This window comes from Dipteris shenzhenensis, chromosome 33 (genome assembly GCF_047967505.1).
Source record: "Dipteris shenzhenensis isolate YYH24624 ecotype China chromosome 33, Dip_SZ_1.0, whole genome shotgun sequence".
Classification (NCBI taxonomy): Eukaryota; Viridiplantae; Streptophyta; class Polypodiopsida; order Gleicheniales; family Dipteridaceae; genus Dipteris; species Dipteris shenzhenensis.
In genome coordinates, this window is record NC_141628.1 from 35609068 (window position 1) to 35681156 (window position 72089).

Consider the following 72089-nt stretch of genomic DNA (forward strand, 5'->3'; position numbering starts at 1 on the left):
GAGTTTGTCTTCTATTTCAATGTGATGGCTCGATGCTGTGAGTGCATTCGATCTTGTCAAGATGTAGTCTCTTCTTGCTTATGAATAAATGTCCATTGTTTTCAGTGTTCTCTCAATCTTCTCACTGTTCATTTTCTCTTAGATTAGTTGCATGCAAGCATCTTCATTTGGTATTAGAGTGAGGTAGGTGTCCACGAGTTTTGTTGTGAGGAAGTGGAGAGTCATAGCATGTTGATCATCCTCAGATCTCATCAACGAAATCATGGAGGCGAAGTCCGAATCGGCAGCGGCAATAAAACTTCTTGTGTTTATAGGAGTAAACTCTGTGACATGGCAGTTGAGCTTGCGGTTATATTTGATGGAGAAAGGTCTGTGGGGGATTGTCGCTGGCTCAGAGAAGAAGTCAAGTGCTGGAAAAACCATGCAAGCTGGTCAGCTAAACTGGGAGAGCAAACATGAGAAGGCTCTTGGAATACTGGGACATGCTCTCGGTCCACAGTATAGTCATCACCTCGATTTTTCGATATTTGTTCATCAGAATTGGGTTGCAATTGAGACTTTGTTTAGAGCACGTCTGAAAAATTCAAAAGTCTTGTTGAAGCAAGAACTGTTTAGCCTGAGAATGAAAGGATTCTCTCTGGGAGAACACCTTAACTGCACGTGCATTATTATTCATCAACTGGCTGATCTGGGAGTTTGGGTTGAAGATGATGATACAAAGGCGGTTTCGCTAACTAGTCTGACTCGTACCTATGGAGAACTAGTCAAGATATTGAGGGTCAACACCAACTTGTCACTGGAAGGAATGATCGTGATGTTACTTGATGAAGAACGGCATCAATAACCTGCAAATGAAGACGATAAGGCATATTCAGCATGCAAGAATGTCAAAGCAAAGAAAAATTTGCAGTGTGGATTCTATGGGAAGCTTGGGCATCGTGAAGAGTATTGTTTCAAGAAGCGGGAAGAGATGGAACATAAAAACAAGGAAGAGAAACATGCAAGTGCACATGCAGTCGTGGAAGACTTCGTGGGACTCTGCATATCCCATGAGGAGGTAGACATACACAACTTTGTCTTTTGAAATATGCTGTGATAATAGCATAGCTTAAATAAACTAGAATAAAATGTGATAAAGCCAACAAACCCCATAGGGTTGAGGCTATTGTCCTGTCATGTTGAGGTCTGTTCTTTAATTTTGGTCACTTATAAGTTGAATACTTTTGGAATTTCCATTTTGTTTTGTGGGAATGTTTTGTATTCACTTTGTGAGAACTGCATAACCTTAGGTACAAGGCTCTTTATTTCGAGCACTTGTAAGTCTCTTGAAGGTGTTGAAGGCATTGTTGTCACAGGTGACTTGTTTTTAATCTCCTACTCTCGGCTTGAGAGGGGGCATGTTGGAAAGAAGCCTCAAGTTAGTGTCCTAGGTTAGTTAGGTTTTTAGCCTAAGAGGGGTTGGTGAGTAAAATGCCAAGTGGCACTATGCATGGTGAATATGCTTGAAGATGGCTCAATTGGAAGCCCATGGTCTTTTGCTGTGATCATGGCAGATTTGGAGACCAACTTCGTGTAGATATACGCCGTGATGATCGGAGCTACTTGCTCCGCCAAGTCCCCTGAGTTTGTCTTCTATTTCGGTGTGATGGCTCAATGCTATGAGTGCATTTGATCTTGTCAAGATGTAGCCTCTTTTTGCTTATGAATAAACCTCTGTTGTTTTCAGTGTTCTCTCAATCTTCTCAATGTTCATTTTCTCTTAGATTAGTTGCATGCAAGCATCTTCAAGAGAGAGAGAGAGAGAGAGAGAGAGGGGGGGGGAAAGAAGGAGATATATATAGGGAGAGAGAGCACGCTACCACGACAGCGCACAAGAGAGAAAGAGAGAAAGAGAGAGAGAGAGAGAGAGAGAGAGAGAGAGAGAGAGAGAGAGAGAGAGAGAGAGAGAGAGAGAGGAAATGAAGGGGAGAGGAGAGAGAGGTAGGGAGAGAGTGCCGCTATCGCGACAGCGTGTGCGAGAGAGAGAGAGAGAGAGAGAGAGAGAGAGAGAGAGAGAGAGAGAGAGGGGAGACGCGAGAGAGAGAGAAAGAGAGAGAGAGAGAGAGAGAGAGACAGAGAGAGAGAGAGAGAGAGAGAGAGAGAGAGGAGAGACGAAAATCTAAGGAGGGAGGGAGTGAGAGAGTGTATGAGAGAGAGGGAGAGAGTGAGAATGAAAGAGATAGAAAATCTTTCCAATGAGGAGGAGAAAGGAGTACACAATGATCAAGGAGGGATTTTGGAGGAGAGAGGTTTTGATGGAGGAATGTGGGAGCTACGCTCAATGCGAGATATTAGAGGAGATATAGTAAAGGAGATTAGAGACGACAATGGATATAGGAGTAGAGGCGATGATCAAGGAAGGAGATTAGAGGCTACTAAAGAGAAGATAGGAATGACTAAATGTAAACGTGTGGAAACTTGAAAACAAAACTATATACCTTGGTGTGTGATTTAGTCGAAACTTGAACAAACAAAACTATGAACCTTGGTGTGTGAAAAGACAAATGTGTGGAAACTTGAAAACAAAACTATGTATTTGGTTTGTGAAAAGACAAACTTGTGGAAACTTGAATTTCAAATTTCTCGCCTTTTCTGAAATTTAAAATGAGTTTCACTTACATTTTCAATTTACTAGTTTAATTTCTCAATTGAAACTTATGGAATATAGTAGAAAAAATATGTACTTTGTGTTGAAATATAGAAAGTACAATTTGAAATTTCTCACCTTTTTGAAAATTTTAAATTAATTTAGCTTACATTTTCAATATATTAGTTTAATTTCTCTCTTTCTAGGGAGAATTAAAATTTTCTTCTACTTAAATTTTGCATTTTGTATTTGAAGTCTTATTTTCTAAATTTTACGTTTACATTTTTATATTTTTCATAAAGTTAAATTTTAATTTATTTAAAATTTAAATTTGGTGATTCAAACTTATAAGAATTTAGAGTTTAGGTTAATAAGAATATATTGTCAAAATTTAAACTTCTTATTAATGTGATTTTTAAATTCTTATTAATTTTAAGTGAAATTAATTTGAATTAAAAAAGGGTTTAGGGTTTAGGGGCTAGGCTTTAGGGTTTAGGGTTTGGGGGTTTGTTTTTAGGGTTTGGAGATTGGGGTTTTAGGGTTTGGACATTAGGGTTTAGGGTTTAGGGTTTGGGGGTTAGGGCGTTTAGGGTTTGGGGGTTTGGATTTATGGCTTACGGTTTAGGGGCTAGGGTTTTGGGTTTTGGGCTTAGAGTTGCAAGTTTAGAAGGCTAAGATTAGGAATTAGGTTTCAGGGATTAGGGTTTGGGTTATGGTTTAGGAATTAGGGTTTGTGAGTTTTGGTTTAAGGTTTAGGGTTTAGGGTTTGGGGGTTAGGGTTTATGGTTTAGGGTTTAGGGTTTTAGATTTAGGATTTAGGGTTTAGGGTTTAGGGGTTTTGGTTTAGGGTTTAGGGTCTAGGGTCTAAAGGTTAGGGTTTAGGGTTTGGGGGTTAGGGTTTGGGGGTTAGGATTGGGTTTAGGGCTTGGGGTGTAGGGTTTAGGGTTTGGGGGTTTGGGTTTAGGGTTTAGGGCTTGGGGATTAGGGTTTAGCATGTGGGGGTTTGGGGGTTAGGGTTTAGGGATAAGGGTTTAGGGTTTAGGGTTTAGGGTTTGGGTTTAGGGTTTGCTTGTTAGGGTTTAGGGTTTGGAGGTTTAGGTTTAGGGGTTTCGATTTAGAAGGCGAGGATTAGGGTTTAGGGGTTAGGGTATAGGGTTAAGTGTTTGGGGTTAGGGTTTAGGGTCTGCAATCAATTTTAATTTTTAGTTTTTATTATTTTTCATAATGTCAAATTTAAAGTTATTGAGATTTTAACTTCTTGTTGATGTGAATGTTAAATTTTGATGAGTTGTAAGTAAATTAGTTTTTTTAAATAAAAATATTGTCACATTTTTTAAGTTGTTTGTCTCAATTATAATTGTCTTTTTTAATCTCGCAACCTATGGATATTAAAAAGAACAATGGAAAACATATTATTTCTTGCTTTGATTCGCTTCGACGGTTAGTGTAGTCTAGATTAGCATAGACTAGTTTATTCTTAGACGAGAGAACTCCAAAAAAGCCAATCAAAGCCATGCTCAAAATTTCCCGACTAGTTTCTAATTGGAGTCAGTCCATTCGTTCACATGTGGTTTCACACTCACAACAACCCTACCATTTAAGCAACGATCAAGGTTTTAAAACTTTCAAGATGATTGGAAGTTGTATCAGTGGACAGGACAGATTATAGTTGTATTAGTTGTGGGAGTGGATAGAGTAGATTATATTTGTACCTGTTGTGGGAGTGGACAGAGCATATTGCACTTGTATCAGACAGACTTTAGATTTGTATCCGATTGTACTTTATTTCATTTTACACTATCCACTAGTTCATTGTAAATCCTTCTTTTTATTTTCACATTTATGCATGTATCTAAGCCTTGTAAAGCCTTTTAGGCTATTCCCAAAGCATGCAATTGACATACCATTGGGGAGAATGAAAACTTGAGGTGTATCAATGGGACTCATTGTACTTTTGATTTATCAAAGTAATTGTAGTTTTCATGCAAAAGTATTATATTATTTGTACCTAAATTTTTTGTTATGCTTTAATATAGGATGGATCTTGAGGCTACAACATTTGTCAATGGTATGACATTGAAGTACAATGGAAGAGTTTATGCCTCAAAGGACCTCACAAACTGGACCATTGTTGACACTACAAAGAAAGCATTGTTCGTGGTGCTAAGCAAAGGCAACCTCATTCTAGTGATGACAAAGAGAGAGTTGGAGAAAGATGAGGAGCCATTAGATGTATCGTTCTCAAATAGCAATTTGATTCAAGGGGACACCTTGCTAGTAATAAAAATTGAAAAAGACAACAATACAATGATGATTTACATAGTCAAGAATGAGCAATAGAACTTTTCTTCTTTTAATGAAGAAATTAAATCTTCGCTTGAATGAGACAGTGACAGATGAGGATCCAGGAGACATATGGCACTAAAAGACTTATGTTGTACATGCTTCAATGGTGGTGAAAGCAAGCATCTTCACCAACAGCAGGACCTTAGATACAAACTATGCTGAAAATATTTTTCATGCTTTCATTAATGGAAAAAAACCAGTTGTTTCAAATTTGGTAATTCATCCAAGGGCATATTGGCCAGTCAAAGAGCTCGGGGAGGTCACTATGTATAAACCCTCTATATCACGTGCGTTCAAGGCCTATATTTAAAGTCCCTTATCTGTAAAAAATTTCATGAATAAAATGTACCCCTTTTCTATACAAATCTATAATTTTTTTCCAAAACTATTTTAAATAGTCCCTTATGTATATTTATTTCTGTAAATTTTAGAAATAGAAAAAATCCTTCTGTTGAACTCACGTGATAGGGTTACATATGATGAGTGACCCCCCCGAGTCAAAGAGATTCTTGTCAATCCATCCCTTTGTTGCAGCCTCGAGATTTTGAGATGGAATTCACTAAGTCCCTTGGAAAACAAGTTCCCTCACTTCAAGAAGGACAAAGTTCAATGGAGGATCCCAAATGACATATAAAGGATGCCAAGAGAAATTTCTTAGCTCATTGCACATTTTAGGCAATAGACAGTCATCACTATGCCTATGCTTGTAATGAGCATTATAGAGGGGTATACAAAAAAGGAGAAAATACTTATGACACCTTCATGAATGTGCTGACAAAATATGAAGAGGGGCAAGGAGATGAGGAGAGAGGGCACAGCTACAGAGCACACCACAAATGATTAACTGTACACTAGATTTAGTTCAAAATGTGGAATATATACAAACCCATTTAGGATTAAGGTTAGGGCTTCTAACCCTTTACTTTATAGCACTATATTGGGTTAGTGCTATGCACATATGATCACATGATGTTGAGCGTGATCTCTCAACACCTTCCCTCAAGATCAACATCGTGAAGTAGGCCTTTCCTGAAGATGATGATTTTAGGGAATCGAAGGACTCAACATTACATTCCATCACACCCCTTTGATGAGAACGTCCTTCTTCTGTGTCAAACCAAGAGCTTGTCGGTGGTTCTCAAAAATCTTTTTACCAAGTGGTTTGGTAAAGATATCTGCAACATTCTCTTTGCTATCACAATGCTGCAGTGTGATGTCACCAAGTAACACTCTTTCTCTAATGAAGTGCTCTCTGACATCAATCTACTTTGTCTTGAGTGATACACTGGATTCTTGATTATCACAATATATTGTTGTTGGCTTTGACCCATCAAAGTAATTTGTTTCTGACAATAGTCTTCTGATCCATATAGCCTCACATGCACCTACAGTAAGTGCTCTATATTCTGCTTCAATCAAAGACAAAGAAACGGTTGGCTGTTTGTTTGACAACCATGATATAGCACCTTGACCAAGGAAAAATGCATAGCCTTGTGTCGATCTCTTGGTCTCATGATCTTTGGCATAGTCACTCTCATAGTATCCGTGCAACCGTGGATGACTTCCTCTGTATTCTATCCCAAACTATCTTGCACCTCTGATGTATCTCAAGACTCTTTTGGTTGCATTCTAGTGAGACTTGCCATAAACTATGCAAGTGAGCTTACTGCATAACAGATATCTGGCCGTGTGATAGTCAGATTTATAAGAGATCTGATGAGCTTCCTATAGTATCTGTCATTGAATATAGGCTGAATCTTTAGTAAGTTTCAAACTCTATTCCATGGGAGTGGCTGCAATCTTGCAATCTACCATATGAAACTTCTTTAGGAGACTATCAACATATTTTAGCTGACTCATAAAGGTGATGTTTGAATCTCTCTAGAACTCAATTCCAAGACAATAGTGTATAAGTCCAACATCTTTCATGTTGAACTCTATAGATAAGTCTTGTTTTAATTTTTTGATGGAGCTATTCTTGCTTCCACTCACAATCAGGTCATCTACGTACAAAAGTGCAATAGTAATATCTTCCCCTTGAACTTTGTAGTAGAGAGTATGATCTGCATTGGATTTCATGTAGCCCAGATCAGCAAAATACTTATCGATTTTGCTGTACCAACTTCTGGGTGCTTGTTTTAATCCATAGAGACTTTTCTTGAGATGGCAAACCTTATTCTCTTTTCTTGGTTCAACATAACCTGCTGGTTGTTGCATGTAGGCTTCCATGTCTAAGTAACCATTGAGAAATGCATTCTTGACATCAAGCTGGTACACATTCCATCTGTTGAGTGTTGCTAATGATATCAAGAACTGGATGGATCCTAACTTACATGTCAGATAAGGTCTATCAATGAGACTGTTGATGGTAGAAAGGTGATCTATGTGAGTCTAGCCTATGGGCTAGGCTGGGTAGGTAAGCTAGTAGCACAACGAGGCACATTGTCTTGATTGTGTGGAAGCCCCTTATTCTTGTTGAGGCTTGGGGGCTAGCTAGCCCCCAACTGGGGGGTTCGAGGGGGGCCAATGGCCCCCCTGGTGGGGGCTCGGGAGCGAGAGCCCTGAGGCAATGATATAGGGAATATTTGTTGAATATTCCATGGATGACTAGTCGATTCCACAGATTAGGTTTATTGGTCGGCTTCACCGACTAGGTTGACTGGTCGGTTCCACTAACTACATTGATCCGACTACTGGCCTCATAGCTATAAAGAGGCGACCTCCCCAATCCATTGTACCAGATTGGATCTTCTAACAGAGGTCTTTCAGCTAGTAGCTCTTCACCTAGTATCAGTCTAGATCACCATCTAAGCTCCACTGTGGGAGCACACGGGTGGATGGAGCCATCATCTATACTACATCAGTGTTGAAGGAAAATTTTGTTCATCTCCAGTTTGCTATGTACTCTCTATACTTTATTCAGTTTCTATTTCACTGCGCCATGTAATTTAACATGGAGCAGAAGTCTCATCATAATTTTGAGCATATTGTTGTGCAAATCCTTTTGTTGCAACTAGTTTGGCTTTGTATCTTTTAATACTTTCATCTAGATTGTACTTCACTTTGTATACCCATTTGTTTGCTATGGCCTATAATGATCTTGTGGTTGATGGGATCATACATCTTGTATGCTTTGCTTTCTTCACTGTAGCCAACCATGATGTATTTGCATGACTTTGCATCCAATTTCCTACAAGGATCATCATGTATGTGGGCATATGCTATGCAACCAAATATGTGGAGATGCCCAATGTGTGGCATATGTCCAGTGAATGCTTCATAAGGTGTCATACCTTGTATCAGTTCAGTAGGAAGCTGATTAAGCAAATAGTTTGCAGTGGCTATTGCTTCTCCCCAATATTGATTCGGAAGATGCTTCTCACTAAGAATTGCTCTACCACTATCTGCTAAAGTACCGTTCTTCCTTTCAGCTCTTGCATTCTACTAAGGAGTATCTGCACATGTGAATTGTCTGCAAATGCCGTGACTTCTGCAAAAGTTAATGAATGCTAAAGACATGTATTCACCTCCTCTATCTGGTCTCATGACTTTGATCTTTCTTCTTGTCTGGTTTTCTACCATGGCTTTAAATTCTTGAAATCTGGAAAAGACTTTAGATTTGTCTTTCCAAAAGTAGACCCAACAATATCTGATGTAGTCGTCGATAAAAGTAAAATAGTAAAGTGAACCATTGATGTTGTAGGTCTGGGCATAACCCCATACATCTGTGTGTATCAACTCTTGCTCGAGAAGTGCTTCTGCCAAAGTTGGTTCAGTTTCGTTTGTTGAAGCAGCATGCTTCACAAACTTTTCCAAGAAACTGTAGCTTAGGAATCCCAATTGCCATATTTTGATTCCTAAGATCTAGCAAGCTCTTGAAATTGACATGACCATATCTCTTGTGCCATTTTTTGGATAGTGGCATTTGTTGCGGTTGAGCTGACATGGCATGTATATTTGGTAATGTAGCTAGCATACTATACAAGTGTCCTTCCTTGACACCTTTTCCTACTAGTTAAAGTCTTTTGGATTTGTCTCTGATAGTGCATTAATCTCCGTTGAAGATGACTTGGTAGTTGTGTTCTGTCATTTGACCTACTGATAAGAGGTTCTTGCTGAGCTTTGGAGCATAGAGTACATCTTTCACAAATCCTTTCGTACCAGTGAATGCCGCTGAATGGCAGTACTCTGGACTAGATTCTCATATCCCTCTCCTAGTCCATTTAGGATGACTTGAACCATTTCTGCTGGATTCATACTCTCTCCTACTACAGTGAGGTTATTGTTGTAGTCTTTGATCCGAAGTACATAAGCATGATTGGTTTCACTGTAGTTGCGAAGACTTTAGTCGATTTGGTTTCTCAATGTGAGAATCCTGGAAGTGTTCTTGGACTCATAGAGAGTTGCAAACATATCCCATGCTTCTTTTGATGCCTTGATGGTGTTGATCTATCCTAGCATGACATCTTGCACATTCTGCTTGATCAAATGATATGCATACTTATCTTTGTTATCCCATTCTACTTGTGCTCGAGCAATGGCAAGATCTACTACAGGTCACAGAAACTATTTGTGTAGCTGGAGATCGCACTGCTGGTGCTGTGATAACAGGTGGAGTAGTGCTACTTCAGGCTGGATCGTCCAATGGTCTAGGTGTATATCCATCTACATACTCCCATTTTTGTTGAAGTATAAGAATGGTCCTCCATTCAATATTTCCATGTGCCATAATTGGAGTTGTCTAGCCTAGCAGATGCCTCCAGATTGAGGTTGCTATTCGTAGACATGGTGCAAGAAATGTACTCAAAGTGTCGTGAAAATAACTGTCTGAATCAACTACAAAACAATGACTGTGGCAAGTGAAATTTAAACTATTGGTGAAGGTAGAACTGCAATATCTGAATTACAAGGCTTGTGGAAAATGATGCCGAGAATAGCCAAGGGGCTTTACAAGGCTTGAAATGATGTGCACAATGCTGTGAAATAGCCGAATAAGCTTTACAATGATGGCATGTGTGTGTGAAATCAAATCATGTCCTATCTGCCCACTGATTAATTGGCAATGCCTTTGAACACTCTGAACTTTGCTCACTGAACTGATGAACATCAGGTTTCAGATAATGTGATGATGTGAGCGTAGGGACTGCGAGTAGAAGCTAGTTTTGGGCATGGCTTAGATTGGCAACTTGGGGAAATTCAAAGCGTCCCCTCTATGGTGATCTAGTCTACTTTGATCTAGATCTATACCAACTATTGATCGATGAAAGAACATCAAATAATTTCTTTTCTTTGGTTCTTCTTATGTGCTAGGTCAGATGCATCAATGTAGAGGCTGATGTGCATGTAGGAAGTGGATTTTTCAACGAGGATCAAAAGTGAGTGATACCGGTGCCAAAATGTGTGCGTGATGTGATGACCACATAGAGCATAAAAAATCGATCATTTCCCTTTTTGTAGCACCCTCAAATTCTTCCTGGATCAAGATATACAGCTTGATCTAGGTGGAGGGGCAAAAAAGAGAGTGAAAATGCACAGTGATGATGTGGCACTATGAGTCACATGTAGTGATGATGTGGCACTATGCTTAGCAAGAGGTGTGCCAATGGAGCATTGTGGTGATGTGGCAATTAGGTGCAAATGAAGTGTCTGTGGAGAGGTAAGTGTGCCTGGCTCGCACTGTGTGTGCCACGTGGTTGTTGACTAGTCACAAGTGACATGGCACTTTGACTTTGACTACTGAGGTGTCAGTGGTGACATGGCAGTGATGATAAGGATGGCACATCTCTGTGGCAACCCAACCGTGGGTTAACCTGACCCGGGATTCACTTAACCCTTATCTGTCACATGTCGACTGGCTGACTAAGCCTTGCTGACCTGTAGTTAAGGTTGACCACCAGTGGGTTATGGTCTTTGGAGAGCCACATGGCCTTATCTGCTACGTGGCATTGTCTCTCTCAATGGAGCTTCTGCTTGCAGAGTGATGGCCGGCCGTCGTTGCTGCAGGTCGCCCATGGCATCGCCCATCTTGCACCGTGGAAAGGTCGTGGGTGCTCGTCTATAGGAGCCATACTTGGAGGTGTCATCGATCTGTTGTAGGAGTCGTCGTTGGTCGTGATGTCGTTTGGAGTTGCGGGCTAGCAGAGAAGTGCCTCATAGAAGGCTGCTGGAGCTTGGCCTTTTGTTGTAGCGGAGGACTCTTGAAAGGCGTTGCTCAGTTCATCGTGTTTATTGGCCATTGGACAGAGGGAATTGCTGCTCGTGGAGGTGTTTGCTGGAGGATTTGTCTAGTGCATGAAATACTTGGCGCTGCTGTTGGTTGGAGCATCTACAGGTGAGCTTTGGCGTAGGAGTTCGTTGTTTGGCTAGTCTGGTGATATGCAGAGTGGTGGCTGAGTGCTGTGAGTGCTGAGTTCACTAGCGTGGTGGAGTCATTGATGGTGGCTCATTAGCTCTGTGGAGTAGCAAGCAGCGTAGGAGAGCTAAGGTGAGGTAGCTCTTGTGAGGCAGCTCTTGTCAGGCAATTGGACGTCGACGCCTCAGTTGGCGCTATAGCTCACTGTGTAGATGGAGCTTAGAGCCGTTAGTTCGCCTTAGCTGGATGTTGGAAGAGGTGAGAAATTGGTGCTGAAGGAGCTCGGTTGGCCGTGGAGCTGTGCCGGCGCCTCTGCATGAAGAAGTTGGCATAAAGGCTGCAGGTCAAAGTTAGAGGTCACTGCTGCTGGCTAGACGACCATGGAGGCTTTCTTGCCTTGTGTGTTGTTAGCTCCATAGGAAGCCGCTGTAGCCAGTAGTAGATGCAATCGGGAGCTGGGCGGTAGGGAGCTTTAGGTTGATGGAGCTACGCTATAGTAGATCTCTTGTGTAGGAGGTCACGGACTGTGTAGTAGATCTGCTGTCTAGGAGAGGTTATTGCTGGATAGGTCACTGGAGTCGTTAGACTTGTTGCAAGGAGCTTGTTGATAGAGAAGCAAATTTGTCACTAAGTCTTTCCCTCTCTCTCTCTCTCTCTCTTTCCCTAAGGAGACTAATGGAAAGAAATCTCTCCCTATCTCTCTTAGAGAATGAAAAAAATGGATGGAAGAACACTCAAACCTGAAAAAGGACTCTCACTCACACAATCAAAGTCTCTCTTTCTCACATAAAAGAAGAAGAATGAGCGGAAATTCTTCTTTTGAATGAACGGAAATCCTATGGATGAAAATTTCTTTCACCAATGGAATGAAAGATGGAAACTCAATCACTCAATCTCTCAATCACTCTATCAATCACACTCTCACAAGAAGGATGGCACCTGAGCGGAAGGCAAAACCATGCTCAGAACCATGCTCTCATACCATGACAAAATATAAAGAGGGGAGAGGAGAAGAGTGGAGATGAGGAGATAGGGCATAGCTAGAGAGCACACCACAAATGACTAACTATATAGTAGATTTAGTTCAAAATGTAGAAGATATTCAAACCCATTTAGGGTTAGGGTTATGGCATCTAACCCTTTCCTTTATAGCACTCTATTGGGTTAGTGCTGTGCACATATGATCAATGTGTTGTACACATATCATCACATGATGTTGAGCGTGATCTCTCAACATGTGCCTCAATTCCACTACTATTTTGCAAGCATTTGTATCTTCAAGAATGAGAAAAAATATTTGTTTGAGTCGGACATACTTAATCATGACATTCATGCACTACGAAAGATCAGTTCCACTTTAGAGATGTTGCTCAAAGCTAGGACCATATGGAGAACTTTTAATTCTCCTGTGACCACTCTCAAAAGAACTGCTACTAAAGTGGAAACAAAAAATCTTGTTGACTCCTACACATTCTTGAGTGCAATTGTACCAAGGGAAAAGCAAGAAAGGACAGAGGTGATGACAAGCTTTAAGACAATAAGGACATGTATTAAGACTAGACAAGCATACTTTTCCGTAGTGATGAAGTTTCAGATCAAATAAAAAAGTATGTCTTGCATGTGAGAAGGGAGATGTCACACATGAGGCTCTGTCATTTATTAAAGACAAGGCAAATAAGAATGAGAAAAAAGAGATGATGGCTCGGATGTGGAGGCTTGTAAGAAACTTGCCAGACAAACATGCAAGTCTTATTGCAAAGAAATTAATGTCCAAAGAATGGTTTTTTGGCAAAAGGGATAAAGATCATTGCATGGAAGATTGCATCATCCAGCAGGTCAAGCGTAATGTAGTAAAGAGTGCAATTGAATATTTGCTGGCAGAAAACAATATTCCAATCAGTCAATTTAAAGTTGATCATAGTATTGTGAAGCAGATGGCATCAACTTTACCGTCGGCTAAACAGAAGGCTTGGGTGCACAAATGGATGAAGGTAGAAGAGGATGGGTATGAAGTTACTCCTTCTATAGCGAATGACATTTCGGAAATTCTGCATGCATATGCACAAAAAATCATCAATGAGCACACTCTTAGAAAATCAAAAACATTGAACAAGTGCTTTTTTTTCATACATGAGATAATTTCAGAGTCTAGAAAGAGTGTAGAGTGCAAGGGAGTTTCATTGAATGACTTCTTGTCTGACAACACCGCTTCGGAGAGGCCTTAGCTTTTCTTTGTCTATGAAATATCATCTAATGATATTCATGAACTCCTTGGCATAATATTACATACCACCATTGGTAGAGTGGGACTATGTAACATTGTTAGATTTGTTAATAAAGAAGACAAGGAAAAAATGTCTGCTACCCTAGAAAAACAATATGGCAATGAGCTTAAGATTTATAATGGTATATACTCAAGAAAGAGGGACAAGAGAGAATGCAGTCTCAAAATATAGAGTCTTGAAACGTTTTTCTTGTGCATGAAGAGCCCTTACAATGATCACTCCTTACAGGAAAAACATATGAGGGAATGCAAAGAGATTGCAACTAATGCTGGAAGAGCATGAAGCTCCAAGTCTCCTCCATCATGACACCAATCACTATGAAAGGCCGACAAAAAGAGCTGATCTTTTAATTAGTATGATGGGAATTTTTGTTGCTGCCCAAATGGGAAATCAGATTGTGTCAAATGGGACATTTGTTTGAAGCTCTTATCAGAAAAGGACACCCTATAAATATTATTGAGAGCCCTGCTTGCTTGGAATACCTTGATACAGTGGCAGCTCTCACGATGAAGCTCTGATCTCACATGAAGAGGATGTTGACATAGAGATGGCCATATATGATGAGAGCAAGAAAGAGGATGAAAATGCTGAAAGCTTTGGATATGATAGTGAGGATACCAACGATAGTGAGGAAGCTAAAGGAGATAAATATGACACTAACCTTTCCTCATAAGGTTAAATAAAAAGACCATGAAGATATCTAAAGGTATGAAAACTTATCCTTAATTTTCTTCATTTATTTAAAAAGCCTTTCTTTAATTATAATTAATTAAAACTTTTGAATCTCATAATTATTTTATCCTTTTATAGGGGGAGGAAAAGGAGGAGGATGAGGAGGACATAGTTGGAGTAGAGAATATAGGAAGCTCATCTCAAGAAAACAGAGCTACTCTGGCTATCCATTGGATGAGTCTAGAAAATAATCATACCTTGCAGCGGATGGGGAAGTCATTTCAAGTTAGGTTTCAAGTTCGACAACAACCTCTTACTTTTCTATTTGATGAAGAGGACATTTTAATCCTCTTAAATTCCAAGAAAGAGGTTAATGACAATGTCGACACAAACTTTTTCTTGATTTATGCTTTTGTATTTCCATTGGATCAAATGAACTAATATTCTTTTCTTTTTATTGCAGTATGGTTTTAGAATAGCTTCCCCTATATATATAGAGATGTGCATATATGGTCGATCCTCTTGTTTCTAATGTACTTAGCAACAAGCAAAAGACCATAGATGATGTTTGGAAGTGGTTGCAACCTGTTGATTTGACTGAGGCATGAGTTATCTTTACTGCATATCACGAGGAGTAAGTATCAATCCTTAATTAGCTTATCTCTTACATTGTGGAGGATAATGTCAAGTAATAATTATTATTAATTGAAAATACAGCTCGCATTGGAGCTTGGTGACTATGGACATCTTAGCCAAGCAATGTTTCTTTGTCAATTCAATAGCATCTATCCATGGCAGTGTGTCAGAGTAAGTATAACCTACCTGTGTCACAATTACTTCCATGAGATGCATCATATGCAATGTGCACATTCATTTATGTTATCTATTTTGATGTATAGATCAACTCGGAAGTTGGTAGGTACTCTAGATGCACTTATGCAATTGGAAGGTGACTTAGAAGATCGAATAGAGTATGTAACATGCCCAGAAGTGAAGCAGAATGATGGCCACAGTTGTGGGTGGAGAGTCGGATATAACTACTTATTGCTCCTTGCTCAAATTTTTAATTTGAGTGGCGGTGAAACCTCATTGTCGACATATACAGACTTGCATCTACACGCATTTATGTCATCTACCATTAAGGCATTTATGATAACATGGTAGAGTGTCCAAACGAAACATTGGTTGCTACACCCATAAGTTGTCCTAATGTAACTGCTGTATTAGATGAAATGGGGAGCTCTTTTGATGTCAGGGTTATCATTAGTCAGCAACCTCAGGTTTTGACATTTGGTAGCGAGGAAGTTACAATCCTCTTCAACCCTTTGAAAGAGGCTAATGACAAAGTCATGATGGCCATCCTCAGGTTTGACATGAACTTCTCTTGGCTTGATACTTCAATCTTTTGATTCAATCTCCTACTAACATTTGGTTATTTATTGCTACAGTAGTACGGTTATATCTCACTTTCCTAGATTAGTACTGAATCGTGTGTGTATGCTCGATTCTCTCCTTTTAGTTGTACTTAGTGATACCAAGAAGACGATAGATTATGTATGTACAATGTTACAACCTTTAGACTTGGATGGCATGCCAGTCATCTTTATGCCATATTATGAGAAGTAAGTATCATCTCAACCTTTCTTTTACTCTTTTATTTGTAATATTGTGTCAATTAATACTTAATATTGTGTCAATAAATCTTTTTTTCTTTATTGGTGATGTAGCTTACATTGGAGCCTAATAGTATGGGATCTTGATGACAACCATTGTTGGTTTGTCAATTCATTTAGAGGCTTTCATGGGGTGTTCAAGTAAGTGTTCTTTTATCATATCATTATGAACATGGATCTTGCTATTTTTTATACAAATTCACTTTGTCATATGTCATGATGGATAGGTTTGCAAACAAGGTAGTATCTACGATTAGAAAAATCAGGAAGTGTTAAGACCAACCAAATTTTCAAACACGTATCGCAGTGGAGTAAAAGGATGGGTTTAGTAGTGGGTGGAGAGTTGTCTACAACTTCATGTTGTTCCTCATTGAAAATTTTGAACATGTCTCAATAGAAGCATATACAAAGCTCGAGGTACAAGATTTTATGGCTAAGACTAACTGCTACCATTGGCAAACAACATGTTGTCAATGAAGAACTCGAAGGAGCCAAAGAAAAACAAGAGACAATTCAGTCTCCTTGTGCATCACACCCTCAAGCAGAGTTGCAACATGCAAAGGAAGAAGAAAATGAGTCTATAGTAAAAGAATTACAGTCTCCACTTGAATTAGAGACTCAAAGCATTCTTCCTACACAAGAAGTAGAGACTCAAATAATTCCTTACTTCTCTTCTATAGTTTTAACTACATTGATCATGATGAGATGGTCTCAGCCCTTGAATGGGTTCAATCTAGGATATCAATGGCAAATATTAATGCCTTCCAGTGCAAGGCTTATTGTAACTTTTGGTGTTTGTTAACACCATTATAAATATTGTGAGAGTTTGCTTAATATTGTAACTTTTCAAGGTTTTTGTTAACACCATTATAAATATTAAGAGAGTTTACAACTGCTGAATCTTATTTTTTGGTGTAACTTATCTGTGTCATGTTAAATTTTAGAATTTTGATTTCATCTCCTTTAAAACTCTCTAAAAAATGCTTGTTTTTATGTTTTCATTTGTGCTTTGAAGATTGGGTTTTTTCTTAAATTTTATCCAGAAACTAGTCCAAAGGTATATTTAAAAATGAATTTGTACATTGACAAGCCCAAAATTAATGAAATAAGTGTTAGCCCTGATTATGCATCATCACTATGTCAAACAAGTTGACATTTCCAGGTAGATTTTTCCATTTTCCACACATACTTTGCACTGTATCATGCACCAAACATAATGCCTATACTTTGCACTGTACTATGGATGAGTGCTTGTCTTATGCCTTTGTACTATCCACATACAATTTGCACTGTATCATCCAACATTACACTGTATCATTGAAACTGGCATATGGTCATCCTTTGTATATATATTTTCACATAGATGTATATAGTGGCTCGGGTTTTTCCCTTGTACTCCCCAAGGTTTTTTCATCTGTAGTTAGAGGGCCTAGTTTGAGTAGGGGTGCTAGAGCTATATATAGCTTGCCCTAACTCAGCCTAGTCCTCAACTATATATATGCCTATGATCTATGAATAGAATCACTTCCTTGGGAGAAACTCTTGTGTCCGTATCTCTCCTCTATCTCTTCCTCTCAACACAACTCTTGTGTCCGTCTCGCCCCTCTTTCTCTTCCTCTCAACACTTCAAAGTGGTTGTCAGTGTGTTGTACTCTTGGGGCATGGTTTTAAGGAGGATTTCAAGTGCATCCTTTTCTCCTACTTTTGCATTCATGCCTTCTAGTTGGGTCATAATTCTTTTGATCTTGTAGAAAAATTATGCCATGGATTCATTGAAGCTTATGTGCAAACCATAGAATTCAATCTTAAGATGAATTTCTTGGTTTTTGGCTTTTGCACCAAACACTGTGTTCAACTCATCCCATGCATCTTTGGCATGATCCTTAGAGTCTATATGATGAATTATGTTTGGACCCAAGTGTAAACCAATAGTGCTGCTTCATCTTTTTCCTTCTAGGCTTCATTTTGTATAGTAGGTACGTCTTCCAAAGCTCATGATGCATCAGGTGATTCCTCATTTGTGTAGACCAGGTGTGGAATCCTTCCCCAGTGAACTTCTCAATAGTTGGGGTGTGTATTGCCATTGCAAAGGTCTTAGCAATTGAAGAAACTTTCAAATGTGGCAGTATCTAATTGCATATAGAAAATCTGACTTAACAAATGTGTAGAGCTCTAAAAATTGATCATTTGTCCTTTTTGGAATGCATGCAAATGCTTTTTGGATTGAAAGTTACGGCTTGTCGAAGTTTTGTGAAGAAGAGGGGCAATTGATGATGTGGCACAGGGGCAATTGATGATGTGGCATTTGTGTTTAGGTGGCACTATGCCATGTGGTAGTCTTCGAACCCAATTGAGTTAACCCAAGGAAGTAAACTTAACCATGGTTAATTGTGGGTTGAGTTTTTCAAAACATGCATGCCTCAGGATCGATGGAGCGCTCTAAGGTGGATGGAACTTATGTGGAGACATGATGAAGAGAGTGCTCATGACATGTACCTCAAGTCAATTAAGTTTCAAGATAGATTAGCTTGGACTCATAAACAGAATCTTGACTGAATATGCATTTCTTCTACTCAACAATACATGATATGCCTCTTATATATAGGGAGTGCCCTTAGAATAGTCAACACTAGTGGGATCCTCTGATCCACATCTCTGATTGTGGATATCCTTGATCCACATATCCACATCATGTAGTCCACATCCTAGGATGGCTACTTTAATACTTCATATATGATACCTTAGCCTCTAATTATGTTCTCATGGCACCATATCTCAACACCTCCCCTTCGTGCCATAGAGGATCCATTGGCTACTGCAAGGTGGTTAGATGTGAGTTTACATTCCATGACCTCCCCTTCGTGTATACATTACTACTTAAGGTGGTCAAGTGTGGGTTTTACATGTCAATACCTCCCCTAGGTGCTTTGATAGCTACTCTCACGTGGTCAAGTTTGTTTTACAAGAATATAGGCTAAAGGTGGCAAGTCTTTTTGCTTCTCAATACATGTTGTTGATGTCGTTGTCTTCTTTGCTTGATGTAGCTTGATGCATAATGCTTTTTTCTTCCATGTGTCTTAATGCTTTTTGTGTGGATGCCATGTTATGTGCTATGGTCATCTCATGCACTTGTGCTTTTGGCATGCTTATGACAGCGATGTGTGCATTCATGCTTTGATTTGTCATTTGTTGCAAACGTCTTACAAATTGAGTTCTTTCAATATTGGCTATGTCTATTTGCATATAATTATTCTGACTAAACAAGCACATAGAGCTCAAAAAGATGATCACTTTTCCCTTTTGGAGCGTGTGCAAATTCTTCCTGGATTGGAAGTTATGGCTTGTTGAAGTTTTGAACAAAAGGGGGGCCTTTGATGATGTGGCTTGGTTGTTCACATGTTGCTTGCAGGGCTGTACTTAACAAGGGGTTACTGTGCTGAGGTGGCACTATGCCACGTGGTAATCTTCTGGCCCAACTATGTTAACCCAAGGTTACATTAACTATACCATGGTCCAAATGAATCTAACCATAAACTTAACCATGTTTAGTATGGGCTACTTGACCATTGACCAAGGTTGTAGTGTTATCTGCCACATGTCCTAAGGTCTAACCTTAGGGAAGAAAGAGAGAAAAAACTTTGAAGCTTCTCTATTACGACGGCGATGCAGTGGAGAAGGCGATGCGGTGGTCAATGGAGGGGCGTGCAGGGCCATGCAAGGCTATTTAGAGGTGTTGGGGAGCATTGGATTCTTTGTTAGGTTGGCCTGAGAGGCCGCTTGAAGCGTGTGTAGTGTTGTTGTGAGTCGTTCCATGGATCGCTCTATGGAGATTGGAGCACTGTAGAGCATCTACTGCTAGAGTCGATGGTGCACCGGCTAGGCTTGTTGGTTGTGAGAAAGAGATGGCATTGCAGTGGAGCGGGTGCTAGCTAGGAGCCATGGTGCTGTGATGTCGGCCATGAAGGCGAGTGTTGCTAGTTGCGTGAGGTAGGTCGTAGGGCCTGGCTGTCTAGGACCTGAGATTCCGTTATTGGAGAGTTGGCGTTGCAGAGTTTGGGAGCTGGTTGGAGCATTGTTGTAAGATTGGCCATTGGTGGAGGTCGTGCAGGAGCTAGGTCGACTAATCGTTTAGTGCGTCAAGGTTGTGTGAGTACTTTGGAGCTGTTGAAGTGTCGTTGTCCTCTGAGAAGGTGGCGCTAGAGCATTGGGCTAGAAAGCCATCAAAGAAGTTGCCAGTCATCACCTCGTTTAGAGAAGTGGAGTCATGGCTTGTGAGGCGTATGGAGGATCTTGTAGAAGATGCCGTTGTTGGCTGTAGGCTGGGTGATGGACAACAGCTTGCTTCTGCATGGTAGACTTGGTTGTTTAGTTGCACAACCATGGCTGTAGGTCACTCTAGATAGGAGAGGCTATAACCGGACGACACTGTTGTCTTCGTAGAGTATAGAGCATCTTTGCTTGTAGCTTGGAGATGCCGCCTTAGTTGCCTTAGGTCATTGTAGAGGTCATTAGAATCTTGTAGTGCTAGTCATCGTAGGAAGTTGTTGCTCAAGCTGTCCTACAAGCCTCTCTCTTAGAACACTACTTTATGTGCTCTCACTAGGATAGAATAGATATTTTAATCTCTCTCTCTCAATGACTATATATCAAATGAATGAACGGAGTTTCCTCTCACCGGAAGAGAAGAAAGCACTCAACAATCTCACAATCTTTCTTTCTCTCAAAGACAGAAATCACTCTTAGAAATCTCTCACAAAATCTCAAAGGAGATGAATGGAAATATCTCACCAAATGGACAGAATTTTTCTCTATCACTCAACGGAAGTGAAAGAACTCTCAATTGATCTCGATCTCTCAATCTCTCAATCACTCTCACAAGGATGGTGCCTCAGCCAAAGGTAGATGCTCTAATACCATGTCAAAACATGTGTGCCTCAAGATCGATGGAGCACTCTAAGGTGGATGGAACCTATGTGGAGACATGATGAAAAGAGTGCTCATGACATGTACCTCAAGTCAATTAGGTTCCAAGATAGATTAGCTTGGACTCATAAAGACAATCTTGAGTGAATGTGCATTTCTTCTACTCAACAATACATGATAGGCATCTTATATATAGAGTGCCCTTAGAATAGTCAACAGTTGTGGGATCCTTTGATCCACATCTCTCCTTGTGGATATCCTTGATCCACATCTCTACATCATGTAATCACATCCTAGGGTGGCTACTTTAATACTTCCTATACCATACCTTAGCCTTTAATTATGTGCTCATGGCAGCATATCTCAACAGAGTTGGTCCTATCTGCCATGTGCCAATTTATTTACCATGAACAGACCCTTACCTAACATCACCTCGGTGGGTTTACTTGACTAACCCTATCTGCCATGTGGTAGAAGAGGAGCAAGAGAGAGAATCCTGAGAAATTATTTGAGCATGGCAAGGTGACGATGATGGGCATGAATATAGGCTATGGAGACAAGGCTGCTGTGGTGAGTGGTGAGCGTTGGAGCATGGAGAATGTCACCAAGAGTACACACGATGAGGGCCTCATCATCGAGGAGCGCAACCTCATCTTTGTGTGTGTTGTTCGGGGTAGCCATCAAGAGGTGCAATTCGAGGAGCCTTGCAGTATGGTGGCTATGGTGAGTGAAGCTAGGAGGTCGATGGTCATGAGCTTGGTTTTGTTTGTGGCTCATTGTGGACTCGTCGTTGATGGAGGAGCTCGTGGAAGCATAGAATGACCCGACTGTTGTGAGCCATTGTCGTTGTGCTGTTGGACGAATTGTGTGTAGAGAAGCTGAGTGCCATTCGAGAGCCGTGGGTGCTTGTCATTGCAAGCAAGGTTGTTGGTCGCGTTCATTAGACACAAGTTGGTGCAAGTTGAGAGCACATTGTGTCCGCTTGCTATTGCTGCAAATAAAGATGCTCAAGCGACGGGGATGGTTGTTCATGGCATAGGTGGAGTAGAAGGTGGTGTTGGTGCTTCGTGCTTGGTTATTTGCAGTTGCTATTGTGCACATATTTCTTCATTGAAGGAGGCCATTATATTGCCTATACCGAATGGTTTTTGCCTGGTGCTATACTGAGTCCTCAAGCTCTCAAGTGCATGAGCTCTCAAACTCTTCGCTAGACCTCTACTCCTCATAGGCTCTTAGAATCGTTGAAGATGCACTACTGTGTGTGAGCAAGCCTCATGTAGATAGGATAGGTAGAGACTAATCTTTCTCCTAACTTAACTTGGTCACAAGAAACCTACATCTAGATGTTAACATTCCATAGCCTATATCTCATGTACTACTAAGCAGATTCTTGAGCATTTTGTCTCAAATTGAAGATTGGAAAAGAAGACCATGAGAAATCCTAATGAAATGACAAAAAGAACTAAGCTAGGAGATCAAGACCTAATCTCTGATACCATGTAAAAGTGAGGGATCAAGGAGGATCGTAACACCATGAGAGAGACATAAGGTACGCAACACTCAATCTATTGCAATGTGTGTAATCAACAATACATCATAGGCTTCTTATATAGAGAGAGCCTTTAGAATAGTCAAGACTTGTGGGATCCTCTGATCCACATCTCTCCTTGTGAATTTCCTCGATCCACATCCTCACATCATGTAGTCCACATCCTAGGGTGGATAGTTTAATACATGCCTATACCATACCTTAGCCTCTAATATGTGCTCATGGTACCATATTCCTCAATAGTTTGCCCATTGTTGTAGCATCGTAAGTTTTCTATTGCAAGTTTAGGCGGCTCAAACACTGATTTGTTAGCACACAAAACCGCATTAGGTGCTGACTTTGATTCTTAGGCCGGCAACATATATGCCCACAATTCCTTTCTCTGCTTCATGTTAATGGAATAGGGAAAACCTCCTTCACAATATCGACTTTCAGCATCTTTCTGCAACAAATTTCTACCCTGAGATATCAGAAAATCCTTAAGGAATTTGGATCTACATTGAACTGGAAGTTTGTAGAGCCATGTACTAGCTACATTTTTGCTTTTGATAGTATTTGCATCCAAGCTAAGGTGTGAAAGATATTTACAGTCCAAAACAGTAAAAAGTTGCAGGAATCTATTTTTTTGTAACTATGGCAAATGCAAGTGGGTCTGATAATATAATCCAGATTGTTGGTGAGAAATTAGATTACCATAACTATCCCATTTGGAAATTTAGAATGGAGAACTTCTACTGCAGAACAAGTTAAGAATCATAAAGCTTGGCTGGAAAGAGCACGGAGGGTGCTTCTTTGGTTTTCAATATCTATTTCATATGCCATGGTTATGCAAATTCTGAATTGCAAGTCTCCCAAGAATGCATGGGATATCTTGACAAGATATTATGGCACAACTACAAGTGCCAGGAAAATTCAGCTGAAGCAAAAGTTTAATAATATGTCAAGGCGGGGTAGAACAATACAGGAGTATGTGACTGAAATCAAAACCATAGCTGATCAATTTCTATTAATGCTTCTATGGATGATGATGACATGGTTGCAGTCACTTTGAATGGACTTGGTCCTGAATATAAGTCTATCACGTGAGTTCAACAGAAGGTTATTTTTTATTTCTAAAATTTACAAAAATAAATATACATAAGGGACTATTTAAAATAGTTTTGGAAAAAATTTACAGATTTGTATAGAAAAGGGGTACATTTTATTAATGAAAAAATTTACAGGTAAGGGATTTTAAATATAGGCCTTGAACGCACGTGATATAGAGGGTTTATACATAGTGACCCCCCCGAGTTCAGGAGCGTCTAGCCATATGACAACACATGGTGAGTGGTTTGAACAAATGACTCTTGGACTGCATGGATCTGTTTGCACCAGTGATGATACTCAGCATGACATTACTCATACAGGTGTTGTACCTTTGGCTATGCATGATGGCCAGACTAAGAAATTAATTGATGTGTTGCATGTGCCTTCTATCATGAAGAATTTTTTGTCTGTTGGGCAAATGGCTAAGCAAAACTTGTAGGTGCGGTTTAATAAGCATGGTTGTTTTATTGAAGAATTTGATAATGGCTATAAACTTATTGCAAAAGGGAAAATATAAGGAAGAATGTTCATTTCAGATGTAGGCATACCGGAATTGAAGGCTACCATGTTCACCCATGGTATGGGTGTTGTTCAGGACTTGGAAATTTGGCACAAACGTATTGGTCATATTAATATTCAAAAGCTGAAAAATATGCAACATAAAGGCATTGTTGTTGGCCTACCAAAGTTTAAGTATAATGCTTTAGAGCATGTATATGTCTTGCATGCCAATTTGGGAAGCAATCTAGGTTGCCATTTACTAGGCATATGCAGGAAAGTAATAGACCCTTGCAGTTGATTCACACTGATGTCTGAGGTCCAACTCAGACTACCTCGATGGGAGGTTCATCATATTATGTCACATTTATTGATGATTTCAGCCGGTATACATGGCTGTATTTTTTGAAACATAAGGATGAGGTCATGCCTGCTTTCAAGCATTTCAAGCAACATGTTGAAAAGGAGTTTGGGTCATATATCACATGCTTGAGATCGGATAATGGAGGTGAATACCTGTCAAATGAATTTGATGACCTCTTGGCCTATCATGGGATTAGATGGGAGCTTACATGCCCATATACACCACAGTAGAATGGACTAGCTGAACGTAAGAATGGGGTGATTGATTCGTGTGGTAGAGCCATGTTGAATGAAAAGAACTTACCTAATTATTATTGGGTAGAAGCACTTGCAACTGCTGTGTGTGTGTTGAATCGCACTCCTACTGCTAGCATTCATATGCTCACACCATATGAGAAATTGTATCGACAGAAGCTTGATGTCAGTCATTTCAAAGTGTTTGGCAGCTTGGCATATGTGCATATACCGGATGAGAAGAGGAGAAAATTAGATCCGAAGGCTGAAAAATGTGTGTTTATAGGCTATGTTCAAGATCGGAAAGGCTATAAGTGTTACAATCCCTCTATTAGGAAGACTTTGATCAGTTGTGATGTTATCTTTGACGAGATGGGATCTTGGTATGATAAACTTGATATAGTGGTTCCACATCAAGCCTCGGATGCTCAGTTGAATGATAAAAATCAGCCACATACTACTTCTATGTCAGGACCTATAGCCAGTGGTGATTCCACTGTGGGTCCTTGATCAGGCAGGTTGGTTTCTTCCACCACTGACACCTCTATGTCAGTGAGGGGGAGAGATGAATGAGATTGTTTCAGTGTCTGAGATTAAGGTTGATATGCCCATTGGACCATCTAATTTAGGTTATGATTCTTCTGGTAACGATAGTTTGGATAGTGAATTGGGCATTCCTTCTATTTCCACACCAAGTGTGAAAAGCAGCAGATATGTGCCTCCTCATGAGAGAGGAGAAGCTGAAAAGTCAATGTCTGAAAAGTCTGTGAGAAGATCTCAAAGGGTAAGATACCTTGTTGATAGGTTAACATACACTGGGTTGTGGCAAAACATTGTGCATACATGGCAAAAGTTGTGGGACATACAGAGCCATCTAGATTCAATGATGTTGTGCATGATGAGCAATGGCAGATAGCCATGGACGAAGAAATGGATGCCCTTGCCTTGAATCAGACTTGGGATTTGGTTGAGCTTCCTACAGGAAAGACACCCATTGGATGTAAATGGGTATACAAAGTGAAATGCAAGTCTGATGGATCGATAGAAAGGTATAAGGCAAGGTTATTGCTTTAGCTACTACAAAAGGATGGAAATTACAGTAAATGGATGTTAAGAATGCCTTTCTCAATGGTGATTTGCAAGAAGAGGTATACATGTCACAGCAAGAAAGATATGCCCATCTTGATTTTCTCCAACATGTTTGTAGATTGAAAAAAGCCTTGTATGGGCTAAAGCAAGCTCCACGAGCCTGGAATGAGAGGATTAGTCAGTACTTGCAAAGTCTTGGTATTATGGTTGGCAGGGCTGATCACTCAATGTTTGTGAGGAAGACAGATACTAGTTATGTTGTGATTGTTATATATGTTGATGATTTGATTCTGACTGGGAGTGATGATGATGTGATTGTTGGAATTAAGAGCATGTTGAAAATGGAGTTTGACATGAAGGATTTGGGAGATTTGAAGTTTTTTCTTAGCATAGATGTGTGAACACCTGATGGCATTTGGCTTATGCAGAGGCAGTATGCCTTAAATATGTTGGAGAGGTTTGGCATGAAGGAATGCAAACCTATGGATACACCTTTGGAGCAAAACTTGAAGATTATGGCTGATTCTGGAGTTGAGATTGAGGACATTACCATGTACATGCAGATGGTTAGTAGCTTGATATATTTGACTATCACTAGACCTGATTTGGCATATGCTATGGGACTCATTAGTCAATTTATGCACAAGCCACGGAAGCCTCACTTGGATGCAATGAGGAGGATTATGCGGTATGTCAAGGCTACATATGAACATGGACTCTTTTATGCATATGGCAAGGAAATAGAACTGGTTGGATACACAGATGCAGATTGGGTAGGATGTGCATATGACAGGAGATCCAGTAGTGGCTATGCATTCGGCCTTGGAAGTGCTATGGTTAGCTGGAGTAGCAAAAAGCAACCCACAGTGGCATTGTCTAGTACAGAAGTTGAGTATAGAGGTGCAACATTGGTTGCATGTGAGATTGCTTGGCTTCAGAAGTTGTTACAGGATTTGGGATTGCATGTGGATAAGCCAGTCAAACTTTATTGTGATAACATGAGTAGTATCCAATTGGCAAGTAATCCTGTATATCATGCTAGAACAAAGCATATTGAGGTGCACTACCATTTCATCAGAGAGATGGTGTTGATGAGGCAAGTTGACCTCATTCATGTTCGGACTGAAGATCAGGTTATAGATATCTTTACTAAGTCCTTGGGTAAAGATAAGTTCATATGCTTTCGAGAGCTTCTTGGTGTCTTACTCCCTGCTTGAGCTTGAGGGGGAGTGTTGGAAGACAAGCTCGGGCATGCTATCCCACAAATATGTTACGGATTGCTGGATATGCCTATTAGCACTATGATTGGTGTGTTAGTAGTTAGTAGTAGTCAGACCATGGTTCATACCCATGGTTAGTTCTTATCAGCCGAGTTAGGTCTTATCTTGTGGTTTTAGTTCTTTTTAGAGTGTTCACTTGGTGGATGTACTGTCTTTTTCATACTAGTATGGAATAGACTATGTGTTGGAGGCTGCTTGCCCTCCTGGTGTTCTTCCTTATACTTGGGTGTTCCTGCTTCCGCTACGCTATCTTCTTTGACAGACAAGGTATACAACGCCTCTCAGACACTTGTGGGTTCCATTTGCGGATAGGGGATGACTCCTAAAATGGGTGATAGGGTGAAGACTTGTGTCATTGGAGGGAAAAAGATGGGTGCCCATGGCTTTGTAGAATATGAAGATGGGGGGTTTATTACCAAGGACACCAGGGAAATTGGTGTTTAAGGCTATTTTCTCGTGCAGACCTGGTAGGTCGATAGAGCTCATAAATGCTTTCATCTAATTCGTTAGTCCTATTGTGACTTGCAAAAGTTGCCTATTTCCATCCGTACTTAGCTAGTCTTGCAACGACGAGAGCCATAATTTAATGCACAAGATGACTTAGCTAGTCTGTGTGGGACGAAGCCCTAAAGGTGATCCCACCGTGGCAAGCCAACAGATTATGCGAATGAAAGAGATGCATTTTTGTTTGTCTTGGGGGGGGGGAAATGGTCTGGAAACATCCTAGTTGACAAGTTCTAATGAAGAAGCGTTCAAGGATACGAAATGGGCGAGGTATGAGGGACACGTTGGGAGGTTGAAGAGTCAAAGAGAGAGAGGGAAGCGGAGGGGGGCAACAAGAGCATGCCACCGAACAGTAGGGTGGGCAAAAACGCGGAACTGCGGTTCTTGAGGTGGTTTTGATGGCGTCATCAGCGGTTTTTTCCAAAGGCCCACGGCGCGCCAAGCGGCAGCCGCGTGCGTCATGAGTGGCCAGCAAGGCGTCGTGGGGTCCACGTGGCGTGAAGCCTACGCTGACACGACAGATCTCCCGTCGGTCTCGCTGATCATACCGCCCTTCCCCCGCCACGTGTGACCGACTACGACCAGCCTGCATACAAGGACTTATATATACGTATCGTCGTGCCAGTCATCTTCGACCCTGCGCAGCTTCTTCTTCTTCAACAGTCTTCTCTTTTGCTTTTGCGTCCTCAGTTTGTTCTCGCGCTTTCGACTCCTGCTGCTGCCTGCTCTCCTGTAAGTTCCCTTCCCTCTCCTCTATCGCCCATTGTTTCACTTCCACTCCGCTTGTCCATCTCAAATTTCATTTTCTTTTGAACGAACATCTCCGGGAACGCTCGCTCGTAATATGGTTGAAGAACGGTTACGGATTGCATACACACACAGTCGAAGAAGGCCAAGGATCGCTAGTAATCTGGTTGAAGAACCGAGTAGAAGGTTACAAGTTGAAGAACGGTTAGAAGGTCCAAGAAAGCTGAGTCTATATATGTTTTGACGACGCACACTGAAGGCCTTCTTTTTTCGAGGCTCACGAATCGCTGGATTTGCATGAGACGCACCCTTGCACTACCTAGCTAGCGCCTTAGTTTTTTCACCCTCAGCAGTCGCCAGATTTGCAGCATTTGTTGTATAGAGGGGAGAAAATGGATGTGATAGTGCCGCCCCTGTGTTCGACCAAGAACAGTTGCTGATCCTTGCAGTTCCCGTCTACCACCGCAAAAGAGAGCGTTCCATTGCATGTTCCGATCTAATCCCATTTCGTTCCGACCTGATACTTCTGGACTGGCACGACAAGTTTTGAACGGGAACAGCGATTAAAGCTTTTCATTAAAGCGCTGGGTTGATGTCTAGTGGCTTACTAGTTTCTTTGTCGTTTCTTTGTCATTGCGCAGGTACAAAAGGGCACGGTCCGTTCAAATAGAGGTTGCTCGCGTCCTGATATAAAATGGCTCTGCGATCTGAATCATTCTGCTTCACAATTTTGGTAGTTGCAATCAGCGCGTTTCTTCTGCTGAGCAGCGTGACCGTTATGGCCCAAGACGGCACTCCTGCTCCTGCACCAATGTCAGGTGCAGACTGGAATACTGCAGCGGGGCCGATCTGTCTTGCTCTGCTGAGTGTCCTGTCTCTCCTCGCCGGCGCAGCATTTTGTTAGAGATCTACTCACCTAGCATATCCATGAGACGAGCGGATCATTCTTTCATTTGTTGTAGCTTAGGGATTTCCATATACGAGTTGATTCTCTCTGCAGATGTAACATTTCTTACGTGTAAATAAAATATATAGAGCTCTTCTGAATAGCTCACACTTTTTATACCAGATGAGTTTCTGTATTCACAACGTATAATCTTACTATGAACCTGCGTTCTCTTTTCATTTAAATGGTCGATATTTGTCCATGAGAGGCGCAGATCATTCTTTCATTTGTTGTAGCTTATGGATTTCCATGTACGAGTTGATTCTCTCTGCAGATGTAACATTTCTTACGTGTAATTAATAAAATATATAGAAATCTTCTCAATAGCTCACGCTTTCTATACCAGATGAATCTCGCTATTCACAACGTATAATCTCACTTTCCATGTAGATGGTCGCAATTTCGATGTGAACTGCTGAACGCCCCGCAATTTCGATGTGAACTGTTGAACCCCCCTAGCTGTCTCCTCACTCTTTTTGTCTTTTAGACGCTTTTGTTCAGGTGGGTGTGCGGTTGGGTGGGGCAGGCGGGGCAGGGGAGATTTACTTCTCTGATATTACAGCTAGAACTTCAAAAAGCTAAAAAGTTCTCTTGAGACTCACTAGTCACTACTCACTACACTACTCACTAGTGACATGCTAAAATGTGGGGAAATGGCGACCGTACCTTGTCATCAGCAGTCCTAAGGCAGCATCACAGAGCCGCATGTTCTCTGAATGAGAATAAGTGGTGGCAAGGGTCCCCTTAGAGAGAGTTACATGTTCTCTTGGAAGTGGTGGACAGCGAATTTGATCGAGGATTGTGAGTTGTAAATTTCAAAAGTACACGAAAAGTATGTGCAATAAGAAAAGTGTGACTCCTAAGTTTGCAAATTCTTAGATCTATATTTAATGTCATCATGATTGTCTAACTTGTAAACAAAGTGCATAGGTCATCTCGTTTTTGCTGTAAAAGCTTGTTGATGCATACTTAATTATGGGCTTTCAAATCGACTCAAAAAAAAGAAAATGTGTAGTATTCACAATCCTTAATTCCCTTGGTGGTAAAAATCCCTAATTAGGTGAACATCAAGGGTATGTGTGAGGGGAGTGAAAAGCACATCCAGGTGATCTCGTAAGTCCTATTACTCTGCTCTAAAAGCTTGTTGATGCATTCTTAATTATGGGCTTTCAAATCGACTCAAATAGGATTTATAATTCTTAATTTCCTTGTTTTGCTATTAGATGGAGGGTATGTGTGGGGGGTGAAAAAAATACACCTTATGTGCACTTTTTCCAAGAACACATGTTAAAACATTGGCATTTTTTCCATTTGTCATCTAAATTAATGGTTGTTTCATGTGGCCAAGTCAAGGATCGATTTGCTACTGTTTTGCGTTTAGTAACATGAATAATTGACATGTTATTTCAATAGTTGTATTGATTCGAAATACAGTTGCACGAGTAGATCTAAAGAAACACTTGTGTGAATATTTTTTAAATTTGGATTATTTATTGTCGACGAGTGGCCAACCCTCAAAAGAAAACCAATGATACCAAAAGTGACCACAATGCCCTTGGCATTCACTCCTAATGTATAGTTAGAACTGGAGATGATGCACAACATCCGTCAAACTCCCCCTCAATCATCGACACATTGTACCTAAGGGTCCCTTGACTTAATGGAAGCATCTTACACATGGATACAATACAAGTAGCCACATCACCTCGGTTCAAACTCGAATAGTATAATGGGGATGATATCTCTTGCTCTCCTAAGTCTACATTAGCGCATCACTTTGCTCACAAAACATATCTAATAAGGGTGTTGAGGAGACAATCATTCTTTCAATTGTTGTATCTTATACGATGTATATGAATCTCTTCTTTGATGTGTTTCTCTTTGTGTCAATATTTATACTTTGTACTCTCATTATGGTTATCTTAATGTGTGAATATCACAAATCAAGCACAAATCCATGTTGAACTTGTTAGTCCCATTGGTATAGATGCTTTGCTAATGTATAAGTTTATCAAGGATGCTGGGATTCAAAAGTTTCACACCAACAATTTAGTGGACATGTGTAAAACTTAAACTACTAACTTCACCCCATGTTAGAAATCACTAATTAGATGAACATTAAAGGTATATCATATGTGTGAATGGGCCAAAAAATGCACATATGAAAGTTTCCATGCAACACACATTCTATGATCTTTTGCAAAAATGGGTTTAATAAAGAAATATGTATTATGTGTATTCTCTAATATTTTATTAATGATAAAGGGTCAAGCACCTCTTTTGCTAATACTTTGTTGATGATAGGGGGTCAACACCTCTTTTGCATACTTTAGGAATCATTATCCATGCCTATGAAATCTTCCTTAATTCATCCCCAAAATCCTAAAATGAATTGCAACCATTCGACCTTCTAGCCGACTTTTCCAACTCCATGCTATTCATGGAGTCTCAAAGATCATTCTCAATAAATGGCCTCGACAAAAGAGCTCTTTAGCTAATGGTTAACTTCCTGGAAACCAGCTCTAATGCAAATCACATAACCTCTCACTTCTCATTTTCCTCAACTATGATTGGTCTTGACTTGGTAGCTTTTGCCAAGTTCTTTAGTGAGGGCTTTTGCAATGTGCAAGTACTTTATGACTAACTCTCCTTGTACCTTTTACCCTTTGACGAACAACTGAATCCCTCACATATTTACTCTTTATAGCTTGGAAAAGAATTGGGAGGGAAAATCTCATATGCCCCAATCATGTTTGCCTATTGGGAGACCCTCTCTCCTCTTTATACCTCATAAGGCCCTAGGCATCCTTCACTTCCACCAAAATTTTGGCTACCAATAGATCATTTGTATTATCCATCCGTGGCTAGATTCAAGCTTGATTTGATATTATTGAGCATGCACTACTACACATGCATCCTATTGCGACGTTTACGTACCGACGATTGGCGCCCGCTTAGCGTTAATCATCGGTATAAAAATTGGGTGTCGTAAATCGTCGCTATATAGCGACGTTAGTAAAAGTCGCTATATAGCGACTTTTAAAAGTCACTATATAGTGACACTGAGACAATATATTATAGCGACGTTTTACAGAGAGGTTTTTTTTTTTTTTTAGGCCTTAAAAATTATTTTTTTCCAATGACAAATTTTTTTAAATTTTCATACATGTTTGAGCTCATAGAGAATTAAAAAATGAGAGCATGTACATCAAGCCTTTGAAGCTCATATATTCATGTCCAAGTTTGAGATGAGAAAAATCAAATAAGAGCATTTACATCAACTGTTTCATCTTGAGCCAAGTCTAAGGCGCCAAGCAAGTCTATCTCCAACTCTATACCGAGTTGATCTCCTATATCATCATCGTACTCTAGTATCGTACGTTCACCTAAAAGTATTTGATCATCTTCTTCAATTAAGCTTAAGTGTGGTGATTGATCTTGATGATTGTTGTCTTCCTCGTCAATATCGTGATCTCCATCCTCCTCCCGTGCGATGTCATTATGCGCATCTTCCTCTTGCCTCATATGGTGATCTACATCTTCTTTGCTAGATTCATCAATTGGATCCGGCATTGGTAGTGGCATCTCCATATCCACATCTCGATCTTCAAAAATCTGCTTACTTCGTGGTGCAACTTGGATCACGTACCAGAACGATCCGGATGAAAAACCACCTATATTGAAGATGAAAAATCACGTGCCAAATGTCGTCAATTATATATATATCAATGGACTTAAAAAACGAAAGCTTCAACTAATTAAATCATTAGTATGCACCTGCTCACAGTGCTCGGGAAGAACAAAAGTATCACTTTCATCGGTCCAATGTTTGGTGGAGTCTATTGCAAAGAGACCGCTACTATCTTTTCTCACTGTTGCATGGGGACCGTTGTAAGTAGTTCTAAACCATTTTACATCAAGAATGAAAATAGTAAATCGTCTGAAATCAATTTCATAGATGTCGCGTATGGTTCCACACAATAATCCAACTGTGAGGAGAGAAGATTGGTATCCGAAGCACTTGCTCGGCTATCTTGTGTGAAGTTAGCCATGACTCCACAATCATACGTGACTCTCTTTGAATCGATGCGTTCCACGTGAAAATGTCGTCCATATGACCACAATGCACTGTACTTTTTGTACTGTAAAAGAGCATCATTAAAACAATAAAGATGCACCTATTTTATAGCATATATTGCCACAAATAATTACTTAATTACGTCAAGAGATAAGAAACTTACATGCACCATACATCCAGATGATAACTCCCGCTCGCGCTCGTTTATTGTCTCTCCATCACGTTCGGCTTTACGTATAGCTAGTTGTAGCCAATCAAGTGACATGTGAGTAGGGAGAAGAGCCAGATCTCGTGGATATGGTTGTGATCGCCTGTACATTACTCTGAATCTCGTCCTTGCATTTATTCTTTCTACTTTGGCCACTTTATATCTCTCAATCCACTTCTGCATCTCAGGGCTATTGAGGATACAAAACTTATTGAATTTCTCCATTTGCTCTTAGCTCATCTTTCTTTCAATCCCTTTTCCTTGGGGGACCTCGCCAATGATGCGATCATCATCCTTGTTGTGCCAAGCTTGCGGCATATCAGGATCCGTGGATGCAAGAAACCCTGTGATATATACTAATGACTCTTGCACAAGCCATCCCTCTGCCATGCTTGATTCTGGTCTTGCTCTTTGTCTTGCAAACCCCTTTAAAGTTTTCATAAACTGCTCGAGAAAAAACATCCATCGATTATGAACGGTACCTGCTATAGCCACCTCATCAACTATGTGCACAAGCAAGTGGACTTGAGTTGTCATAATGCTTGAGGGAAAGTGCTTCTCAAGCAAGCATACGGCTTCGATGGATTCCACCCTAGCCTTCTCGATGCTCGATATAGAGATCTCTTTTTGAGATATCCACCTATTTCACATGTCCATGCATATGTAAGATATTTGAGATATCCACCTATTTCACATGTCCATGAAGAAAATACATAATGCGAATTGATAGTAAGCATACCTCACAATACCACAGATCTTGAATATAGCATTTCTAACATCTTCTTGTAAGCACCCTTTTATTGTAATTGGAAGGATGAACTATCAAAGCAACAATGAAATCATGTCAACAATATAACATAATAATAATTACGCTAATGCATCACTATTATCGGTACACTAATTCTACTTAGAATACCTGTAAGACCTTGTGCCAATCATGGGACTTGAGGCCTCTAAGCTTATTGTCCTTTGAAAATGCTCCTTTCAAGCAACGCATGTACCCTGTCGGTGTTTGAAAAGAGGCAATGTCTGCCTTGATCGTTGCCTCCTCCCTCGTAGAGAGGATCCACGTTGCTTTCGGGAGGACAACTTTTCCTAAAGCATGCACTTGGGGCCACAAACGAGACATCCTATTCATAGCACTCAAGTCTTCTCGCACTCCTCTCGAGTCCTTGGAACCAACCAAGTGTGCCCAAATGGTAGCCCCCACATTCTTAAAGATATGCATGGGATCCAAGAGATGATTGATTTGTAACTGACCCCAATAAGGAAGCTCGTGAAAGATCGATAGCCTCTTCATACCAGGAGGAGGTTCCTCTCCATTCTCCCTCCAAGCTTGAATCGAATCACTTGCTTTCAAATATGATGGTGGTGGATCAAGCTGACCTCCACGTGCGAGATGGTCGAGCGGAAGGTATCGAGCATGACCTTCATAAACATTTTTCCTCATATGTTTGGAGTAGCATGCAAGCGATTTCAGAGCGGGTCCACAAACAGGACAAGCATGGTACCCACTTGTAACAAGTCCTGCACGCGTGCATGAATATGTTAGTACAAGACATGCGTGCAAAAGAGAGTAAAAAAAGCATAATCCCTCATTGTACATGTAAAGACATAACCACATACCTGCGCACTCTCCATATCCTGGGTAGTCATGCATGGTCCACATCAAGATACCCCTGACCAAAATATCATTGGTATGCCTAGGAACTCTGGAAATATCAAAGACCTGCACTCCTCTCCATAATATCTGTAACTCCTCTATCAAAGGTGCCATGTACACGTCCATGTTTTTTGCCTTGTACTTTCCTGGCACAAGTAGTGCAAGCATGAGGTGTCCCTTTTTTATTGTTAGCCATGATGGGATATTGTAATTCACCACGACTATGGGCCATGTCGACCAAGATGTCGAGCGTAACCCGAAAGGATTCACGCCGTCCATGGCTAGCCCAAGATGTAAGTTGCGTGGCTCTCTTGCAAAGTCCGGCCACTGATTATCTATGTGCTTCCAAGCTGCACAATCTGCGGGAATCCTCAATGTGTGATCAATGGACCGATGAGATGCATGCCATGTCATCAACTCCGCTATGGATTTGCATCGAAACATGTGTTGTATTCTTGCAATGATGGGAAAGTGTCTTAAGACCTTTACCGGTATCCTCTCACCCTGCAAGTCATCTCTATATTGTTGTTCCCCACACTTTGGACAACTAGCCAAATCTCCATGCTCACGACGAAAGAGAATACAATCATTACGGAAAGCATGGATGGTATCATAATCCATACCCACCATTGTTAGCTTCTTTTTCGCTTCATCTCTTGATGCGGGCATGGTATTTGGTGTAGGCAACATCTGAGCAACCTATGACAAAGACACTATCCAAATGATAATTCTCAAAACAAACAATATCCAAATAATGAGTCAAATTAATGCAAGGGCTAACCTCATTAAGGCCGAGACACTTGTATCCGACCACCCATACTGTACTTGTAGATTCAAGATTGAGAGACAAGCACGTAGTTTAGACATCCTAGCACCCTCGTACAATTGTGTTGATTGCAACTCTCGCATTTTCACCTCAGACTCTGACATCACGTGTACGTGGGATGTAGTGCCCCTAAAAATGGAATCCATCATGTCCACCATACCCTCGTCATCATCCGGGAGACTATAGTCTTGTTGAAAGTGAGAAGGTATATGTGTACCCTCGTCACCCTCCTCATCCTGTCATAAGCTCATTCATGTAAATAGAAGATCTTCTATTTCCGGGTATATAATAAGATTGCGAACTTAAATAGCTTTGACTTACCGATGATCCATCAACATGTGCAACACCAACGGGGGGTACTGGTTCCGGCTCCTCCCCATACATCCGCAAGTGGCGCATGATAATACGATGTTGATGTTGTACTTCTCGCTTGCAATGAGTGCAATGACAATATAACCTCTCCGTAAGCCACTTCGTGCTCCCGGGCGTTGGCGCATCATCGGATGAGCCACTCGTCCCTTCCATCTACACTTATAAAACCAAAACATAAGCATGAAGAGGAGATATTGACAATTATGAGCATAGCATGTTTAATTTGAGCTTCTCTTGAGGCCATATAAAAAGAATGACGTCACTATATAGTAAGGATTGAAACAAAAAATCCTATATAGTAAGGCTATATAGTAAGAGGAGATATTGACAATTATAAGCATAGCATGTTTGAGCTTCACAAGAGGCCATACAAAAAAATAAACAGTAAGCGTCGCTATATAGCGACGCTCTGTTCCGTTGCTATATAGCGACGTTTTTAATTTAAAACGTCGCTATATAGCGACGTTTTAAATTAAAAACGTCGCTATATAGCAACGGAACAGAGCGTCGCTATATAGCGACGCTGTGGGTTAAAACCCGAAACGTCGAAACCCGCGGCGTTTTGCTCAAGCCATTCCTAATCTCTCAAGTAAGCAACCCAAAATCTCCTCCCACCTATTTTCGACGACCTCCCATCTATTCCAAGCAACCTCCTACTCTATTTCCCACTCCTCACCCTTCTCCTACCTCTTGTACTCCCTCTCTCTCCTTTTTCCCTCTTTGGTTTCTAGAAAGAAAGTTCTTCAAGAGGTGAGTTTGTTTCAACAATGTAGGTTGTTTGTTTATTAGCTTTGGTTTTGTGAGTGTTTCTACTTGTATTGCTAAAGTTGTAAACTAGTTTTCATGCTTGATTTGAAAGGATTGAAACAAAAAACGAAATTTCAAGAAAGAAAGAAAGAAACTCACCTCTTCTTCCTGTATTTCTCTTCCTTCTCTTTCTCCTTGTCTCCTCAATCTCCTCCTTTCCTTGTCTCCTCAATCTTCTCTTTCCTTGTCTCCTTTCACGAAGTTGCTTTTGTGATCTCCTCTTTCCACTAACATCTTATTTGAAAAAATGGGTTGTTTTCTCTCTTTTGTAGGGCCAGTCCACTACACCGAGCGGGACATACTCTCTCTTTTGTGGGGCCAGTCCACTACACCGAGCGGGACATACTTTTACAGGTAAGTGCTTCCTCTTCTTTCCATTTAATATTTTTGTTATTTGCATTGGCCTGCAGCTAGCGCCTTAAGCGCTAGCTGCAATGATGGGCGTAGGAACCCTCTCTTCCCCTCTTTCTCTTTCCGTCTTCCCCCTTCTCTTTTTCTCATTTTTCCCCCTTCTCTTTTTTCCCTCTTCTCTTATTCTCTCTTTCCCCCTTCTCTCTTTCCCCCTCTCTCTTTTCCCTTCTGTCTTTCCTTTCCCTCTTATTCTCTATTTCCTTTCCCTCTTATTCTCTTATGCTTATGCTTCTCTCATTCCCCCTTCTCTATTTCCCCCTTCTCTCATTCGCATAAGCTCTTTTTCCGCATGAGCATAAGCTCCTTCTCTATTTCCGCATGAGCATAAGCATGAGCTTATGCTTATGCTTATGCTTAAGCATAAGCATGAGCATAAACTCATGCTTATGCTCATGCGTAAAGTTTATGCGTAAGTTTCCGCATAAGCTTATGCGGAAATAGAGAATGAGAGAAGCTTATGCTTCTCTCATTCTCTTTTTCTGCATAAGCTCCTTCTCTCTTTCCGCATAAGCTCCTTCTCTTTTTCTGCATGAGCATAAGCTCCTTCTCTATTTCCGCATGAGCATAAGCATGAGCATGAGCTTATGCGTAAGTTTCCGCATAAGCTTATGCGGAAATAGAGAATGAGAGAAGCTTATGCTTCTCTCCTTCTCTTTTTCCGCATAAGCTCCTTCTCTATTTCCGCATGAGCATGAGCATGAGCTTATGCTCATGCATGAGCATGAGCTTATGCGTAAGTTTCCGCATAAGCCTATGCGGAAATAGAGAATGAGAGAAGCTTATGCTTCTCTCATTCTCTTTTTCCGCATAAGCTTCTTCTCTATTTCCGCATAAGCTCCTTCTCTATTTCTGCATGAGCATAAGCTCCTTCTCTTTTTCCGCATGAGCATAAGCATGAGCTTATGCTTATGCTTATGCTTACGCATAAGCATAAGCATAAGCTCATGCTTATGCTCATGCATGAGCATCAGCTTATGCGCAAGTTTCCGCATAAGCTCCTTCTCTTTTTCCGCATAAGCTCCTTCTCTATTTCCGCATGAGCATAAGCTCCTTCTCTTTTTCCGCATGAGCATAAGCATGAGCTTATGCTCATGCTCATGAGCTTATGCTCATGCATGAGCATGAGCTTATGCGCAAGTTTCCGCATAAGCTTATGCGGAAATAGAGAATGAGAGAAGCTTATGCTTCTCTCATTCTCTTTTTCCGCATAAGCTCCTTCTCTTTTTCCGCATAAGCTCCTTCTCTATTTCCGCATGAGCATAAGCTCCTTCTCTTTTTCCGGATGAGCATAAGCATGAGCTTATGCTCATGCATGAGCATGAGCTTATGCATAAGTTTCTGCATAAGCTTATGTGGAAATAGAGAATGAGAGAAGCTTATGCTTCTCTCATTCTCTTTTTCCGCATAAGCTTCTTCTCTTTTTCCGCATAAGCTCCTTCTCTATTTCCGCATGAGCATAAGCTCCTTCTCTTTTTCCGCATGAGCATAAGCATGAGCTTATGCTTATGCTTATGCTTAAGCATAAGCATAAGCATAAGATCATGCTCATGCTCATGCATGAGCATGAGCTTATGCGTAAGTTTCCGCATAAGCTTATGCGGAAATAGAGAATGAGAGAAGCTTATGCTTCTCTCATTCTCTTTTTCCGCATAAGCTCCTTCTCTTTTTCCGCATAAGCTCCTTCTCTATTTCCGCATGAGCATAAGCTCCTTCTCTTTTTCCGCATGAGCATAAGCATGAGCTTATGCTTATGCTTATGCTTAAGCATAAGCATAAGCATAAGCTCATGCTTATGCTCATGCATGAGCATGAGCTTATGCGTAAGTTTCCGCATAAGCTCCTTCTCTCTTTCTGCATAAGCTCCTTCTCTATTTCCGCATGAGCATAAGCATGAGCTTATGCTTATGCTTATGCTTAAGCATAAGCATAAGCATAAGCATAAGCTCATGCTTATGCTCATGCGAGCATAAGCATAAGCTCATGCTTATGCTCATGCAAGAGCATGAGCTTATGCGTAAGTTTCCACATAAGCTTATGCGGAAATAGAGAATGAGAGAAGCTTATGCTTCTCTCATTCTCTTTTTCCGCATAAGCTCCTTCTCTCTTTCCGCATAAGCTCCTTCTCTACTTCCGCATGAGCATAAGCATGAGCTTATGCTCATGCAAGCATAAGCATAAGCTCATGCTTATGCTCATGCATGAGCATGAGCTTATGCATAAGTTTCCGCATAAGCTTATGCGGAAATAGAGAATGAGAGAAGCTTATGCTTCTCTCATTCTCTTTTTTCGCATAAGCTCCTTCTCTTTTTCCACATAAGCTCCTTCTCTATTTCCACATGAGCATAAGCTCCTTCTCTTTTTCTGCATGAGCATGAGCTTATGCGCAAGTTTCCGCATAAGCTTATGCGGAAATAGAGAATGAGAGAAGCTTATGCTTCTCTCATTCTCTTTTTCCGCATAAGCTCCTTCTCTCTTTCCGCATAAGCTCCTTCTCTTTTTCCGCATAAGCTCCTTCTCTTTCTCTTTTGCATGAGCATATGCGGAAACATGAGCATAAGCTCATGCTCACCCATGAGCATAAGCTTAAGCTGATGTGGAAAAAGAGAAGGAGCTTATGCGGAAATAGAGAATGAGTTTCCGCATAAGCTCTTTCTCTTTTTTCGCATAAGCTCTTTCTCTTTCTCTTTTGCGTGAGCATATGCGGAAACATGAGCATAAGCTCATGCTCACCCATGAGCATAAGCATAAGCTCATGCAAAAAAAGAGAAGGAGCTTATGCGGAAATAGAGAATGAGTTTCCGCATAAGCTCCTTCTCTTTTCTCGCATGAGCATAAGCATGCGGAAACTCATTCTCTATTTTATGCATAAGCTCCTTCTCTATTTCCGATGCCTATGCTTAAGCATAAGCTCATGCTTATGCTCATGCATGTGCATGAGCTTATGCTTAAGTTTCCGCATAAGCTCATGCTTATGCGTGAGCTTATGCGGAAATAGAGAATGAGAGAAGCATAAGCTCATTCTCTATTTCTGCATAAGCTCATTCTCTATTTCCCACTCTATTTCCCCCTTCTCTCATTTCCCCCTTCTCTCCTTCTCTATTTTCCCTCATCTCTTTCCCCTTCTCTATTTCCCCCTTCTCTCATTCTCTATTTCCTCATTCTCATTCTTTTCTTTCCTTTACATCTTCTTTCCCTCTTATCTTTCCCTCTTCTTTCCCTCTTCTTTCCTTTCCCTCTTCTTTCTTCTTGCCTATGCCTATGCCTATGAGAATGCTCATGTTTGTTTTTTGTTTTCTGTTTTCGTGTTTGTGTCTATGTTAGACATGGGATCACGTCGCTCATCCGACGAGTACGGACAGCCTTGCAGGAGGAGAGCTCACGATCTATATGCTCCAGAGGACTTTGATTCCTCTCAGGCGACTACCCCGAGGACTACCCCTGGTCTGACTCCTGTCGGTCCTAGCACTGTGACTACCGACCCCTCTTCCACGTAGCACTGTGACTACCCCTCAGGGGACTCCTTTGCTAGCTGCGCATGGCTTTGTCGGGACTCCCGACGAGTTTGTAGCGCAGATGAGCGATGAGGAGGCAGTGAGATTCTTCTCTCTACTCTCTCAGAGGACGTCCGCAATTCCTTCCCCTACACCGACGGGTGGACGTACTGCCCAGCCATCCCCTCGTGCCCCTTCGACCGCGGGATCATCACCTACGCATGCCTCCCGCAAGGGAAGGAAGAGTAGGATGGGCGGCTCATGTTGTGCTGACTCAGGAGATGTAGACGAGTCAGCACACTCACGCTCCTTTAGGTCTCCACTTGGTCCGGAGACACAGTATCAGTCAGGTCCCTTTCTCTCTCCTACACCCACAGCTACTCCTCGATCCGGAAGCGGTCGCGCAGCTTCCACTCCTTCAGACTCTGCTACCGTCAGTCCCCCTTACTCATCAAGGGATCTCTCCTATCAAATCACATCTGCCGGAGAGATAATAGAAGACAAAAAGGGCAAAGCAGTGATGGCCGCCATGAGGCGGTTGATGAGTCATCACTTCAAGAGTGGCATAAATATCGATTGGCGGTATCAAGATGCCCAAAAGAAGCAGGCGGTGATCGATGAGTTAAAACAAAGATATCCTAATCCGCCAAATGTGGAGTTTAATAACAATTATATGCTCGAGCGCATGGGTTTGGTCCTAAAGCATCGCAGATCAACCTTGCGTACTTCCATTACAAAGGGGTTGGCTAAACCCAGCTGGGCAGACAAAGCTGATTGGAAGTACTTCAAGAAGCAACATAGGGACCATCCCGAAATGTTCGAGGGTCAGAGGAGGGCTACGAAGAGACGGCTGGACGTCGTAGGTACTTCGCACTTTGGTGCAGGCGGACGGTATGCGTTCGAGGCAACCGTGGTAAGTCTACTTCTTCCCATTTAATGTATTGTTCTATTTGTTTTACTTACATATTACATGCACTTTAGCTAACTCTAACTCTCGTAAATTGGATCCACAGCAAGCTGCGATGGGTCGTCTTCCTACGGATGCAGAGACGCGGCGCGCATTTCGGATAGGAACAAAGCCGTGGTTCATTGAGCAAGAGGCAATGGGAGCGACAGTCGATTGGGCTGAGGTGGCTGCTCGCACGGTATAAGTTTACTCCTACTTGTAATCTCACTTTTTAATTTAAGTTCCAATCTAATTTTCGATTTATATGGTTCACTCTTAGGGTCAAAGCTCAAGCGTCCCATCATCAGAGACGAGTGATCAACAGGGGCAAGGATCGGACGCAGGTGCCGAGGATGAGGGAGAAGACGCAGGTGTCGGGGACGAGGGAGAAGACGCAAGTGTCGAGGACCAAGGAACAGGCCAACAAGACGATTCGGATTCGGATTCGGATGAGTAGTGGTAGTAGCATTTTGTATATCCGCTCGTTAGAGCAATTTTGTATCGCCCTTTCACAGGGTAATTTTGTTACAAACACAGTTGTATATGTATATGCATTTCTTCCTCATCATTCACAAGAACAATTTTGTATCACCCTGCAAGCAAGGGAAATTTTGTTATAAAAAACTCTCTTTTGTAATTACAAAAAAAAAAAAGGATTAGTGGGGCTAAACAGGGCCAAAAGGAAGCCCTGTTTAGCCCCACTAACCCTTTTTTTTTACTTCTGTTAATTGTCGCTATATAGCGACGTTTACCAGTGTCGCTATATAGCGACGATTAACAGTGTCGGCTATATAGCGACAGTTTATAGCGACGCTCCTTTTCTGACGATTTTAACGACTTTTATAGCGACCTTTGCGCCCGTGAAAAAAAAAAAATTTAATGTAAAAAGCATCGGTATTTCCGTCGGAAAATGGCCTATGCCTTGTAGTGATGGTCGATTCCATTCTTGTCCTTGTACATGTATAATTATTATCCCACTGCTTGGAGAAGTTGATTATTCATCTAATACGAGGTTTCCTTTGATCATGCAAATCATGCACCAATAAGTTGGAATTTCTTATTGTCTTATAAGGTGGTCGGTCCATGTGGTATTCCCTTCAAGTTTGATAATATTCAGTAAAGATCATGTCCCTTCACAAGTTTTGTGATACCATTAAGAATATTTGGAAGGATGCCACAAACTTGGGCGATTCACCTCATAATATTCTAGTGTACCACGTGTATTCAAAAGGAGGGGTATTTTAATTTAACTTTTTGAAAAATTTTAACAAGTTTACAATAACAAGAGGGGTTTTTTAATTCAACTTTAGAAAAAAAATCACTTAGTTCATAAGTAAAGAGGGGTGTTTTTATTGGGGGGAAAATTTTAGTTGATGGGTTTTTAAAATACCCCTTGAACGCACATGATACATAGGGTTTCTAGGTAGTGCACCCCACGAGGCCACAAATGGGTAGGTGGATCCCATAAGAAATGGAATGTGGCTGGTCCCAAAAATGATTTATCGGTCTTAGCATCCACAAACCCCCATTTGAGAAATAGAATTTTCCAATTCTTGCTCCTTGAAAAGAAACTCCCTTTCCCTTATTGTCCTACATGAATTGGCCTAGACCCTCACAGTCTATCTTTACATTCAATTAATATCTCATCTCTCATGCGACCTTTTTTACAATATATGGGAAGAATTTTTATCTCTATTGGCATCATGTCTTAGGGAGGTTGGACCCAAATTTTCTATAGAGATTGAGCTGATTCTCTTTGCCACAACAAGTGTTGCAGAAGAGAAGGTTGTAGTGGAGCCTGTTTTTACAATACATGGCAAGCCTTTTCAAGGTGTAGCTAAAATAAAACGATTCATGGATTCAAAAAATTAACACACATGGTGCATGAGGTGCCCATTATTTCCTCACCAAGATGATTCGTTGATGCCACTTGGCTACCAACAAGATTCTAGGTCACGAATCACTTATTTCAAGTTCTTGATTAATATATCCCTCAAGCTTTAGTGGAACCGCGTTTCATTTCTCAACATTAAATCTCAAAAAATACAACACGTTTGCAACCCAAAGTACTCACAGCATGAAACATCACATAAAATATGAAATAATAAAAACACATGATGATGTCAAGGATACATAAGACCTTCTATTTCATGGCTTGATAACAAAAAGACTTGAAAAATTGTCATGCATCTCGATGGGGCTTATTGTTTCTTACAACGACAAGAAGATGACGACTAACAACTTGTGCATGCGACTCATAATTAGCTATTGCAGCTTATAGAAGTAGAAATGACTTTAGATGATGCTCAAAGGCGACTTCCCTCTCAACCCAGGCCCCGAGCAACTTTCATGAGTTGAGGACCATGAACCGCTTGAAGGAGAAGGGTTGCCCCTTCATGAAGCTCCATTGTGTGTTGTTACATGGCAACCTACCATGTGTTAGCACTCTTGAATCATACAATGCATGATTTCATACTTGATCCTTTGGCTTCTATGGAGCTTCTGTGTCATATAAGCTTTTATAGAGAAAACTTGATGTCTATTTCTCTCTTCTACAGTACTCATAAATTAGCTGATTCCTTTTTTTCTAGTACCTTTCACCTTGCCTTTATCTTTTACAACATATGCTATCTTGCCTAAAAGAAATAGCACCTCAAACCTATGCTCCTTACTTATAAACAACACCATGGAAGTATAAAGATTTACATCATGGAGGTAGACTTGTCATTGCTTTTATATCCTCATCTTCCACTCTTGACCTAAGTGCTAGTGATTTTCTCATCAAATATTGCATTTAAATGAGATGGATTCCTTGTGGGGGTTAAAGGTCAATGTGCCTTAACCCTGGTTATGTACAATACTAAAAACCATATATATATGGATGATATAGAAGATTAGGGTACTCTGCACCCACCAAAACTTGTGTGGCTCTTTTCTGGCTCTCCCTCTCTCTCAGCCTCTTCCATTTCGCTCCCGTTGAGAGCACTGTCAAAACTGGTATTAGAGCCCAGGTAGTCTATCTGATGCTTGTGAGTGGTCTAGTTGAGCCTGTGTATGCTTGGAGAATGGAGTCTGCTATTGCACCCATTGGGAAGAAAGGGAGCTCATTTTGGGGCCCTGAGAGAAATCCACAATTTCTTCTTTTTTCGTGAGTCCAAAATATGGAAAAGTAATAAAATACTCCATAAAATATTCATAAGTACTATAAACATGTCAGAGGATGAAAGAATAAATATATTCTTCTATATTCACTCCCATATCTCATGAATGTTATTATTCAATGCTCCTACAAGCCACGTCTTTCTCTCAATCATTTTCTAGCCATCTCCACGATCATTAAGCCATCAAGAGTCTTTACCTTATGAAAGAGTAATGAAATCGTGAAGCAATGGAAAAACACTGCACTCAAAATGGCAACACTGAGCTACAACTCTATAGAACAAGCCAACAAGAGACAACAACACCATCTTCATATTGATTTAGCTGAAGAATATGCGCCTCTTCCAAAACGACAACACGTCGGTGCCATGCAAAGAGAAAACATGAGGAGAGAAGGTTTACAACATATCGACTTATGGCATGATGGGAAGATTTATCCAAAGTTCTACACCACCACTCTCAAATCTAACAACATTGCTGAAATTTGTGGGCGACGGAACAAAAGGTATGCATGGATACATCACGACTGGTATGCATGGATACATCATGGCTCAGTATCAAGTTGCACACATGTATATGTCTTTATATGAGCAAGAGATGAACACAAAAATACAGCAGATAGCTGAAAGCTCCAGATTGAAAGAGTAGTATTAGTCGGAGAAGAAATCAAGACCAGAGGCTAGAGGCTAAGCATGGCGACGCTCGAGGGCCATAGAGAAAAGGAGATCGTGAGGGCGAACCGTTGTCATGGGAGGGGAAAAAGGAATTAGAAGTGGAGGGAATGAAGAGGGAGACTATGACACAAGGGGAAAAGGAGAGGGGGAAGAGAAGCATGAACATGATAGGAGGAGGAATGTAGAGATGGAGACATCAAGGGAAGAGAACCATACTTTATTTGAAAGAAGGGATGAGAGGGAAATATCAAAATACTAGCTAGGTGGCTTTACAAGAATGAGCGTGTCTCATCAAGGAATAGCCCCTTCCTTTTGTAGCCAAAAGAGGGGGTCTCTCCCCATTAATGTATCCTCCCACATGCATGGTGTGTGTGGAAAAGTCTCCCATGTGGGCTAGGCGGTTACGCACTCTCAATTGTGTGCGACAACCCTTTGCCTCAATTTTCCACATAAATCAAGCCCCATATCTCAAGTCTATGATACTTCCTTGGTCTCTTTAGAATTTTATACTATGTTCAAACCTCTAGGAGGACAAGTGGAGGGTTGGCACAAGGAATCTTGCCACCTCATCCTACTTTCCCCATTATTTAACTTGCTCTCTTGGACCTTCTATACCTCCCCCACATGGGCCTATCCCATATGGAGGGAATAACTCAATATAATATCCATCTCCACCTATTTTATATTACTTCTCCCATGGACTTTGAGCCATATCTCACTAAATGCAGCCTAGGTGGAGGGGTGGCACATGGAGGAGCCATGCCACCTTACATTTTATAATATTAACACACTATTCAAAATTTTTGGACTTGTGTAAAGTCTAATTTGAGAAATGGACTAAAAAACAGTCCAAAAATTTTGAATATACTAGTAATGTTGTTTTTTAACTAGATTTGCCAACTCAAAACAAAAGATTTAATGATTTTGAACTAGATTTGCCAACTCAAAACAAAAGATTTAATGATTAAGTACTAAGAACATCAATGCATAACCAAATCTCTTACAAAGGGGGTCTACATAAACATTTTCATAACTTCACAAAAATCTCTTGCAAAGTGGTCTACATAAACATCTTCATAACTTCTTGTGAATTGAGCAACTATCACCTAAGAACATCAATACATGACCAATAATAGATGACCAATTCTCTTACAAAGTGGTCTACATAAACATCTTCATAATCACCTAAGAACATCAGTAGATGACCAATAGATGACCAATTCTCTTGGAAAGGTGGTGTAAATAACTCAGGGGGGTCACTATGTATAAACCCTCTATATCACGTGCGTTCAAGGCCTATATTTAAAATCCCTTATCTGTAAATTTTTTCATTAATAAAATGTACCCCTTGTGAATACAAATCTGTAAATTTTTTCCAAAACTATTTTAAATAGTCTCTTATGTATATTTATTTCTGTAAATTTTAGGAATAAAAAATATCCTTCTGTCGAACTCACGTGATAGGGTTACATATGATGAGTGACCCCCCCGAGGTAAATAAACACCTTTATGTATAAGTGGTGTGCACACACCTTTATGACCATTTCTTTTAGAAAGGTGGTGTACATAAAGCGCTTAGAAAGGTAGTGTAGATAAATCCTTTTATGTGTAAGTAGTGTACATATACACCACACTTGGTATTAAAAAACACCGTTAAGTATAAAATGGCCCTCATAAACAATCTTTATACATAATAATGAGAGTAAAGAAATAAAAAAAGTAGTAAACTTTTCATTAGATATTAGCTTTACATAGAAGTTCAAAACTTGTGATTACAAAGCCGTTAGCCAACATGTTACTTAGTACCAATGTCCTCAATGCCAAGCCCTTGACTACCAGGGTCCTGACTAATAGGCTACTCTAAGACTAGAGTCTCAGTAGCAAGGTCCTTACTAGTTTGGTCTTCAGTTCCAAGCACCTGACTAGTAGGCTGCCTAGAGTCTCATGACCAAGTTCTTGGTAAGTAGGGACCTGGCTACTAGGTTCCTGACTAGTAGGCTGCTCTGGAGTCTGTAAGGTCATGGTTGAAGAACCATCTATGCCTCCTGGTAACTCCTCCTGGTCATGCTTTGCCTCGTCCATACCTTCTTTGAGTAAGGCTTCCTTGCTTGATCCACTTGCCTGTCCTTCACCCAAGATCGATCCACTTGCCTGTCCTTCATCCAAGATCAAGGGTGCCTTCCTCACTTTTAATTTTAAGGGAAGTGCTTCCACCTCTTTAGCCTTACCTTTACCTGTGACGTGCTGTACTACTGTAACTTCTTGCTGCCGTGAACCTTCCCGTATGATGAGTGGAACCTCCTTCACTCTAGTTGACAATTGATCACCCTTATTCTTTGTGCGGATTTCTTCTTGCCGTAAGTCATCGGATGCAGAGCTTTCATCCTCATCATCACCTGAGCTAGAATCATCACCCTCAGACTCACTACCCTCTTCTTTGACATTTTCCTCCTCAAAGAAAGTAGTGCAACTGTAATATGTGTCAAAGAACTCAATTTGATGGGGGGTATCAATAACATTTACATTTTTACCTTGGCGTAGCAATTTCTCAGCAGCAAAACCCATTCGATACAATGCTACTTCCCACCCATCATTCAATCAATTCTTTGTCATCTCTAGTATCACATCAGGATCCATCGGCTTTCTGTAATCCACCATTGCTGCATCAAGCTTAACCTTATGGTCCTCAAAGTAATGAAGCTCGAGAGTCCTTAAAGGAGTTTGGATTAGATTACCACCACCCCTCGATAAGAAGCACATCAAGAAAGGCTGCAAGACTTGAATGGCAGTTCCTTCCAAGACAGTCATATGATTACGCAGGACTATACCATGGTATACTTTTGAAAGTAAATACCCAAATGAAGATGTCAAACTCGCATATAGGGCATCCCTTTGTGATTCTGTCACGAACAGGACCAACGTTGATATTTTCTTATCTGCCATAGGACCTTCAACAATAAACCGCACAAGTTCAACTATCTGTGACACTGCAAGGTCTTGCAATTCATTTATGAAAATTACGCATGGCTTCTCCCAAGCATGACTGCTCATTGTTATGAAATGCTCCGTATCAATGCCATTGATATGTGCAAATTTTGTATCATTCTCTGATAGCAGGATATCATAAGAGAAGCTGAATGAAGAACCATCATCTAAACCACCAATTGCTCTACCTTGGGTACTGGACTGCAAGGCCTTTTTCTTAATGTCCATATATTCTGTCTCAACAACCTTTGGCATTTTAGATCTTAGATCCTTTGTTGGTGTGGCATCTGCATCCATTGAAGCCAACCACTTTCTAGCCCATGTTTTATCAAGGAGTTGACCTAGGCTAAGTGCTTTCTTCTTATCCACATCAATTGACTTGCCAGCTAACTCATCATCAGATTTCAATAAAAATAATAGTGCCGAGAGAGTAGCCTCACTTTGAATCATTCGGGTGACCACTTCATCTGATTCCTCACGGAAGACAATGCAGGTAACATCCCTGTATCTTGCAACAGCGGTGTTCAAATCCTTTGCCTCAACCTTATTACCTAGTATGCCTTGCGTATTGCTTACAACACCTTTCAAGCATCTATAGAACCGAGTCCTCTTTGTCATGTACTCCGATGTAGGTCTCCTGCCCTTCACTGTTTGTGGCTTTCCACAGCCCATCCATAACTCCCTTGCCTTTATCAAGATCTCAGAAAGAGAAGAGCTTTTTTTCAACCTAAATGGAGCAGAATTCAGCCTCTCTGATTCTAGAATGTACTTCGAGTCATCATTAAATATGCATATATGACAAATGACCCGTTGAAACTTTTCCATCCACTCAATCTGTGGCAAGTTTCCTTTTCTTCCCTCATCAAGGGCGATCCTGCAAGGCTCACAAAAGTGTTGCCCATCAATGGGCTCAAACCTACATCTTTCTAAGAATCTATTCTTTGCCAGCATGTATCTCTTCTCGATGTCACTCCCATATCGGCTTTGATACAAAGCCTCTCCACGAACAAAGTCACTCCTTCTAAAGTTCTCAAAAGCATCAAGAAAGTCCACGCGCTTTTGAAATGTGACATCAGGCAATGTAGGATCATCTTCTTGAAGTCTCTTAAACGCCATAGGACGAAGAGTGATATTAGTGGCAACGGGAGTTCTTGTTTTCCTTGTATCTTCATACAATTTGCGTGCAAATATCTTATCGAGCTTTCTTTGATTTGTGAACAATGAAGCTCGATCAATAAGCATTGTGGCCACGCTGAATTGTGAAAATCCCCAAATGTATCCCTCATCCTCTGGAGGATGTAAGTCCGCCAAACTTATAGAAAAGTCTTCAAGACTTGTATCTTCTTCTTGCTGATCTTTCTCTTCATTGCTATCCAATTTTTTGCCTGGTTTTAAATAGCCTGCACTTGAGCGATCTCCACGTGGAGTAGGAGTTATTTTTGCTCTCTTTCAGGGAATAGCTATAGCACTTGAGTCTACTCCACGATCACTCCTTCTTGTTCCTGTAGTTGCAGCAGTCGATGGCGTAGGTACAGTTGGAGATACTGTAGTTACACTTGTTGGAGTTATCGGAGTTACCGCCACAGATATTGACGGTACTTGAGGGTTGTATGTTATAGATGGCATAATTAGTGCTCCTGAAGGTTCAACACCACCACTTGGAAATGCATCCCACATTTTCTTCAATGCTTCTAAGGCATTAAGTAATTCTTGGGATCCCTCAATTGAATCTGGTAACGGTTTCAAGAAGTGCTTTGGAGTAACTCGTAACTTGTAAACCACCTCGTCATTCTTTCCTTGGCACACAATTTCTATCAAATTGTTTTCTTTAATATTGATGTTTGATACCATGCCACCATTTCTTACTGCCTCTGCAGAATATTTCGGGCTTGATATGTTCTCTGAAGTGATCACCAAAAAATACTTTGATTTCCGCTCCATAAAATACCAAGCATGTTCAAGGTATTTGAAAGACATCTTGGAACCAAAACTGGAAGCCATGAAAGCTATAGTTTTCTGAAAAACAATCAAAAATAAAAAATGAGAAATACAATGATTTTCAAACTCAAAATATTAAATAAATTTTTAATTAAATATTCTTTTAAGTTTTATTTATTTTTAATTTTTAAAATAAAAGATATTATATAAATAAATATATAAATACATTAATTTAAGAAAAAAATTAAAAGGAGATCTTCTAGCATATGTGCTTTATATAATACTTAGTCTTAAAACAATGAAGAATTAGTGAATATATTGCTCTTCTATACATTATTAACTTAAAAACTAATACAAATATAAATTAATTATTATATAAATTTAAATAAATATATAAATAATTAATATTATACATTAATAACATTTAAAATTATGTAGATTATATACTAATAACCTTTCAATTTTAAAAAGTAGTCAATAAAAGAATTAAATTAATTTTAAAATTTAGAAAATATTAAAATTTACACACTTACTTTTAGCATGTATGCTTTTATTCCATGTGTATAATACTTGTTAGTTAGTCAAAAAATGAAAAATTAGATAATGTATTTGTAAGGTAGGTATTTAAAACCATAGAATCTAGAAGACTACACTATCATTGCATCCATATCATTTTTTTACTTTAGTAACCATCAGATATCCATGATTCCATGTGTATAATACTTGTTAGTTAGTCGAAAGAATGCAAAATTAGATAATGTATTTGTAAGGTAGGTATTTAAAACCATAGAATCTAGAAGACTACAGTATCATTGCATCCATATCTTTTTTTTTACTTTAGCAAGCACCAGATATCCATGGTATCCATGATATGGAATACATATTTCTTAGAATGTCCATGATATGGAATATATATTTCTTCAAATATTTCTTATCAAATACTTTTTCATTTCTTCTCATACACCATGCACTTCTTCCTAATCAGTGTGCATACATCACTTCTTCGAATCGGTGTGCTTTTAGCCTATGTACTTGTTCCTAATCAGTAGGATACTTTGAGTAGGTAGGCTTGTAACTACTTAAAGTAAAGCCTTTGCAAAGGATCGTACCTTTTGATACACCATGCAGCATGAATGTAAAAAAATATGAATCGGTGTGCTTTTAGCCTATGTGCTTGTCCCTAATCAGTAGGATACTTTGACTAGGTAGACTTATACTTACTTAAAGTAAAGCCTTTGCAATGTATCATACCTTTAAACAAAACACTTTGGAAAGCATATAACATATAGTCTATATATATCTAAACTAAATACTTTAGAATGCATATTTTATATAGTCTATATATCTTAAATCTTACACCCTAAATCTTAAATCCTAAAGTTGCCTAAATCTTAGGTTATATAATCTAAGCTCTTAAACTTATATAATAGTTATAATTCCTAAACCTTAAATCCTAATCCCTATAACTTAAATTCTAAAACCTAATTTTCAATTCTAAACCCTAGATTCTACACTCTAAGCTCATGATCTTATATACTAAACCTTAAAACCTAAATCCTAAACCCTAAAACAATAATCATAAACCCTAAAAGCTAAACCCTAAACCCTATATTTTTAACCCTAAACCCTAAACCTTAAACCCTAGATCCTAAACCCTAAACCCTAAAAATATAATCATAAACACTAAACCCTAAACACTAAATCTTAAATCCTAAGCCCTAAATCCTTAACCCTAAATACTAAACCCTAAACCCTAACCCTAAAATACAATCAAAATTTTATGATTTTTCTCGATTTGTGCAACATGTTAGATATACCCCCAACCTGTTGCTTGAGCAACAGGTTCGGGGGTATATCCGACCTATTGCACAAATCGAGAATTTTCTCGATTTGTGCAACAGGTCGGATATACCCCCCAACCTGTTGCTCAAGCAACAGGTTGGGGGATATCACAACCTATTGCTCAAGCAACAGGTTGGGGGGTATATCCAACATGTTGCACAAATCAAGAATTTTCTTGATTTGTGCAACATGTTGGATATACCCCCCAACCTGTTGCTTGAGCAACAGGTTGCGGGTATATCCCCCAACCTGTTGCTCAAGCAACAGGTTGAGGAGTATATTATACCCCCAACCTGTTGCTCAAGCAATAGGTTGAGGAGTATATTAAACATGTTGCACAAATCGAGAATTTTCTTGATTTGTGCAATCAAGAACAGGTTGGGGGTATATCCAATCTGTTGCACAAATCAAGAAAATTCTCGATTTGTGCAACATGTTGAATATACTCCTCAACCTGTTGCTCAAGCAACAGGTTGGGGGTATATCCAACCTGTTGCACAAATCAAGAAAATTCTCGATTTGTGCAACATGTTGGAGTATATCCAACTTGATTTGTGCAATAGGTTGGATATACCCCCAACCTGTTGCTTGAGCAACAGGTTGGGGGGTATATCCGACCTGTTGCACAAATCAAGAAAATTCTCGATTTGTGCAACAGGTCGGATATATCCCCCAACCTGTTGCTCAAGCAACAGGTTGGGGGTATATCCAACCTGTTGCACAAATCAAGAAAATTCTCGATTTGTGCAACATGTTGGAGTTGATTTGTGCAACAGGTTGGATATACCGAGATATATCCAACAACCGGCCTCTAGGTTGGGGGGTATATGCAACTTATTGCACAAATTTATGTAACAAATTGGATATACCACCCAACCTGTTGCTCAAGCAACAGGTTGGGGGATATATCCAACAACAGGCCTCCAACCTGTTGCTTGGGGGATATATCTAATTGTTGAACCTGTTGCTTGGGGGTTGGGGGATATATCCAATTGTTGAACCTGTTGCTTGGGGGATATATCCAACTACTGCTCAACCTTGCACAAATCAAGATTTTTCAGTTGTAGGTTGGATATATTTCCTAATTGTATATCAAATTGTTGCACAAACAAGAAAAATTCTTGATTTGTGCAATAAGTTGGACATATCCCCCAACCTCTTGCTTGATATATCCAACTGGTTGCTCAAGCAACAAGTTGGGGGATATATCCAACCTATTGCACAAATTAAAAAAATTCATTAAATTTTGGTTGTATTTTAGGGTTAGGGTTTAAGATTTAAGATTTAGGGTTTAGGATTTAAGATTTAGGGTTTAGGATTTAGAGTTTAGGGTTTAGAATTTATTGTTTACGAGTTTAGGATTTAGGGTTTAAGAATTAAATGTTTAAAGTTTAGGATTTACGGTGGTTAAGATGTTTTGGTATTAATTATTTAAAGTTTAGGATGTAGGGTTTAGGTTAATGCCTTCTCTGCTAGTTTTGATATAAAAGTTATTAAGTAATAATAAGCTCAATTATTATTTATTAAATGTTCATTTTGAGTTGCTAATTTACTTTTATACATAAAACAAGTATTCACCCTAACAGAGGGTATGGATGTGGTGTTATATAAGAAGAATGAAGTGGTGGCTTTTGGACGAATTCATAGTCTTGATCCTATGAATGTGTGTCATTTTCAACGTTGTGGTGAGAGAAGATGTGTAGTGATAATCACCAACGTTGTAAATCCTGAAGTACATTTAAAATATCCACATGGAGACTTTGAAACATTGGGAGATATCTTACAATGTGATATATTTGATATGCAAGCACACAGAACACTCTGGGACCAAGACAAAATTGTTCCAAAGACATACTTTCAAGATATCAAGAAAACTTATATCCAGGGGGAAAAAGTACAGATGTTATCTCGCTCTGGAGAAGTTTTAGCAATTGGCAACTTTATGGGCTATGCTCAGAGTTTTCTCTGTATAGTGGAGATAATTAAGTTGACTAGTGCAGGTGTCATTCAAAATGCAATGGATAGTACTTCACAATTAGACGTCCATAATACTACGTCTCAACTACAAGTTCATAGTACTTGTAAATGGGGGTTAGCTTTCTTGAAATCAAGTTTGCCCAAGACAGTTTCCTTCAATGTCATGGAAGACACAACAGAATATTATCAGAAGAAAAAGACTATAACACAAATGGGATCCAAATTGATAAGAAGCTATAGTAGTAATCAAGAGTATCATAGTGGCATGCTCACAGGTATCGAGGACATTATAGTAACAGATGTTGATGCAGAAAAGGTTTCTTGTGTTGCAAGTGACTCAAATATACTCACTGGTATAGAAGACTTGTCTTGTGTTGCAAGTGACTCGAACAGGCTCACTGGTATAGAAGACTTGTCATGTGTTGCAAGTGACTCGAACAGGCTCACTGGTATAGAAGATTTATCCTGTGTTGCAAGTGACTCAAACAGGCTCACTGGTATAGAAGACTTGTCTTGTGCTGCAAGTGACTCAAACATGCTTATTGATATAAAAGACAGAAGATGTGTTGAAAATAATAAGATGGGACCACAAAGAAAAATACACGCAAAGATCAATGGGATAAGTGATGCAATAACAGGAATTGATGATATTAGTGACAATGATCATGATGTTACCACTCGAATACAAGGCAAAAGGGGCAGAGAATCTGAGAATATTGTTGCTAGCATGCCAGAGAATATAGATGGGAGAATCTTGAGTTACGAAGGAGAAACAGTTCAACCACAAAATTCAAGAGGCATTGGCAACAAATTGACATCAATGAACATGTCGACCAGATTGCCATTTCCAAGATATTATAAGGTATCAAATAATTCTCAAGCCTACATAGCATTTGATTATAAAGATGAAGATTCAAGGGAAATGGATTCGAGGTTTGATGGTCTTACAACTAGAAAACGCAAGACACTATTCACAAAAAGAAAGTATGTGAGTGTGAAGAGGCGAAGAATCATGGCATCAATTCCAGAACCAAAGAGACATGTGATGGTATCCGAGGAGAATATGGAAAGGATGCTTATGCGAGTTTGTTGCAAGAGACTAGTTTGCAGTAGAAAAGTTGGGAAAGATGATTGTGCAGCCATACGCCTTGGTATTTGGAGTAAGACAGCGCCTAATAGACATAACTATCTTCCTCAAGAGTTTTCATGCTTTCTTCATCAAGGCACTAATCAAGATTTGAGCACAGGACACTGTAAACCTAGATTGAAACCCATGGTTAATGGGAGACCCATTTGCAATCGAGGATATCAATGGTTAACTGGACTATCACATGGCACATATTGGACCATCTGGGCAGAGGTGAAAGAAAAAGTTATTCATACAATTCATGGAAATACCTACAAGCTTAAATGCCATGGAAGCACTATAAATGCAACCGCAACATTAAAGCAAGTTCTCGAAGACCATGCATTACCGTAGCCTCATCTTCAACAAACAATGCTAGATGGACGTGTCGAATGCCAACAACATCTTCCTTTGGGAATGACAAAGAAGGTTGTCCTAGAGACTGTCAATAAAACTTTACAAGACAGAGACGAGAGCATGATTTCACGATCAACCTTGTACAAAATTTGGCGTAGAGATTTTTGCCATGTCAAGACACCATCAAAGCAAAGGATGTCAAAATGTAAGACATGTGATGAATTAAAAAATGCCATTGAACATAGTAAATGTGAGCAGCAGCGAGGAAGATATATTCAATGGCAATCAATCCATTTACGTCATGTGCAGGATGCTCGAAAGTTGTATGCTTCTTGGAGAGAGGAAGCTATTTCACATGTCGATAAGTCCATGTGCATCACCATTGATGGCATGGACCAGAATACAACCACTTTGCCACGATATAGACGTATCCCACCGGCATTGGAGGGCAAACATGGACTAAAAACACACTTGTGTGGAGTATTAGTACATGGATACCGAATCTTTTGTGATGTATGGATTGATAGTTTGCATGACCATGATAGTAACCAGGTTGTTACATCAATCATGAAAGCAATAAGAAAGGTCAGAGATGCTCGCGGATGTTTGCCTAACACATTGCGAATACAAGCTTATAATTGTTGGAGAGAGAACAAGAATAAATATATATTTGCTTTATGCTCTATGTTGGTTGGTTTGAAAATATTTGAAGAAGTGGAAGTTGGCTTTCTTCTTGTCGGCCATACACATGAAGACATAGATCAAATCTTCAGTGTTATCTCTGGTGAGTTGAAGGCAATGAATGTTTTGACAATGGAGGATATGCTATTTCGAATTGGGAAAAAAATTGGAGGTTCTCGTAAGGAAGAATCAGAAGTGGCTATCTTAGAGAGGATGGTAGATTGGAGAGCATTTATAGAGCCACATTTACAAACAGGAGATGATGCCCTAATAGGAAACACAAATCCACACTACTTTCGGTTTCACATGCATAACAATATTCCAGTGATGCAATGGAAGCACAACTCAGTAGATGGAGATAATTTATGGAGTCAGTCATATGCTTTATTACAACGAATAATTCCATTGGAGGAAACTAGATTTGTTCTTGCAAAAAACAAATCACTTGACATAGATGAAATGAAAGGCTTGAAAGCCTTCATTAAACATCTTCAAAGTATGATGCAGAAATATCCTGAGCAATCAACTAAGAATTTGGAGACAATTAAATCAACTAAAGCACTTATCCAATCTTTAGAAAGACAAGAAAACTTAATGAGCATTGAATACTCTGAATCCTTTTGGCCGGAACAAGCTAGGTCACCAAGTTTTCCTTTGGATATAAATATGTTAGTAGATATGGAGGAAGCAGAGGAATGCCTTTTACCTCGAAAATATTGTGGCAGGAAGGGAGACAAACCCTTACCAGAGTTTATACCATGTAATGAGATTGAAGAGGGTCTATTTGTTGCAGTTTGGGCATCTGATCCGGGTTCAGAGTTGGATGACCAAGGTGGCCCAATTTGGGTTGCAAAGGTTACTAAGATAGAAAGGGATGACAAGGGAACTCCTATAACATTTACAGCTTTATGGTATGAACCAAAGCCATTAAAAAATCTCCCGAGAAGATATACAATAAAACAACTCTATGAGGGATGCTTGCAAAAGAAACGTGAATGGGTTCCAAATAATGAGGGATTAACAAAGGTGGAAGTCAGTAGCATTATTCATTGCTGGAAATCAAGGACACGAAGTTTTAAAAAGAAGCATGGATACAATGTTGAGAAATGTATCACAATCCCTGATCCAAGTCGTGTCCATATTAAACATCATTTGGCAAGACTTGACCCATCAAGCTCAAATACATTACATGAGTTTGATGACTCTGAACGAGATTCAGATGCATAAGATAATGTTTTGTATGCTTTTTTCCATACAAATGGTGTATCTATACACCACCAATAACGAGATTCAGATGCATAAGATAATGTTTTGTATGCTTTTTTCCATACAAATGGTGTATCTATACACCACCAATAAGATAATTTATTGTATGGTTTGTTTTTTAAAAAAGGGTGTATCTATACACGACTTATGTATTGAATTCAACAAACTCTTTTTTTTTTTTTTAATGGTGTATCTATACACCACTTATATGTTGAATTCAACAAACTCTTTTCATATGGTGTCATATTTTCACTTCATAGTGTTAAAATTGAACTTGAGTTAGGAGACTACTATTATTATTATTATAGTTATTGGATGGAGGCACCATGCATGAGTTTGGGAATTATAGCTTCAGCGAGCCATTTTTTTTAAAATTAGAGGTTACCACTTGACTTTTTACTAGCTTAATAAGGCCATATTTGTATATAAGTGACCCATTAAGTGCTCAAAAAACCCAATTTTTTAGCTCACTAAGTGAAGTTGAGTGGAAAGGATATGCTCCAAAAAAAAGTCCAAACCAAGAGAGAAAGTCCAAAAATTTTGAATAGTGTGTTTATTACTATCATGTATTATGTATAACACACCTTATGGGTCCTCTTACATGGAAGGGTGGCACATGGTCATGCCCTGCCACCTCAACCTTGGGCCCTATGCACACCATATTTTATTATACTATTGCCACATATACAAACACACATACATATTAATGCCTTTTTTCCTTAGACAATTTTATCCATAATAGTTCCCCCCCCTAGGCAGGGAATGCACAGCATTTCCATGCCTGGGTCCATTACGCACAAAGAAAGGCTTGAGGTAACGCTTGTTGATCACCTTCTTGCCATATGGTTCATGCAGCTCCTGAACTTGTACAGACCCATTGCTACGTTCCTTGATGACTTTGTATGGACCAGTCCACAGTGGCAGAAACTTCTTATCCATTTGGTGGTCCAATCTCTGTTATCAAAGCATAGCACAACATCCCCCTCAGCAAAGTGTCTTTCCCATCCCTTGCGAATCTTAGCATCCAAGCAAGCCTTTTGTCGATTCTTTTGGATCTCTGTTTGGTGTAGTGCAAGGCGTCGGGTTTCATCTAGCTTCTCAAGTTGTACCAATCTGGCCTCTACATGTTCATCTTCTGTCATCCTCTGTTCCTGTGCCAATCTCAAGGCCGAAATCTCTATCTGTAGTGGTAAAACTGCCTCAGTACCATACACCAACTCAAAAGGAGTGTGACCTGTAGATGTTTTATGAGTGATGTTGTAAGCCCACACAGCTTCAGTGACCTTCTGATCCCATTGGCTCCTGTTCCCTGTGGCCATTTTTCCCATGGTTTTACAAAGGAGGCCATTAGTCCGCTCTGTTTGACCCATGGATGCTGGATAATAGATGCTAGAAGTGTGATGATCAATACCCATGCGACCCATGAGTAACTCCACTGCTTCATTTAAGAATGGACTTCCATGGTCAGAGACTATCTCCATGGGTGTCCCAAACCTTGTGCAGATACGTTCAAATATTAAAATTTGAAACTGCCTTGCCATTTGCAGCAGGGAGGGCGATAGCTTCAGCCCACTTAGTGACATACTGAGTGGCTACCAAAAGATACTTCTTTTTACGGGTAGTCATGGGAAAGGGCCCGACAAAATCTATTCCCCACTTTTGAAACGGATGGATGGACATCACTGGGTGATGTTGCCCAGGACGCAAATCCTTCCTACCAAAGAATTGACATGGTTCACAGGTTTTGCAATACAAAGTGACATCCTTGAACAAGGTCGGCCAATAGTATCCAGCATGTAAAATCTTCTTAGCTGTATAGTCACTGGCATAGTGGCCTCCACAAAATCCATCATGATAATGCTTCAATACCTTAGGCCCTTCATCTGCATCAATGGCCCGTCTTAGTACCCCATCCATGCCTTGACGGTACAACACCCCATCAAGGAGGGTGTAGCGCCTACTATCTCTGTGGATCTTCTTTCTCTCATAGCTAGTACTTTCTGAAGGAAAGGAGAAAGCAGTCAAAAACTTGTAGATACCACCATACCAAGGATCCCCAACTTCTATGGCTGCTACAAGGGTTACATCAAGGCACTCCTCTAAATCAATCAAAGCATTCTTCAAGTTGGAACAACCCCCTTTTACAATTTTGAAAGAAAAATCATATTCTTGTAGAACTGCCAACCATTTAGCCAACCGGCCCATGGGATTTGGTGATTGAAGAACCTGCTTTGCAAGACCAGTGCCACTGAGTATAAAGAAGGACTTTCCAGCCACATAATGCTTAAATTTCTCAATGCAAAACACCAAAGACAAGGCATGCTTGTCGGCCTCTGAATAGCATCGCTCAGTGTCGAGCAATTGTCGAGAAGCAAATCGAACGGGATACATGAACCGATCCTCCCCTTGCTGGAGAAGAATACCTGCCAGAGTGTGCTCACCAAGCCCAAGATTGATATAGAAGGTCTTTGACCAGTCTGGATTGCATAGAATGGGTTCTGAAGCTAGAGCATTCTTGATTTGTGCAAACCCATGATCACAATCCTCATCCCAAGAGAAATCAACCCCATCTTTTAATAGCATAGTCATGGGTCGTGTCAAAGCAGCATATTGATCAATGAAGCAGCGATAGTATCCTGCTAGATTGACAAATGAGCGTACCTGATGTTTGGTTGTAGGTGGGGAGAGCTTGAGGATGGCTTCTACCTTCTCGGGGTCAGGCTTGACACCCTCGGATGAGATAGCATGTCCAAATAACCTCCCTTGAGTGGCTCCAATGGTGCATTTCTCAGGGTTGAGACTGCCATTTGCATCATTGACCCTTTGGAAGGCCAATCTAACCTTCATGATGTGCTCCTTACATGATGAGAATATACAGAAATCATCTAAAAACACCTCCAAGAAATCCCCCAAATAAGGAGCAAACACCATCTGCATAAATCTTTGAAAGGTAGCAGGAGCATTGGTGAGGCCAAATGGCATTACTTTGAATGCAAATGTCCCCCAGGGTGGCAAATGTGGTTTTAAGCACATCTTCCTCAGCAATTCTGATTTGATAAAACCCAGAGTAACCATCATAGAAAGTATACATCTCATGACCACTTACCTTCTCAAGAATGAGGTCTTGAAAGGGCAGAGGATGATGATCCCTCTTGGTGGTGGCATTGAGTTTGTTATAGTCGATGCAGACCCGCCACTTGTTGTTTTTCTTTGGGGTGACTACCACTGGTGAAACCCATTCAGTATTGTGAACCAGAACAATAAACCCAGCCTCTACAAGCTTCTGCAACTCTGAGCGCAAAGCATCAGTCTACAGGGGCCCTAATCTGCGATACTTCTAAGCCACAGGCTTCGCATCAGGCTTCAGCTCTATCTTGTGCACTATGGCAGTCACATGGCAAAGGTGGTGGTAGCTAGTTGCAAAGAGGTCAGGGAAATCTTTGAACATTTTGAGAAACTCATCTTTCTCACTTGGAGTGAGGTCTGGAGAAAGCATTGATTCGAGCTGTTGAGGACGAGCTGTTATCTTTTCTGCAGGCAGCAGGGTCGGAGACACCCCCATCATGTAAACTTCCTCCTCTGAGAATTCCTCCCCCCCATCTGATTCTTCCATGGACTCAGACACTGAGGATGAGAGAGTATCACTGTCATGCTCCTCTTCTTCTTCCGGTTCCATGGCACCAGGTTGCACCGGGATCTTCTCCTTGGAAGCACCAAAAGACGTGTCCTGTCTTCCAATAGCTGACTGCATCACTCTTTCTCAACCATGGTCTCCCGAGTATGGCTGGGTAACTTCTGCCTGTATCTTCAATGTCCACTACATAGAAATTGATAGTGGTGGTCAACCCATTGACAGTGATAGGCAAATCCTCAATGACTCCCATGGTGGCGAGTCGTTGACCATCTGCTACCTTGATTCGAGTGGAGGAACGCCTTGTACATTTCAAATTCAATTTCTTCATGATTCGGGGCACCATGATATTACATGCAGCTCCCCCATCAACACACACATTTTTGACACGGCAATTATCTATGATGACATCTACTGTATGTGGGTGCCGATCAATTTCTTCAGAGATAGAAGATACCTCTGGTACCTTTCCCTTTTTCTTGCTCTTCCTTATTGAGAGACCTTGCTGCAGCTCACGTCTCACCTTAGGGCTTAATGCTATTAGTTGAGGGAGTGTGATGCTCAAAGACCGATGAGCAAGGTCCTAAACGACCGAATAGTCCTCTTGCCCTGAGCCGATGGGAAAATCCGAGGGTGACCACTTACTCCTGCGAGATCTTTTAGTCTTCTCTGTTGGTGGGTCTGCCATATCAACATCTGAGGGCTCTGAGAAGGACACCTTCTTCCTGGGGCGGCCTGGTCCACGGTTTGGAGAGGGGTCCGAGGTGGCACGACTTCTTTTCCCGAGGTCAAGGATCTCTACATTAGAATCCTCAGTGCCCGACTCACTTAGAAGATTCACCCTTGGAATATTGGGGCATTCTGTGCGATAATGACCCTTTTGGTGGCACTCGTAGCATACAATATTAGGATGGTCTCTTGGAGGGCGGTTGGCTTGATTTCTGATGCCCACCATCTCAAGCCAAAGATCATTCAAGGCCTTGGCTAGGTCATTGACTCCAGGTTCTGTTGGAGGGGGGGCCTCTTTAGCTAGAGGGGCCGAGGGAGTAGAGAGGAGGGGGGCTCGTGGGCGAGGCTGGGGAAACCTTCGAGGCAGAGGGTGAGGATATACACCTTGTTGAGGGTAAGCATCTAAGGGAGGACCATGCATTTGAGGTGGAGGCAGTGGATACATTCCTGATGAGGGGTGGGGGTATGCCCCTGAGTTAGACCCCCCAGGTTGTTGTTGCAGGAATTGAGGGGGTTGCGGAGGGACAATCGTCTTCTTTGAAGCGGGGTCAGACTGAACTTTATCAAACTTTTGAGCAATCTCATGTGCTAGCGCCATAGTTTCTGGATTCTCCCATTTAAGCTTGAGGCGGAATTCATCACTTGCTCCTACTACAAGTTAGCCCAGCACATGCTGAGTCATTCCAGCTCAAAATTCGGCATTGTCCTCCTGCATGGATGGCAATTAAATGGTCCAGGAGCACGGCCGCTCGATCCACATATCGACATGCCACCTCACCTTCGGACTGCTTCAAGTTTGCCACCTGCAGGTACACATTCTCTGGCTCCTCTTCTCTACCGAAATACTCAATCATCGCTACTGTTAACCTTGGCCAGCTTTGGCGAACGTCTTCAGCCTGCTTCTCATACCACACTTGAGCCAATCCCTCTAGGAATGTGGGAAGAACCAACAGCCATCTGTCTTCAGTAAGAAAGTTGAGAGAAACACAACGGCGCTTAAAGGCCACAAGATACTCATTTGGATTTTCTTCCACCCATCCACAAAACACGGGAATGTCAGCCATGCTTGGAAGATGGAAAAGAGAGGCTTATCTATGGACAAACAATAGTAAGAGGAAGCTTGAATTGAAAATCGGGTGAAGATACATCCACAAAGCACACATAGGCAGGGTAGGGTGTGACTGGTATAGTGTGAAATACTACACGGGAAGAATCTTCAGCATAGAATAGCACATAGACAATCTTAAAAGGACCAACCCTCATGATATCACATCCATCTTTACAGGCGAGGGTTAGAGGCGCGGCGTTGCATGAGGTTGTTCATCAAGGCAAACAAGAATGCCATGACAAATGTCAACAGCTGGAGAGCTTGCACATCACCTTCAGCTTCTTCCAGTTCTTGTAGTCGCCATGCTATTCCTTCAAGGGGTGTGCGGTCTGGCATCCTTCTTTTGAGCAATGTCCTTGAGAACCTTCCTGATGATCTTCCGAAGTCGGTGAACTCGTATCAAGTATGCCGAACACTTAGTTTCATGATGACCACAACCTTTGCATTCCTTACAAATGATCACCCTCCTTCATGGCTTGCGGCTTTGTTGGGGTGGTGCTTCCACTCGTGTGATGCGTGATTGAAGTACAAGCTTCACGTGCCAAGAAATCAGCAACAATATTTCGAGCTCGAGGGATATGCTGAATTTTTACCTCTTCAAATTGGTTGCAAAGTTCCAAAGCTTTTTGATGTCATGGAATCAAGCCTTTGCTCTGCACCTTCCACCTTCCACTAACTTGTTCACACACTAGTTGAGAATCTCCTTGCACATTAAGTTGCTTGGCATGATGTTCTTGTGCCTTTTGTAGCCCAAAAATGAGTGCCGAGTACTCAGCTTGATTGCAAGTACTTGCAGGTGCAGACTTGCTGTAACAATACTCCTCACCACCCGGTGAAGTGAGCTTCACGCCCACGCCAGCAGCCTTGGTCGAAGGTTTGTAAGCTCCATCAAATTGAAGGATCCAAGATGTCATCACACCAAGACTAAAATACGGACATCCCAAGTTTCTCGGTAGTCCAAGATAGGTAGGAGGAGAGGGTGGGGAGAATTCAACACTTGAGCCAAACGTTCAGCACCAAACAAACTTGCAATCCATTGTTGATAGTTTATCTTAAGACCAAAAAGAATTACAACTTGAAGCTCGAAATGAGGCACAAAAGGTTGATTAGGTACAAATGGATTCCTTGGTCGAAACATTACCAACCATAGCCGAGGCCTAGAAACCTATGTAGTGAGATTGAGAATAAACCATTCAGGATGAGCTCATCCACAGGAATCAACAAGCAGATGCGCCAAATCTCCCCCCAAGCTTGGGGAGCATCCCACCCTTCGATGAAGGACACCGTTTTAATTACCTCTGAAGCAGCAAGTAGTTCGATCACCGCACAATGAGTAGAGGTAAAATCAAAGTTCTCCCAACGTATCAATAGTTCTTCACCATGAATCATCCACGGTGTATCATTCCACCCATCATCTCCTTGAACAATGCACTGGACAATCAGCTGTTGAAGGTCGACATGAAGATCAAGGAAGACATCTCATGCATTAGTAGCCGTAAGGTGCGGAGGACCAGGCACCAATTCCTTAAACGCGTTGAGAAGTGACATAAATGTCCACGCTTCTCGTGTGGCGTGCATCCGTGAAGTGAGCTTGGAGAAGTTCTGAATCAGCGATCTAGTAGGAGATGTGGATAGAGCACATAAAATGAAGTATTTTTGCTTTTTACCGCAAGAGCAAGCTCCCCACGGTTAGAGAGTTACAGTTCCCGTGATTTCAATATATGAACAAAAATCATTACATTTTTACCACTTCCAACTTGTTGGCCCAATGATAAGTCTCCCTTTTGTGAAGGGGGAGGCCTTGGGTTCAAATCCTACTCTTTAATAAAAAGAGAGGAGAGGAGAGGAGAAGGAGAAGAGAAAGAGAAGAAGAAGAAGAGAAGAGAGAGGGGGCGTGGTACAGTTTTGCAGGAACTCAGAAAATTGTCCGCGACCAGGAGCCGCAGCAGTCCAGAAAACTGTCGCGCGGGTGAATGCAGTAGACGTGCGGAGCGAAAAAATAGTTCGCGAGTAGAAGTTGCAGCAACCCAGAAAACTGTCACACGGTCAAACACAGTGGATGCGCGAATCGAATGCGCGCACAGTAGCTTAGAAGGAGCACAGATGGTACAGTTTTGCAGATGCGACTGGTATGAGTAGAAGATTTGCCACTAGCCGTGGAGATTCGTATCCCAGTAGCCACACCATTTCTATTAGTCGGAAAAGAAATCAAGACCAAAGGCTAGAGGCTAAGCATGGCGACGCTCGAGGGCCATAGAGAAAAGGAGATCGTGAGGGCAAACTGTTGTCATGTGAGGGGAAAAAGGAATTAGAAGTGGAGGGAATGAAGAGGGAGACTATGACGCAAGGGGAAAAGGAGAGGGGGAAGAGAAGCATGAACATGATAGGAGGAGGAATGTAGAGATGGAGACATCAAGGGAAGAGAACCATACTTTATTTGAAAGAAGGGATGAGAGGGAAATATCAAAATACTAGCTAGGTGGCTTTACAAGAATGAGCGTGTCTCATCAAGGAATAGCCCCTTCCTTTTATAGCCAAAAGAGGGGGTCTCTCCCCATTAATGTATCCTCCCACATGCATGGTGTGTGTGGAAAAGTCTCCCATGTGGGCTAGGCAGTTACGCACTCTCAATTGTGTGCGACAACCCTTTGCCTCAATTTTCCACATAAATCAAGCCCCATATCTCAAGTCTATGATACTCCCTTGGTCTCTTTCAAATTTTATACTATGTTCAAACCTCTAGGAGGACAAGTGGAGGGTTGGCACAAGGAATCTTGCCACCTCATCCTACTTTCCCCATTATTTAACTTGCTCTCTTGGACCTTCTATACCTCCCCCACATGGGCCTATCCCATATGGAGGGAATAACTCAATATAATATCCATCTCCACCTATTTTATATTGCTTCTCCCATGGACTTTTAGCCATATCTCACTAAATGCAGCCTAGGTGGAGGGATGGCACATGGAGGAGCCATGCCACCTTACATTTTATAATATTACTATCATGGATTATGTACAACACACCTTATGGGTCCTCTTACATGGAAGGGTGGCACATGGTCATGCCCTGCCACCTCAACCTTGGGCCCTATGCACACCATATTTTATTATACTATTGCCACATATACAAACACACATACATATTAATGCCTTTTTCCTTAGACAATTTTATCCATAACAGTAGTTACATAATGAAATTGAAGAACATACAAAGATGACGGAGAAGTTACGTAAAGCAAGATTGAAAGCAACCCCTTTGGGAGATAGGCCTACAAGAAGAAAACTTCACAACCTTGCAAAACTGAAAGCAAAATGTGGAGGGTGCAAGCGTCGAGTACAAGTAGCAATGTGAGATTGTTTAAAGCATTTGCTATTGGCAATGTGGCTATGTAAATCTTCCTTTGTTAACTCTTATTTACACATCCGGTTTATAGGAAAGTTTTGAAGCCCCAAAAGGAAAATGTTAATCCGAATGCTCTTCCCATAAAACAAATGAAAGGTCTATTTTCAACGACTATTGCGAAAGGGATGATTGAGGAAAAGAAGTTTAAAGCCATCAAATGAAATGTTGTGCAACAGTTCATGGAAAGCAATAAAGTTGATGTAAACTTAATTCAGGAGGCTCTTGATGAGAGTGGAGTTAGCAGGAAAGATTATTCTCCTATTTTCAAAGCAATGTCATCAACTTTTAAAGATCAAAGGATTAAACGTGTGCTTCTTCCAAATCCTGCAGAAGTTTAGAATTCAAGAGCTTCACTCAACAAACAAGTAGATGATTTTATTGGTCAGTGGTTACATATTGAGAATGTATTTGAAGGTAGTAAGGGGACCACTATGTATAATCTTTGGAATAATATTTTTGTTGACCTTGAACAATTACAAAAAAGTAAGGTTGAATTCTACGGAATCGCATTTGAAGAGTGTTAGGGACGGCTTATATTTGTCATAAAGTTCGATGAATGTGAATTGTGAAAGAGAAAAAGATTGAAAGAGTGACCATCACACTTATGAATAGGGCACTTCATACATCAATCACTAAAGAAAACTCAAAGCATTTGAGTGTAACATCTGAGAAGCACATTTGGTGGTTGGGAGCATTTGAGCTAAGCGTGAACTTTTATTTTTCAAATATATTGCTGTTTGATTTCATTTATTAGATCTAGATGCTTCAATATAGTTTATTCTTAATGGTAGGTAAAGATAGAGGACCACCAAACCTTGTTCGGGTGTTTCACCATACTTTAATACCAGAAGTCATAAAAAACTAGGTTTGAGGGAAGCTTCATGTTGAAGGCAAGGGTGATTTCCAAGTTGATTGGGAAACACTGGGATGGGTGAAGGTGGTGTGGCCCCCTTTCCTAGGACATTCACCAGGATGCACATTGCCTCAGGTAAAACACAAGCTGGACATCTACTCTATGTGGCAACATGGTGTCTGTTTCAAAACTACTCATAGAAAGAGAATGAACTAGAAGATGGACTCAAGAGTCTACATAAGAGGATATGTACAAGAGAGGGAGAGAAGGCTCATGGAAGAGGCTTGAAGAGACTAGAGCTAAAGTAGCACGAGGCTCAATGGTGGAAGAGATGTTCAAAAAGGGAGAGGAGGGACCTCAAGTCCCTCAAAATGTATGTTCAACATAAGCAAAGGAGGTAATTCAAAATCTCCATGCCTTTACTACAAGGAGCCAGCCCATGTCATGGATCCTAAATGGTGGAGAAAAGATCCTAATAGGGACAAGATTGATCCTGAATTCAAAGCAGTTCTTGACATTCCTTTGTGCAATGTACATATATGCACATTGCATGCTTTATGTAGAATCATCGAAAAGTTGGTCTTTTTGTATATTGGATTTGCTTGGAAGCTTCGACCAGAAAAAAATAGGAAAAAAGTGATTGCTACATTAGAAAAAGTATTATCGGACATGGGTCTCCGTGGAGGAGATGTTCATATCATAACAGATATCAAGAAGTCCTCAAATGGAAAGGATGTTCCTATCAAATAATCAATTGGTGGATTCAAAGCAAGAATATTTTTATCAGAACCATAAAGAGAAGGGGAACTTGGTAGATGATCAAGATATGTTTCGAGGGTGAGATACGGCCTTTGGAAGCATGTGCATAATGCAGTTAAAGATGATATGGCATATGGTGTTGCTTAAAATGTTAAAGCAAAGGTATGGAAATCCTTAGACAAGCTTTTCTAGCATTGTGACAAAAAGACATGGACCAAGATCGATCATCGTGCATTAGAAGAGGAGCTAATAGCTTTTAGAAAATCAATGAAACAAGCAAGTGATTTATACCCAGTTTTGTGGAAAAACAAAAACAGATTGAAAATTTGGAATCCAAACTAGTGGACTAGTGCATGGTGGTCTTAAAACATTGATAGTTGTTGGTATTGGTATCTAGACTCACTCTAAAATGGAAGAAGTTGGAAAAGAGTGATTTGTGCATGTGAAAATATATTTTAATAAATCCAACACTATTTACAATTTTGAATTGTTTATTTTTCCATGCACTTGCTTGCTATATGGCATATTCTATACAACCACCTTCCATATTTTGTTAAAAACTATGGATGCCCTGCAATATGTTCCACACAAGGAATGGAAAAGTCTCATTACATAGCAAGAAATGCTTTTTTTTGGCATACACAACATTTTGGAGCACATAAGGCAAATAGTCTCAAAGAAGTATTTCAATGGTTTTTTAGAGGTATACTTCAAAGTCTGCAAATCCCAAAAAAATTTTCATTGTCAAAAGTCAAAATTGCCTTTAATATGGTACAAAAGAAAAGAAAAAGGCAGATCCTTGATAATTCAACAGCTGCATAGAAATATGTAGAGTGGAGGTAGTCAAAGTTCTTTGTGAATCACAAGTGGATTGATAAAGTTGGAAACCTTATGGAGATTCATAACAATGAAGCAAAGAATTTGTAATATTTTCCAAAAAAATTCAGCACAAATTCTGAGCTGACTATCTTTCCTTGTAGGACTTTGTGTCCTTTGTAACTTTTGAAAATACAATATACTTGAGTTGACTCTTGTACTTTTACATCGAGCTGCTCTCCTTCGATCTGTTTAGCCTTAGAATATAGAAGAAGTGGCTCTCTAAACCTAATCAAATGATGCTTTTCATAACCATCTAATTGGCTAGGATCTTTCATTCCAAGTGCTAAAGCATAAGTAGTTGTATGTCAAAAAGTACCCTACCCTTGAGCACTGTTTGCCAGGGCCATACCCAAAAATGTTTAAAGAAGATAATTTCTCAATTAATATAACTTTGTCATTCTACGAATTTACCTGGTACCCACCAAGAAACTTTGACAAACATCTAAAAAAGTAGACAGTTGTCTCTCCATCGTTACTTAGTTGTCTGTGGTATATTAGAATCTTGGCAGATGACATCTTGTTCATGTACTGTGCAAGGGAAGATAATTGTCCAAATCCCCTTTCTTGGCTCCCATAGGACCTTCTTAGAAAACTGTCATCTTCAATATAGAGCTACAGTATAAAAAAAGAAGCAATGAGAAATATATACAAGTCATGATAAAAAAGATCTAGTAGAGAAAATAGTGAGGTAGTATAAAAAAAGAAGCAATGAGAAATATATACAAGTCATGATAAAAAAGATCTAGCAGAGAAAATAGTGAGATAGCGTACCTTCATATTCTCATTATCCTCCAAAATTTTATCGGTCCAATGATTAGTGCTTCTTTCCACGCTACTTTGTGTTTTCCTTTGTTCCTTCACCTTTGGCTGAATATCCTTATGCTCCTCCAACTTTTGCATTTTGATATTGTGAAAGGTTTCATCATCCATATCCTCCTCATCCACAATTTTCTTAAAGCACATCGAGGGCACCTCCTTGAGACAGATGTATCTTCTAGTACCATTAATTCATTGTCTTCACTTCCAACATCCTTATCTATGCTACATATTTGAGCAATTAAGGCCAAGGCATAATCTTCTCTCAGGTCAAAGATGACGCATATTTTTGAGAGCAAATAATACTCTCAACCTTGAATAGTGAAGGAAGGAAGGATAGGTATAGCTAGACTGTTGGGATATCTCAAGGTGTATGCCTCAGGCACACCTTATGTTTCTATGTGTGAGTGCTAGAGGCACAGTTAGGTGCCCACAAGCACAGTTAGGTGGTGGAGAGCCACATAGGATGATTGAGAGAATCTAGGAGCAGATTGAGGAGATGATTGTGGAGCTCTGAAGTCATCAGTGATGTCAGTGAGCATGTATGAGGTGCCTACTTAAGGACCTCACTCTTCTTCATTCTACAAGCAAGTAATGCAAGTATTCTGAGTTTGTGTCCACTCTTTGCTTTCCTTTCAGCCTTCCAACATAGACCACATGTGCGGCTCCTTTAAGTTGACGTGACGATACATTATGTTGCAGAATCTGTTGTTGGAAAAGAGGTGCGAGTACATTAAATCAATACTTTGTGGGGCCAAGTCATGGATTGAATCTTGAGCTTGTCTCTCAGCCTCAAATTGAGCTTGTTCCTTTTGTACCCATTGTTGAAGTGCCTGACCTTCTCCACTTCTACATGGAGCTTCTTTTATTTGAGACTTGGGAGCTAATGTGGATGATCTTGCTGCTCATTGCTTGGCGGAGGTGGAGGCACTTGTGCTTTCTTTTTAAGAAGTCGCTTTGGTTGGATTGGAATGTTAGGGTCCTTGGTGGCCTCTTTCTGCTGGCATGTAATTACATTCACAGGTTGTGATATTATGCTTGCCGGCCCCAGACTTTGATAGACCACCCCAGTGATGCCGATTGGGATGCTAGGCTTAACCTCTGTTTGTTGTGGGACCTTATTTTTCATGGGACAATCCATATAGGCATGTCCTATGCCACAATCTCCACAAAGTGGTTGGAAAGTAGTGGGGCAACCACGATGAGGGCACTCTGCGATCCGGTGATTTTCTCCACAACCGTAGTACTTGATTGGTGCTTGATATGTGTTGGGACATACTTCATTTGCATAGACTGGTATTAGTCCCTCCTTGCCTTCTACATAGTACATTGGGTACTCTACTTCATACTCAAATGGTGAGTCTACTTCCTCGGCTTCTAATTGATGTATTAGAACTGCCTGAGGAGTTGGATTTGGCACTCTTGGATATGGTTGTGGATTCAGATTCCTGAGTAATTGTGGAACTTGTGTTTGAACAAGAACATGATTTAGCCTCAGAGTTGAGCATGCCTATGCAAGTGCCAGTTGCCTGTACACTAGCATGGGTGCCGCTTGGTATTATTGAGGTCAAGGCGGGTTGTTGCGCATGTTGAAGATGCAACTGTTTTCATCATGGCCGATGACAATGCAAAAATGGCACCACAACCTTGGTGGTGGATTTGCTTGTGCAGTGATCTTGGCTCTTAGGACTGGGCACTCATTTGCTGTATGATTGGCCATGCAGTGTGGACACCAGACATTTTCTCACCGTGCATAAGTCTAAGGTGGCGGTTCAGACAAGTGAAGCTTTTGTTCCATGGCCTGCATCATGTCTTCTTTCAACTTCATGGTCATGGGCTCTAGGTGATCTTTATTGACGTTTCAGCAGTGGACTTGGATTTGCCCTTTTTAGAGCGCTTATCCCATGCACTGGATCTACCATAATC

General features: G+C 40.6%; 1 long non-coding RNA gene across 1 annotated transcript; it reads left to right on the forward strand.

The window, feature by feature from the left end:
- The first annotated feature begins 28124 nt into the window (after positions 1-28124).
- LOC147880044 (uncharacterized) lies at positions 28125-29298 on the forward strand. Its single transcript, XR_015540693.1, has 2 exons — positions 28125-28215; positions 28872-29298. It is a non-coding gene; the product is annotated as an uncharacterized LOC147880044 (long non-coding RNA).
- Positions 29299-72089: the final 42791 nt, after the last annotated feature.